The 72,089-nt window shown below is 33.9% G+C and overlaps 1 protein-coding gene across 2 annotated transcripts; it reads right to left on the minus strand.

The window, feature by feature from the left end:
• Window positions 1–5,756: 5,756 nt before the first annotated feature.
• Window positions 5,757–25,372, minus strand: LOC124636255 (galactosylgalactosylxylosylprotein 3-beta-glucuronosyltransferase I-like). Of its 2 annotated transcripts, XM_047172250.1 has the most exons (6): window positions 24,960–25,372; window positions 23,321–23,474; window positions 22,647–22,688; window positions 16,558–16,689; window positions 10,237–10,458; window positions 5,757–8,474 (listed from the first exon to the last, which is right to left on the minus strand). In XM_047172250.1, the coding sequence occupies exons 1-6, from the start codon at window positions 25,145–25,147 to the stop codon at window positions 8,310–8,312; spliced, it is 903 nt and encodes a 300-aa protein (XP_047028206.1). In that variant the 5' UTR covers window positions 25,148–25,372; the 3' UTR covers window positions 5,757–8,309. The 2 variants fall into 2 exon arrangements, with proteins under 2 accessions (XP_047028206.1, XP_047028207.1); XM_047172251.1 differs by lacking the exon at window positions 22,647–22,688 and having other exon boundaries at window positions 24,960–25,359.
• Between the last annotated feature and the right edge of the window lie 46,717 nt (window positions 25,373–72,089).

Raw genomic sequence — 72,089 nt, forward strand, 5'->3', positions numbered from 1 at the left:
TTTTTTTTCAATTTTATGATGACTTGTATAAAGTAATAAACTGTGTCCTTATAATTATTACGTATATATAAAATGACATGAAATTCATGAAGTCTCTGCCACATTTTAATGTGATTTCATTTCACTTCAAAAGTGGTCATCTCTTAAAAATATTCTTAGCTTAATAACTTACATTAGCTTTTAATTTAGCTGCAAAATATAATTGCACACTTCTTTCATAGAAGTGCTGACCGTTAGTGACCAAATTTTTTTAAAAATAAGTCGCTGCATCTTTGTCTGTCAAATAACGACGACTTTTCTTCGTTATAAAATTATTAATTAAGAAAAGTTTTTGCCCTTAATATGTACCTACTTACATAGCAATAATTTGTAGTACCTCAGTATGTATATTTTGTTTGTGATGCAGGCAACGGATGTTTAACCTTTGTATTATATTATCAGTTGCTTTTATTGCAGCAAAAATGGGTAAAGCTGGACGAAAATCTATTGTTGAGAAATCAAAACAGAGAGAAGTTTTTATGAAATATGCCGACAAACTACTGGATGTTAAACTGAATGACCCTTTATTTTATAAAATTGCAAGTTATTTGGATAATCTTATGACACCAGCAGCTCTTTACATGTCACTGAAAAGAAATTTCAGGGAGTTTCTAAACACTGAATGCAAGCAGCGAACTGTGTGTCCGTCCTCGTCATCCTCATCATCATCCTCAAGCAATAGCCCGAGAACTGCATCCAAAATATCACATTCTCATGTCGAGTCCAATCAGCATCATAGTGAAAACGATACAAAAAACTTCAAGTTCGAATTAGATATCTATGACTGGAAAAAAATGCAACCATTAAATGTCTTGTATAAAAGAAATGACTTGAGAACATGCACTCCATTTAAAAAATATAAAATACTGCCTAAGTACAAATGGGTGGATATTTTAAGAGAAAAGATTTGGCTCATTACTAGATTACCTTGTACATGGAATTTCAAAAGTTACAAAGTGGAGTCTGAGCATCATATTTTCTATCTATTTGTGACTTTGATTTTTATAAAGTATGCACTCTCCCTAAAAAAATAAGACGTGAATAACGAAAATTTCGAATATGTGAAAATGCATGGACACCCTACTCTCATACCTTTTCATACCACTGTGTTTTTGTAAATATCTCCTAAAATATGAATGTTGCAGTTAAATTCGCTATATTTATTCAAACTAGGTTACGTTACCCATCGATTAGTACTCTAATTAAGCTTAAACCTACTTTTAATAACGAGAAAAACGAAATTGTATTTTAGGCATATTGCCGTCCGCGCGGCCAACTAAAAACGACTCTAACATATTATTGAACCTACTTTCTAGTATTTTTTTGTCTTTTTTCGCTGTAACAAATTAAAGACTAATTTTCTATACACATTAGCCTCTATTAATTTGGTACCTACGGTGATATACTTACCTACTCATAACCTGAAAACTTAACATTGCATAACTTTTTGTTTATCTACGTTTTGACCTTTTTTATTTTTGTAACAAATTTAACAAATAAAGACCTTTCTTTTGATGTATCATTCGTCTATCTGCATTGTATAGTTTCTGAGTAATCACGGGCGATGACTACGGCAAGTGGCGGTTCTAGCGGCCAACTGTTCTTTGTCATAGCGTCTTGGTTTTTTTTGTAACAAATTCAGGAAAAGAGGAGTGAAAAGTAACAAATTACTACTAATTCCTGGCAAAGTTTCATCAAAAATTATGAGGTGGCCGCGCGGTCGAAATGGACACAACATTGGGATGATGGTAAATACAAAGAACATAATATTTTATATCTAACCACGAAGGTACAGCTACGCTCGTTTGTATCTTTGCATAAAATATGGACCTAGTTTTGTTTCAAATACTTATCTGCAAATGATTTTATTGATAATTTTGTATGAACAAGTCATTGTAACAGCGTATGACCCTACATACGCCTAACTTGATTGGAATGAAGAATTGCATCGACAAATTTAATGGTGATATATCTAATCTAGATTTACAATTAGGTAGATATTTATTTAGAAGTAAAAAAGATACTACAAAATTCAGTAAGTCAATTCCTATAGGTAAGTAGGTAGATATATCTACTGACCAACTTACCTATTGATAGACCTTCGCCAACAAAACAAGCTAAAAGTAGGCCTTTAGGTACTCAGTCATTTCCCAAGCTAGTATTTGCGTTTGTATTTGCTTGAGCTGTCCTTCTGGTTAGTGCTAATCGACCCCTTGAGAACGACACACGAACACTTCAGAGGCTGCAGAGAAGCCAAGCTAACATGGCAAGCCACTCGGCAGGCTGCGACAGCCTTTGTCGTCTAATTAAATTGACAGACAACTGATTGGGCGAACAATTTAAACTTAGAGTGCTTGGCTTTGCGTTGTATTCTCAGCTGGTTAAAGTTATGTGTGTGTATTTAAGTATAGCCTGTTTATATGTGGTTTTTCAATCTGGAATAAATTGCAGATTACCTATATCCTTTTCAGTTCATACAATTTAAGTACTTCCTTCTAGAGGTTAAGAAAACAGGTAGGTTAACCTAAATCTGGCAACATGATAGTGGGTTGGTAGTTACGTCATCATCACCTTTGCAAAAACCTCTTGGTGATAAACAAACGTAGGTAGAGCTATTAACGCACCTACGTACTGTATTTTTAGTTAATACCTATTCTCCCAGGTTCATTCAAATTCACCCCTCGTTTGGGCGTAGGTACTCCTCGAACCTCGAAAAAACTTGTCACTCAAAAGTTTCGTCAAGTCAGTCGCACGTCGAAAACATTTTGCATTACAAGCCTACTTTGATTATTGAGAAAATTGAGTTTTAGAAGTTTTACCGTAAACTTCAGTTCATAAACGAACAGACCTTATGAACGGTATGTAGAAACTTTGGAAGTCAGCTTTTTTGCAAGGTTAGTTTCAAGGTAACCTTTTTTGTTTGAAAAAGAGAGGTCATATTCATGCCCCACAATTTTTAATAGCTATTGCTTGGCTGAGGTACCAGGTCTCTGTGTAATGCTGATGAGGATAGGAAAACAAAACCGTTTCAATTTGCTTTGCAGATACATTTGATCAGTGCCGGTTTTAACTCTACTAGCGCCCTGGGCGAGATTTCTACGGCGCCCCCAACTGCAATTCAAACCCATACGAAAAATAGAGACATATGCAGTTACTGATTACGCGAGCGAAGCGAGCGCGAATTTTTTTTTTTATAGTTAACAAGTCAAACCAAAAATTACCTAAAATGTAGCCCAATCGTACATAAGTTATTGCTGGTTGATGAATTCAAAAACACGGGAACACAGGTTCTGATTGCGCGAGCGAAGCGAGCGCGAAATTTTTTGTTATATTTTAGAACTCAAAACAAAAATGACTTAAAATGTAGCCCAAACGTAGATAACTCTTTGTTGGTGTTGGCGGTTGGTTTCTTATTAATAAAAGGACTTAAAAACGACGCTACCTTTTTGCTAGGGTAGACAAAAAAATGTTGAAAAATAAAAACAACTATAAAGTGAAGCAAGCTTTTTTGAGATTTGGATCACTAAAAGTCCTTAACATATATAATTAAAAGCGACTGTGAAGTGAAGAAGCCGCGAGCGAAGGGAGCGCGAATTTTTTTGAGTATTGGGACATTAAATTAAAAGTAGCTAATATGTGAAAAAAAATGTAAGTGTAAAGGAAAGAAACCGCGAGCGAAGCGAGCGCGAAAATTTTTGAGTTGTGGGACATAAAAGTAGTGTATCTAACGCGCCCGGCATTGTATGACAATACATTAATTTAATTGAAATTTTTTGGTCCAGGAGCGTACCGCGGCGCCCCTGGGCCCGCGGCGCCCGGGTTATTTGCACACCCTGCACCATAGGTTAAGGCGGCCCTGATGCTATCCATACATTTGGATACAGTTCTTGTAAGCTGCGATCTTTGATGAAATTTAAAACAAAAATAGGAGTAAAATTCGGATCAAGGATAGGTTGGGGGCGCCTGCGGCGCCCCTTATGTCCGGCGCCCTGGGCCGTCGCCCAACCGCGCCCTACCCTAAAGCCGCTACTGCATTTGATGCATGCTATAAAACTTTCAACGAATGTTGCATCAAACAATTTCGTTCGAGTCTGAACCGGACTTATTGTCAGGACCCAAGTTCATCGACAACGTCAATCAAACGTATTATTCTGAGAAGAATTGTTTCCTATGAATTCTCACAATCAGTTTTTCAAAGTAAACAGTGGTAAGAAAAACGGGTGGTTAGGTTTCGGTGGACTTGGCCCTACGTGTTGGGTTAATGCAATGGAAGTCTTGCCATCTTACACTCGATGGTCACGACTACAGGGTCGTTGTATCACTTCCCGCCATGAAAGCTAACAGTTCGCATGTAGCGTGATAGGTGTCACTACAGTGCATTTAATACAAGGTAAAACCCATGTTTTGTATGTTGGAAAAAAAATATCGATTCATCATTAGCATTTTTTTTATTCTCATACAATTAAATTAAATAGGAAGTATTTACAAAATTATAGAAATAGAAATCTAAAAAATCATCACAAAAGAGTTTCCTACTCGATCATACTTATGTAAAGTCTACAAATAAAACTAGAGGATATTGTTTGTCCAACGGAAGAAACATTTTATATTATCGTAAAGCTACAATTAATTCTATTGTATATGTATAAAATACATTATTGCCATCGCGACACGGTCAAACTGGATAAAATTATAATACAGTTTAAAATTACGTATTCAAAATATTGATATATAATTGATCAAACATTTTAATTATTTTGTTCAGAAGTCAATAGAGGATATTTTAGGCCTTATTTAATTTTTACTTGGATGCTGAAATCAGTTATACATAATGTACTCTTCTGTTATATTTTATTCAATAGACATTAATTTGGATGGTTACAAACTGAGATTCGATATGCATTAAACACAGAGTCAAGTTAATGTAATTCGGCATATTTTGTAGTTCTTTTTCAATTGTAGAAAGGTAGGAAATCAGAAAAAGTACCGCAAGGATTGCACTTTGAGCCCCTCGCGATTAAATGGAAGGTAACCTTAATATTAAGGTAAAGGAAAATTGCTGATAATAGATATTTCTTTTCAGAATCGTTTACTATTTGTGATTCGTATTGTTATTCTTTGTTTATCTTATTTCAAAAACAGGGATCGTGATAAGAGTCAAAATAGCTTTTACAACATTATTCATTAACAATAATAATACAGTAACAGATAAATAAGTACAAAAAGTTATCTACGCTAAAAGGAATCAAGTATTAGACCGATTCGGAAGTTTGAGCATTTCGTAACGAACTAATTTATTATGCTTAGTTTTACAGCTAACTCTAAGATCTAGTATAAAAATCGGGGTATAACAAGTGGTCAAGTAGTGTTTGCGCCAAATAACTTTGCTACTCTGAAGTTAGCTATTTGACACATCATGCAAGCTCAGTATTGATTTATTCATATTTTTTGACTGTTGTCAGTAGTTCCGATATTCCATTCGAGTAGGCACTTCGTAAAAGGTACGCAAATAATCTTGACAGGACTTTTTTGTCACAAATATAGATATCGATTGCAAGCAAGCAATACCTCCTATCTGACTCCGGGTGGATTTTAAAGGGGAACAATAAAACTTAATAAAATCCTTATTCCGAGGAAGGTATAATGAGATACTGAAAATCCAAGTTTTCTTTTTCTAAGCATAGTATTGATTAATAAAGTTTTTTGTTTTTATTTTGAATATAAAGGTAGTTTATGGTAGATACAAGTTTTTTGTTTTTTTGAAACAAAAATGTCAGATAGGAGGTATTGCTTGCTTGCAGTCGATATATTGAAACATTAACTAAGTATACTACAATGATTTAATTGATTAGGTATTGTATTTGTTGCATTTTTTTTTGACACACACACATGAAAAGTAGTATCAAGATCGTTTCCCCGTTAAGTGCCCAGTCAAATGGAGTGTAGCTACATTCGGACAAGTAAAGCTTCTTGACAAATGAGCAAGAAGTTAAATGGCTATCTTCAGAGTTGCAAAGTTATTTGGAGCAAACTGTAACTTGAGTTACATCAGTGCAGTTTTCGTGAGCTACATTTCTCGGTACGCTATTTCTATAGTGATTCCTAGTGACTAATTAGGCCTGTAAACTAATTACAGAATACTTGGAATCTTAAATGGTACATCGGCAGTTATGGTTCAGTAAAGGCGAAAATACATTTTTTTTCTGGTATTTAATTTATTAATTGTTTTTTATTGAACCCCACTAAAAAAATGGGGAGATTATTAATATGTTCCGTATACATAAATAGCTATTAGATACAGTATTACATATACATGGTACCTTCTTAAGAAATTGTTATGATTTTTGTGAAATATGTAGGTAAGGCTTTTAACTGTATGCATATATAGAACACAAAATAAGTAGCTGCAATCCTATGGGCCGTGCTATGATACGTTATAATGATAGATTTGAATGCAAGAGATGTTATTATGAAGAACACAACACCACCTCTTTTACTTTAAAATCTGTTTCAGTATAATGTATCATATGACGGTTTTCAACTAAATAAAATAAAAGCGATACAGTTTCCGAAAATGCATTTTGGCATTTGAAGATTCCTGACATCAAAATAATACCGAACACTATAGATCGGTCATAGGCTTATATCCCTGTTTTCACTGGGAATATACAGTTACTATGCAATAACAAAATTACAGCAGTTCCATTTGAAACAATGAGCGCTAATACAAAGAACGTAGATTTTTGGCTTGTCCATTTCAAGCTTCGGTCGTTCAAAATGGACAGGCTAAAAAAATAATAATAGTTTTAAGAACAGTATTTAGTACTAAAATACACGAAAAAGTTTTACAAATACTGATTGCGTTTTATTCATATAAATTAAAGTTAGAACTTAGAATACGACCGGGTTTCGGTTTCGTAAGACCTAGTAAAATGAGTGCTAGAAAACGTTGCTGATTATGATTCTGTAATATGGACCTTATAAAACGGATATTATAGAGTCTAAAATTTTATATCGTACTCGCAATCCAGCGTAAAACTGTTCCATGCAAGAATTCAAATACCGCCTAAGCTTTACCAAACTTAATCTAGATGGCAGCACTGTTTCAAGATGGCGTTCAAATTACAGACATATTAAAAATAGCTTTGATACATGATTTTCAACTAATCTCTATGAAATAATTTACTAAAATCTAAATACAGTATTATGACGACTGTGATTATAATAATAGAAAGTTGACTTAATAAATGAATGTATCTAAAGTTTTTTTTTATATGAATTTAGACTATTGCAAAATATATACAAAAATATAAGACTAGCATTATACTAGAGGATGTTTTTTTTTTCATAAAATATAATTATGCTATTACGCTAAATTACTTATAAAACGTAAATAGTTCTTTTAATATAAAATCTAGCCTTTTCTACGCGACCCAGAATTTATTTTACAAACAAGTCGACGATATAAAAATATTTATAATACTGAACGCAATGGAACAATTTTGAAGTCTAAAACGAATTGTTCAAATAAATGTTATTATGATTGATTGTGATGAAATCATAATAATCCTACCCCACTGGGAAAGCCTCTGTATCAACTGATACTAATGCAGTTTTCATAATAAAAAGAATATACTTTTGTATCTATTAAATATGATGCAATCAATATAAAGCAAATAAATATATTATTACACGATGCCGGACTTTCTTCAATGGTCACTAAGTAAAACGAAATTGTATTTACGTTAAATACCTGAATTAAACAATATTGATCCTTATTTGTATTAGTTTTAAAGATAATTTTACAGTTTGACCTGTATTTCACACACAAGTCATTGTTTGTTATAAAATATAACTACTAGCTTGATACTAAATTATTTAATAATAAATATTGCCTTTCAATAATATACATTCAAATTGAATAAATAATAATGGTCATGTAATAATAAGCTCTTTATAATTGCACAAAATAATGTCAGACTACATTATTTAATATAAGGAATAAGTGGCATTTTGGAGCTAGAAATATCAGAATATGTATGAATTTCGTACAAAACAAATATAAATTAGAATCTACAAAACAGTAGAATATAGACGATACATTTTTGTTCTGAGTATACACCAATTGAGTATTCAAGTACTTAAAAGTAGATTGTAGAATATAAACATCGTTACGAGAACATTTTAACCCTTCAATGTATATGGGGGGTTTTTTGTTCTTTTGGGAGTTTATCCCTGTAGATAAAAGACCAGTTTAATACTGTATGGACTCAGACCTCGATATGATCGTCTGGTACGATGGGACGCTTCAGTTTCTTAGGGTTAAGTATAGAAGGTTTTTGCGTACGTGTATGCCAGACGTACACCTTTGTGCAGTTGTCCGCTAATGGCTCTAGTTCCTCTTTAGTTGTGAAGTATTTTAATATTTCACTCTCCTGTAAAAAATAAACAGTTATGGTTAGAATTGAGAAGGCGGAGTGAGATAAATAAAAAAGGCTGCAATTCATTCAAGACTAGTGAACTAATTGAGAAAATAGCTTCTACTACTTCTGACGTCCTCTCCTGTCATATGGGCAAAAAAGTTGCCAAACCAGCCCGTAGATAGGTAATAAACATTTTGTTATAATTTTGAAATAAATGACATAATATACTCGTATTATACTTCGGCCGTTCAGAGAATGCGTTCCTGACACCTATCAGTTAGTCACGACTAGTGATGGGCACAACATAACACTGAGTTCGTTACCGTTCCTTCAAAATGAACCGCCGCATTATTTTAAGATTATTTTCGTTTTAAATTGGCGGAATCATTTGTTTTATATTTTAGTTATTTAAGTGGAAACCAAAAAAAGGTAATATTCATATAATAAAATTGTTTTATTTATTCTTTGTTACAAGTACATTGAATTGAATGTGCGAACAGAATATTAATCAGACTCCGATTTGCTTGAGGAGGTGGTGTCTTCATCATCAACTTCGCCTACATGTATAATTATATTATTATCAATAACAGAATCAATCCTGATATCTCGGTCTAACAAAAGCCGGGTAATCAAATAAAAACAGATCGAAAACACTTGAAAAACGTGGTCTATGCGCACGAAACGACAACGGACGACTGTTTTAGCGTCACAAAATGGCGGCCCATAACGCCATTTGGGGTTACCATTTTTAATCTAAGTATAAAAATGCGGTTTGGTCATAGTTTTATTTTTATATTTCATAAACGTTATAATTAAGTCTTATAGTCCATTATTTTCCAATTCTTAAAAAGAAAATCAAAACGTATTATTTTATATTATAACTGTATAAGAACAGATTACGATACTTGCCTGTTATTTTTAGCACAGCACTACAAAATATAAACCGCTGACATAACCTTGTAATAGCGCAGTATAGATTTAGAAAAATATTGTTTACCAAGTTATTTGACACTCAGTTTGGCACAAAATTATAACATTCATTGATTATTGATATAATAATGTTGTTTTAATGCTCCTCAATTGTTAAAACGGTAAACAACCAGCAAAAATATTTTTATCGTAACTGCAACGCCATTGCAAAGTTACGTCGTCAGTTCAATCGCGACGTGTCAGGAACGCATTCTCTGAATGGCCGAACTATAGTGTACCTACTTTTAATTCTAAGGCTAGGAGTTTACGCAGCACGACTTCCATAATAGGATTAGATAATTATCTAAATGTTACTAAGAGACTTATAATATAATATAAGTCTTTAACACCGCTAAACCTATTGAATTAGTAAGGATTTCAAGCAAAAGTATTATGACAGCTCGTTACATAACAAAGACCAATGTAGACTTTGTTTTGTAGGTGTATTAGGAAAGTATAAGTTTTCATATTGACTAAGCCTCTGCAGTGCACGCGATTATTTTGGGGGAATTCCGTTATTATATTTCTTCGTGGGTAAAATAAATCAACGGTTATCATAATAACACATCGTGTAATTTTTGTTGCAATTCTAATGATGAATCGAATTACACGAGGAAAACACCTAATTACATATAAAATTGTAAAATACGTAATATTTATGGTAATTTTAATGCGTTTATAATATAGCTTGACTTGACTTCATTTTGATGACTAAGAATGAGTACCGTTGAGGAAGGTACTGAATTTTTCAAAATCAGCGATTCAAATCATGAACCAAATTTTAAAATTAACTTCAAAAAATTACCTGAAAACCAGACTGGACTTTTCTGGAGAACTTGGCTTCTGGATGTTCCAGGAACAGAGTAGCATTGATCGCGAACCCTGCCATGTCTATAGGGAAGGGTCGGAACGGCTTCCACCAGGCGTTGTAACCGCTCACCTTGCCGTCCGACACAAGGGGCATCTCTACTCGCATGCCCCCCACTATACCGACCGGCCAGACGCCTACTCGCTTTACTTTCCGCATCTGGAAAAATGAAAAAATATTATTTAGTGAAATCTTATTTTACAACTTCACAAAAGTGGTGTTAACATCCTTTCCTTAGGGAATAATTGTCCCTAATTTTACCTAACATCCTGAATTTTAATTAATTGTACTAATACTACAATACCAATTTAATAATTTCACCAATCCTTAGTACCAACTTCATAATTTCAAAATATTCCCGGGTCACATACGGCTAGGTACACTACCGGAAAAAAATCCCAGGGGAAGCGGGTGACACTGTGGGAAATAGTGTCTCACAAAATAATTCTTACATCAGAGCAACATCTCGTTTAGACATTTCACTGACAGGAAGGCAAATATAAAAATATTATATCGATACGCCTACTTCTCTCTAACAATGCTATTGCAATTTATTTCTCATCTCTCAATTGTTTCAGCTGTATTAACATAAACTTTAATAAGTTGTTTCATCCGAAACGAATTATACTTGCATTACAATGAGCGGACACTATTGCAGACGAATGTCAGACACGCACCAAGTAGGAATAATGTAAATATGACTAATAGAGTACCTTCGGAGCACGTTATCTTACTTTATTAATATTTTAAATGCGAATGTTTGTGTGTGATACGCAAAAACGGCTGGATGGATTTTAATAAAACTTAGTAGGCATTATTATAGCTTATATGTCAGAAGAACATAATATAGGCTACATGTACGGGAAGTCGAGAAACGGGCCAAATAACGGGAGGGTGCTTGTAATATAATACTATTTACTACTAAACACAGTTTGAGCACGGGTTTGAAGGCAGATAAGATATGAAACGTATATCAAACGGGTGCATTAGACAAAGTTGCAAACAATTTTAATCACATTATCTCGGGTAGAGTAGAGTACATTTGCTTGTATCGTATTATCAATCTTGTTCTGCAAATTAAAAACTGCCATTTCTCATTATTTTAAAGCTTCTTGTATGTTTATTGTTTATTATAATTGATAAGGAAGTCATAAACTTTATGTCAAAAGAAATAATACTGGCTACCTACGCAAAGTTCTGCTTATCTTCAACAGAAACTAGCGTGAAAATATATTAGTCACAGCTAAAACATAAATGCGTTATCGCAAACCCATAGCCGTATTTTATCGTCAAAACATCGATAAAGAGAATAATTACTTCATACATTATTATTCAGTTTCCTACTTATATTTCCGTTCCAATGATTTTATGGCGGTATAAAAGAATTTTATTGACATTACCACAGCCAAAAATATTGAGTGTTAATCACTTTATTACACGACCAGCTACTTCGAGTGGTTTCTCACACGTCCTGACGAAAGTACTTCTCGTATCTGGATAAAACATGACACCCATATTAAAAATGGGTTTCCGTTGGTAAAACAAGTTTCAAAAATAGGATGTGTATGTGTAGATCCAGAGATTAGCCCCTACAACCTCACAAATTATATGTTATCTCTTTACAATATTATTTTAATTAATTTTAGTGAGTACAGACAGGCAACAAAGAAAAATGTTGACAAGACTTAATAAATCACCAATGGATAGTAGCCTGTCGATAAAAATTAGGTCAACGAAATGCAACGGTTTTGTTAGGCAGGGTTGTCACACTTCAAGAGGCTATAGCCGTGCCCTACTTTATTTTCTTGGAAAAATCTCAAAGAAGATTTAAGACAAGTGAACATCGTCTCAAGATATACAGATTATACAACACGTACATAATACGAGTACCTAGGTACATTATTAATTGTGAAGATTAATGCAAAAATCGTTATTACGAAGACTTGATTGGGTGGACCTAGTGGCATTGAAACTAAAATTATAATTTATAATATTCTAACCAAAATTCACATGCAATAAGAAGTAATGTAATTTCACTAAATAGCACTTTACATATTCACCGGCACTTAATGTTAAGTAGGTAAAGGTCTTAACTTATTCTTAAAATAAATCATACAAGCTTTGTTTTACCATGAAGGCCGCAGTGGGATCTTACAATTTTATACATGTACAGTACTCCATGGATATGTCTGGTTTATTGTTCGTAAACCATCCTTTTTCCACGAAACAGACACAATAGTTAAACAATCTGAGTGTATCACATATGACTTAAAATTGACTAAAAATTGTCCCTAGATAGCCTAAATTATACATAGGATACATGTAGCAACCCTGAGCTACTCCCACATTTAGTGTGCTATAAATTTCGCTGGAACGCATTCAGTAATCAAGCTTTATCTATTTGTATATAGGCTAAGGAAACGAACGAGGGTAGTAACTCGCTACCAACTTGGGTTAAGAGGAAATGATAAGATAGGTAGTGTCAGTGAACCTAGCTGCTAAATCTGTGCAGATTCACAAAATTGCGTTTTGAAATTATATCTCTATATTTTGTTTAAATCAAATGAAATTATATGAAAACGTTATTGAATAACCTACTTATTCAAACAAAGAGTCTTTTCAAAGTGTCTCAATGTGGGCAATTATTTTTTTAGTGTTGCAATACCGCCACCGTTTAAAAATACAATAATAAATCTCTATACTCTTTACTCTGACTAGCGCACCAATTATTTTTTTATCCATCATACAACTCTGCAAATTATAAGCGGTGATAGAACTTAGAGGTACCTACATAGAGCAGGTTATACACAATTTCAACCTAATAATATTTTAGTGGCCAAAAACGGCGACCTAACGCATCAATAGCGACCCGAACAAAACAAAACCCGATCCATGGTGTATTCACGACCTCGCTCCTGTATTTACCAACAAAGCAATACTAAAAGCACAACAACCTCTTTTGTTTACTACAACAAGAATGGTCAACTTGTCCAATAGATACGCAGGAAGATAGCATTACATTTTCCTGTTTAATTACAACCATATTGTTATTGTTTATAAATAACAGCGTCGATCATATAACGTGTGTGTATGAATGAATGTCATTACGCAAATGTGTGTCCTTACTGACAACAAAATATCTCAGGATGTGTCATGTTATAGTTCGGCCATTCAGAGAATGCGTTCCTGACACGTCGCGATTGAACTGACGACGTAACTTTGCAATGGCGTTGCAGTTACGATAAAAATATTTTTGCTGGTTGTTTACCGTTTTAACAATTGAGGAGCATTAAAACAACATTATTATATCAATAATCAATGAATGTAGTTACGTCGTCAGTTCAATCGCGACGTGTCAGGAACGCATTCTCTGAATGGCCGAACTATAATACGTGAAATAGATAACTTTGTATGAAATAATTGTGAACTGTGTTCGTGTGGTTCAATTTAAAGTACTTATCTTTTTAACTGGTTGTAATTGGTTATTTTATATAAGCAACAAAGGTAGATTTATTAATCTCTAAAATTGAGAAAAAACCTCCATTATATAATCCTCTAATTAAATTCATTTAGCTGACAGTTTTACCTATTTAAAGAATTACTGTTCAATCATTTTTATTAATACAATTTCTGACGACTATGCATTAGGTCAAATAAATTGGGACACGCGACCATAAACTATATGTTAAAGCGTATGCAAGAGAATAGATTATAAGGTACCAAGATTTTATATCAGCTCAATATGTTCAGAGAAGACTATAAATTGATATTACTTTGACTCTTGTATCTCCAAGTACATTTTTACAATACCAAATAAAAAAGTACTTACAAAATCTCTACGAATAGTAAACCTAGTTTAAAATTGAAACTCACATGTCGTCTACAATCTGAACTGAAAGCTAGTTTTAGCTGGCTCCCTAGATATAACAGGCGGCTGTCAGTTTAAACTAGAGAGAGACTATTTCCAAATACAATGTTTCGCAACAGAACCAATCTATTCTAAGACTTTTTATAATAACCGTGTAAGTATCTAGAATAGTAGCATGAAAAGCCTTTGGCTTGAATAGGGGATGTAAATACTTAGGAGGTGTAAATGGTTGATGGTATAGTTTTCAAAACCATAAGAATTATTTTTAGCAAACATAAGTGTCACGTATACATTTCGATCAACTTGCAAAATTCAATCTGTGAGATAAAACAATGTCTCTCTCGCAATATGTGTGTACAAGATATAGATATAGACAACATAGACAAGTCCTTGGCAATGAAAACTCAGAACTTGTTGTCAAAACAAAACAAATTGCAAACTCTATGCCAACCAGTTGTCATCTTATGTATGAGCTGTCAAAACTATAACTTCGCGCGCTTTTAGCTGTCTGGCAAACGCAGTGAAGGCGATGTTAGATATAAAATAGTTAGATAGGTAATTAAAACATAGTTTAAACAGTTGATTTTATTGAATAAAATGTAGTATTGATTAACTATAATTAATGTAGGCAAAAAAGTATTATTTGCGACTGATTAGAACAAATTTTGTTTTACATAAATTTTAGGCTGATAAAAGATTTCACTTTTACTTCAGATGAAAACGCGGAAAATGAATAATTATTGATAAGATATATATGTTACTGTATTGCGTTATTATCGTAGATTCGCAATACGGGAACAATGATCATGATGTCAGAGCAAAAATACAGTTAATTTTAATGACTTCAAAACTTTGGCATTCTTTTGCGTAAATACACTCATTATAATTCTGTGTCTGTCCCTATGTTTTGGTGAAACATAAAACCCGATAAGTTTGGCGACAAAAAAATTTAGAAGCATTTGAGCTACCGGACGTTGATATAACTTTTAATAATAGATGTTTATGTATCTATGTATACTCCGTTTGAGTAGGCACTTAAGTTAAAGATAAAAAAAAATGATAGGATTTTTTAGTTAAAAATAAAATGCAGCTAAAAATAAATTGGAATACAATAACGGCATCATCATATGGGGAAACAGCACCGACGCACTATCACTCTTCATTCTACAAAAAAAACTAAACCGCATACTAACAAACATAGAACAAACATACAGCTGCAAATCATATTTCCAAAAACACAAAATACTCACATTACCATGCATCTACATATTAGAAATATGTAAATTCGTTAGGAGATACTCAAAGTTCTTTACCAAACGCGGAGACAAACACACCAATAGAACACTGAGACACAAAAATATGCTGATGCTACCTACCTCCAACATGACACTACACTCCAACAGCCCCTACGTGATGTGCATCAAAATATATAATAAATTGCCCAACAAAATTAAGGACGAAACAAGTGACACAAAGTTCACGAACATAAAATGAAATAACAAATTTTAATAAAAAAAAGCATACTATTCAATTAACGAGTATATCACCGATAAAAAAATAACCTAAAATGAAATAAAAGCAACATATAAAGAAAAATAACTATAAAACAAAGTTATGCTACACAAAAATATACGTAATATTATAATATAAATAAATACTTAAATATTATACTTCATACTACTAACTATTATATAATCTGTGATACTACTATATTACATTAAACGCCTTCCTCTCTTCTAACTATTTTGCTGTGCCCATCAGGGTCCATAATTGTGACTACCTCTATTATTTTATATTTTCCACCAAACGTACATTATGGAATGCAATAAATGATATGATATGATATGATGATAACATCAGTTACCTACTCAATCAAATGAAGCATGTTTTTACGCAGTACTTTATTTGTTTAATATGTTTTGTACAAAAAGTCCTATCAAAAATATTTACCTTTTGTTAAGTGCCATCTGCAATATACTATAGGTTATTATTATAAGAGCGAAAATAATTCTATTTAATACGCTGCTATGGCTGAACCGATAAGAAATGAAATTTTGCACGGAAATATAATCATCGGCACGAATCTTGAGCGCTAACCTTCACCTGCGCAGAAGCAATTTATTGGGTCCCTTTTGTAGTATGAAGTGAGGCGCGGGGGCGGGCTAAAGCGGTGATTAGTCCGCAGCGCATCGCGTCTAAGCCATCACTCGGGATTGGTTCTTCGCTAATAAATCACTTCTGCGCAGGTGAAGGTCAGCGCTCAAGATTCGTGCCGATGATTCTAGGTAGCATTAAGAAATAGATAGTGCATCTATTATCCGGAATTATCCGGGGTACGAATGAAGTCGCAGACGAACTCATAGTCATTATAAAGTTGCAAACAGCATTACCTCATCAAAGACTTTGAGCGAGTAGGTATTGTCATCGTCCATGAAGTACACAACGCCTGCTTTGTTTTCGCTCTTGTCCAAATGGCCCCTTAGCCAGTCCAATGCCAGATTCCTTTGTTCCACACCACTCGCCTGAAATGTTTTACAAACCAATTACTTGAATTTTCATTCATAGAACCACGTTTTGTGTTAATAAAGAAAACTTCACAGTTCAGTTATTTGCCACAAAATATAGCTGATGTCAGGATTCAGAGACGTTTTTCAAACTTGAAATTCTCTTGTAAAGGTTTGGCATTTTTAAGTTTAGTTATTTGAATGTTTATCCTGAATTCTGCAGCTATATCAAACATCCCAAATTAACTTTAATTTACACGAAGAACAAAATACATCCAGTACATATCAGATGGTTTATCATAGACATAGATTGTCGTGCCTATTAAAATAAATTAATAGGCGTCTGATGAACAAATCTTGACATTTTAGATTACATAGTAAAAGAAGATAGACCAATATAACAGCAGATCCCCGTATTCTACGTATTTTCGGAAAATCAACGACTATACTTAGGTATTTTGATAGCAATTTGTGCCCAAAATTGCCAACGATTCTTATCATCAATGTACAAGCTACTCACATTTTGTACAATAATATTATGTAAGTAGTGATTACTTTAAAAAGATAAAAGTCTTATCCATATTATTTGATTAGCTACTGAGCATTAGATGCATACAATTTGTTTAGACGCACCACTTCATTTTGATGTTCTAATTTTAATTTTTAGGTGCCGTCTTGCCGTCATTTTATAATTCGTACTTAACGCTCAAAATAGGGCAAGTTTTGAGCATGTTGAATTAAATTTTGACCAACATTTGACATTTGACATTTGACCAAAATTTTGAACAACATTTTTCTCATTATGTGCAAGAGCACATAATGAGAACCTGACAAGTAAAGCTGACTCATTTTAAGAAAATTAATCACACCAGAACATTTTTTAAACACACCCGAAAACTTGTGTTAATTGTATTGATTAAAATAATGAAGATCAGAGAAATAGTTCACAATAAATAATAATAAAAGTTTGAAGAGATGTCAATACAGCACTCACACACCCAAAAGAATCTCAGTAAAAAAATAGTTAAACGCTTTAGAATTAAGATATGTTTCTATTAGTTAAATTATAATTGAACATAAAACAATAAATAAGTATTTTTTATAGTAAAACATTTACATTTTTATAGGCCAATTGTTATTCGCAAGGATCAGTAAACAGATCAACTTGCAAATTATTTAGTGATGAGGTCACTGTTTAATTAAAAATATAATATTATTAATGAAGTTTCTATTAGATTGCTATAGCTACAGCACTGTGATTTTGTTACCTAATATTTTAAGTACAAATATCTAAAATATTGATATTTTCATACCTAAATCTATACTAATATTATAAAGAGGAAAACTTTGTTTGTTTGGTTGTAATGAATAGGCTCAAAAACTACTGCACCGTTTTAAAAAATTCTTTCACCATTCTAAAGCTACATTATCCACGAGTAACATAGGCTATATTTTATCCCGGTACGGGCAGTAGTTACCACAGGACGCGGGTAAAACCGCGGGAAAACGGCTAGTAGTTCATATTTTGAAAGGCTTTGTCGATAATGCGATTACTCCGCCCACTAAAACGATTATATTTGGGAAGAACTACAAAAATATGGAAATATAAAAAGCAGATTACCTATTCTTCCACAATGAGTTAGTTTATTTTCATGCTATATAAATAATAATAATAAGAAGGTCCCGTAAAGAGCAAACTCATTACAGATTGTCATTGAAGTCTGTAAATAAGAACTACAGTGGTACATTTCTATCGAATATAAGTAATTGTTATTTGTAAGCACTTATTGCACCCTTGAGCACCATGAAAATAAAGGGTCCGACCAAACCATAGTGGATTTCGGTTAAAATAACGCTATAGTCAAGAAATTAGCCTAACATAAATAGATACCTACATAATATTATATCATCGGCTAAAAACCGTGTGAATTAAAAATAACGCATGACATCAATATGCAACATTGACCAAAGCCGGACACCCATCCGAATTAATATTTTTAAACATTGAAGTTCAGCTATTTCTACAGAGTGTTATGGGTCATTCTAAGTTAAGAGGTAATTCGTTGTATGAAATGGCGGCACGAGTTTTTTTTTATATATTTTTACTTAAGTATACATTTTTAAATGTAAACGGCTACGTTGAAAACGTTTACAAAGGGGCCAGTCAATTTTTTGGGTTTATCTCGTTTTATAAGTGACCAGGGGAAATACACAATACAGGGGAGAGACAAGGTGTACAGGGGAAGATACTTCATGAACAGGGAAGAGATAAAAAATATAACAAGGTTAATTTTAAGAATCATCTTTATTTATTTTAATTATGAATTATTTATAATCAGACTTTTCATTTCTTAGCAGTCTTATGTGCTAGGTACAAAACATGAAAAACAATAATAAAAAGAAACAAAAACAAAAAATTCTCTTTTGAATAACAGTAACTTGAAATATGGAGAGAAAAAGCAAAAATTCGTAGAAGACGTTTAGCACTCCAAGATATAAGTAATGCTTTTGTAACACCACCATGTTCAGATAATGCCCAAGTAGCATTCGGGGTTCTATATAAGATGTCTAGTCGTTCACATGTACTCTACAAGCTGTGTATGTCAGCTGTACATGAGCTGTATAGCTTGATATAATGCTTTTATTGAACCAGTTTGGGCACAAATTAGACAGCCTTAAGTTCACTATGGCTGTACATTAGAAGTATAATAGCATTATAATAGCAGTTTAAGTAGTAACATCGGACTTAAGGCTGACTTACGGCACTATATGGAACGCAGTGTGAACCATTCAACGTGCATGAGTGTAATAAAGAGTAATAAGTGGCTAAATACACAGCCTTCACAGTTAAAATCGGACAAAAGTACTCCAGTAAGCTACCTTAAATTCACTTGTGTCCTAAATTATTTCCACATTTTCAAATATTAGTTTGACAATTGTAAGGAGTGCATGGATTCGGGGCAAACTAACTCCGGCGGATTATTATTATAAAATAACATGCGGTAGTACCTGTTTTATATACTATATCATGTTAATGCCATGGGAATGCAACTTTATCGTGAAATGTATACATATTGACAATTAAAATTTTCACGCGCCTCTGTAAAAACGCTTTATTCATTTTGAAATATTTAAAACTGGCTGAGAGGAAAATTTACATCTTCAGTTTTTGATATTTTATTGGCATTATAATTATACTACGGTAATTAATTTTAACATGAAACCAAAACTCATTCGCTCTATCTGCGTATTTTGTGATAAATCTGCATTAATCTTGTAGATTTATTTGGTAAATATTTTAGGTTACGTAGAACAAAATGGTGGAAATGAAATACGGCTATGTGAACTGTTATATAGCCCTTCTAACAGCCTACAGTCCACATGTGAATGATTTAAACACCTCTGTACAGATAGTAAAAAAAAGGTTATTTTAAGTATCACAAACAAGTCCTAATACAGCTACTGGCTGTATAACAGTCTAAGACAAGTAGACATAACAGCCTTTGGCTTTATAAATGACCAGAAGTGTTCTGTTAAAATGCTAGCTCTATAACATCGAACAAGTAGGCCGTTAAACAGCGGTTGCCGTATCTCTACCCTACTATAATGCTCTTAGTCAGAAAGCTGACTAAAGGATAGTTGTTAGAGTAATATAACACCCATAACCGTATAAAAGTATTACTCTACACTCCTGTAAGTCCCTTAGACAGGCATAGGTGTAATTAATTACAATAATGCAGCTAATACATCACGAGTGAACTGTAGTAATGCTTTAAGTTCACCTGTGAACTAAATGTGTACTCTTAAATGGAACAAAATGCTACTTGGGTGAAGGCCCACCGCCTCCTCAAAATATAAACAGGCGAACGTAGGCAGCACAGCAAAAATTCAACTTTTTTTTAACGACGTCAAAAAGCATCAAAAGTCGCAGGCCTTTTATGTGCCAGGGCCGCGGTATCTCTTTTGAACAACCCGCAGCCCTGGCAGGCCTTGGCCCTACTGGGCCCCGCTGGGGATGCTGACATCTCTTTGAGGAGCGCGTGGAACAACGCGCGCCGCCGACACGGGTCTGTTGTCTAAAAATAGACATGAGCGATGAGCCACCCGAACTCACCGCTCACAGACCTACGCCTACGGTGGCCGGGAGTCGTCTCGCGACACCCGGCGCCCGTGGTGTCTACCTGCTCCAGCGCGGCGGCCGGGATGAGAGGTGCGAAACAGTCATGCTCGAGAAGGAGGCGACGGCATCCCATTCCCTCTCGCCCCGGACCATGGCCTGAACCAGGGCCGGACGCGAGAGGTCGCCGCCGCCTAAAGAGCCTCGACGAGGACCCGGCGGTGCCCTTCCCACGCAGGGCACTCCTGGACTGTATGGTCCACCGTGTCCTCGGGGTTGTCCGCACAGTGGTGACACCCAGGTGCCTCCTCACGACCGATTCGATGCAGGTACCTCTCGAAACAACCGTGTCCAGTGAGGACCTGCGTCATGCGGTACGTGAGGGCGCCGTGACTCCTCCCGAGCCACTCCTCAAAGAGGGGACTTACCGCCACTATGGTGGCGTGCCCTGCACTGGGTTGCGACAGTCGTTCCCTCCAGGCCACCATGAGATCGCGCCGGAGCTCCGCCCGCTGCTCGACAACTTGCCGCGGCAACGGAGTTCCCTCCCGGCCCTCCTGAGCCTCCTCTCGCCAGTAGTACAGGCGCAAGAAGACTCTCGCCTCCAGATCCCACGGTGGCAGTCTGGCAGTAGGCCAGCTGCTTCGCGGGAGATCGTGCAGCAAAAGTCCACTCGAGCAAGAAAAGCAAGAAACCTGAAAATAAAAAAACAAGCGGAAGAAATAGATCCACTTAAATCTGTGCAGTCCAACGCTACAAAAAAAAACAAGTACAACGATGAAATACTTATCCGGGTCATTTTTAATTCTTTGATATCGTAATCGTTTGCTATCCTCTTCTTTTCAAGCCATTTTTCTGTAAATAAATTGTGTTGTAAAACTAAAATAAGCATAACGCCAAGTAAAGGATTAGAGAAAACTAGAAGTATTAATGGAAACGCGTAAAAATGTATCTCCCCTGGACATTAAGTATCTCCCCTGCCATCAAAAGAGCCAGGGGAAATACGCCAGGGGAGATACATTTTCGATAGAAATCTAAAATAGCCGTAAAAGTATTTCGCGCACGTCATTCACACACAAACATAACAATGTACACACTATTCATAGTAAATATTGAAGTATATGTTAGTATTTTAACAAAAAATTGCAATGTAAAACTTACCAGAGGAAAGACTGCATTCACATAACTCTTCTGCACCCAGCGAGTAGCGTGAACGAAATGGCCGACAATAAAGGCGGCGCAGTTGCTTATGCGCCGTTTGCTGCTAACTTCACGTTACACACTATGCATTCAAGGTCACAACTTCTACAGACTAGGAGAGCAAAACTGATTTTTGAACGAAAACAAAAGACCAGGGGACGAGACACGAAACTCGGTGGACAAATTTCGGTGTTCATATTTTTTTTAAAGAATTGAAATAAAAGCACTTTTACTTGTAAGATACTATTACTAAGTTTACTGTCCCTATAAAATTAAAGAGTTTATAATAATTATTGAATTTTAATACATTCATAATTACTGATTTACAAATAAAGTCGGTTGGGGGACAGACCAGGGGAGAGACATTTTTCATATATTAGAGCTTATTGTGACTTAATTACGTACATTTCTGCAATAAATTTGAGTGACCACATAGGAAACATTTAGTTTTAAGTGATAAATAGGTTATTTGTAAAGTTTATTGAAAAAAATGTATTTTTTTGTTGTTGCCGTCGAAAGTACTTCTTAACTTAGAATGACCCTTATAACAACCGAAGTCTACTGAAAATACACTATACAACCCCCAAACATCACAACCCACATAATTCATGTAATAAGTATTGGTTGAACATGCATATTTTACGATATTGTCACTTACTAAAAGACCTCTGGCCCCTTTTATTCTCATTAAAGGCACAGGCTGCAAAAGGACAAATCACTTATTCACACGAGTAGGTATTTGACCAGTATATTGTTGCATGAGGTAATAAATAGTAGTACTTTATCACCTATTTGAATGGTCCATTAATAACAATACTGCCAACAATAGATTCCTAGTGTTATCTTTTCATAGCAATCTAATGCCTACGGAACAACTAAATAAAATGCAAGTTTTGTTGCCATGGTTAAAGTATGAGTTTCCTTAATAATTGGCAAACATACGCAATACCAGGATGTGTTGTATGTGCTTGTTTTAAACAGACATATATTAATATCCATCACCTGAAACGTTAATTTAAATCAGGGTAAAAAGCTAGATATATCTCTGCGGGAATCAATGGTCTTGCAAGCAAGCTGTCAAGGACAAGTCAGACAGAAGATTCCGAAGGGTAGCTTGACATGCAGCTCTGATATATGTAAACTATATGATTTTTTAACCATCAACGACATAAACAACAAACTAATTAATAAGTTAACCGTATTTGAGCATACAAAAGGCAATTTTTGAAATACTACAATGAAAAAAATATATTTCCTAAGATAAAGTGTGATTGCTGTGAACCTATATTTTCTACTTATTTTTTATCGATTAAAAAAGATGTTCATACATACCGTTGAATGTTTTGTTTTATGAGTTTTAATATTAAGGTGTGTATATTTTAAGTTTGACTCTTTGAGCAAGTTCGCAACCAACTTTGTCTTCTCCAAGGAGTCTTCGATCACAACCCAATGGAAGTTCTTCACATGCATCAGAGTTTGTGATAACCTGGAAAAAAAGAAATTATTAAAAACTGCTTCTTTGGATGCACTTAAACTGCACTCCTGCAGAAATATAGTTTCTGAAAATGATTGAACTTTTTAAGCCCCAATGCTATTGTAAGTTTGACTGCTATGTGCGTTTGTCTGTCTGTGACATCCTCTTGAACAGATAAACCACCTTGAATGCACTTTTTTTTATGAATATATATATTTATGTTTCTTGGATATTTAAGTATTATTTAATTCAGTTCAGACAATGTTAAGTTAATAACTTAACATTTTAACTTAAAGTTATTAGCTCTTTTTCTGGTTTTAGTTACTTATACAGTTTAACCCTTCAGAAAATTATTTATAAATGATAAAGGGTACTAGACCACCTGATAAAATATTGCTAGTGATATTTTTTGTTCTAAGCTTTAGTTACAATGTCAAAGAAATGTCATTTTAATGATAATTTGCACAATTGGCAAGTGTTTAAACTGAATGATAATGTATTGCAACAAACTGTATTTTGCATAGCAATAGTCAATGAAATACTTAAAGATTGTGTCAACATGTTGGTTGCATTTAAGAACATTGCAATGTTGAATAGGCTTACTCTTACCTACCAAGTAAGACATTCAGCCATATTTTTGCTTCTACTTGACGAAGTCAAAAACTCACAAAACTCACTTACAAAAACAAATTAAAAAGTAATCAACTTTAAATGATAACTGAGACACAAAAAAATAACAAGTTTGAAAAGTTTATTTGCAATTATTAAAATTAGATTAATTAACAATGCGTTCTTATTTAATTTACCAGTTTCGTGGATTGTTACTAGGTACAATAACATTTAAAAAAACATTTCAATACTCTTTTGCCAAAAAAATTGAAGGCTCATTAGCAATTTGCATTTCAATTTATATACCTTTTTTACATATTTATTGAATTTTATTTAGTCCATTTAAATTAAAAACTATTCAAGCACAAAACCTATTTCTTTTTTAATGTGTAAAATTATTTAAATATTTCATTTTTAAATTATTTATCTATGGTAAATAGTAGTTTCTATGTTCTTATATTATTTTTGCTGTGGCATTTGCATTTCAATGAACTTTTTTAATGGTAACTTGGCACAGTATAATAAATTCACATTTCCTTTTAAAGTACAGCATAAATATTCAACTGATTCATACACTTCATAAATGTTGCATATTCAATGAAAGCAGACAAGATTTTTTAATAAGCAAGTACCTATACTGCCAATTTCCCAGAACCGAAAAGTGACTAAATAAAACAACAGGTTTATGAACTCTACCAATGCATCTTAATTTCGGCCTCAAACATACTCAGCTCAATGTATGTACTCATTGTGAAAACACATCAATTAACCAATTAAACTAATCGTCGGTTTACCAAGATCTATTGCCAAATGCTTAAGCTAAACAGATGAGGTAAGATAAACCATAAATCAAGGGTAGGAGAATCACGATAAACATTATATTCTTACCTTGTAAGATCCGCCTTTTGTGCCAGCCTCACGTACGTCGGAGTAATCCCGTAAATAACCGGGAGATATGGACTCACTTCTGCATTAAACTGACATTGAAAAGCGGGCCGTGTATTAAATAAAAATAATAAAACGAAAACTAACATCCCGATTGCTAGATATTGCTTCTTGATGTTTACAAAAGGCATCTTATTGTCGATCACTTTCCGATCAATTATTTCTTATGGACACTTTGTACGTGCGTCTCACAGTCAATGATACATTATTGTACACACTACACAGTTCGGTTTACAAATAAATTGTAAAATAATTTGTAACTCGAGTCCGCTGATGCGGCCGATTCGCCGTCGACGAATGACAGATTGATTTGACGCTTTCATTCACAGATAATTTACGAATGCGTCAGAATATGAAAAGCTTACAGTGGAAACTCTGTCTCTTTCAGTCTAACGTAAACACACTACTTCTTAGAAAAGGACGCAAGTTTCACGGCAGTGCAGATACCATTGAGTAATATTGTCACTAAAATTCTGAAAAATTATTTTTTGTTTAATAAAATATGAAAGCTTTTCTTTTTATAATTTAATTTTCCATGTACATAAATAACTGAATATTATTCATTCAATATTTTATGTGCGTACTCCTGCATTCACTAGCGGCATCTATTACTGGTTATACTTAATCAAATAACTCTTCGGGTTTCCGCTATTCCATTCGTTTTTCAAAAGGTCCATAGATGGCAGTGTTGTCAATCTTGAATCTGTAAAGAAAAAATGGGAAAAATCTGGGTTCAAATGTGAGAAAACTCTGGGTGGGAAATTAATCTGGTTTCTTATTCTTTCAAATAGGACTTTCTGTTGAATTATTTTTTTTGTTCGGAAAAACTAAACGCGTCGAACGGGCCGAGCAAACGAATATTAGTCCGCATAGTCCGCATCGAATCGTACGATTCGGCTCGGCTTTAACACTCACAAGTCACATAAGTTTCTTCGACGCGTTCGGTGCTTTCAACGTGTTCGTCTCCAGTACATATGTATGTCACCATAGATAAGGTTCAAGTAATTAGGTCAGTACATTACTTTTTTAATACCTAACTACTTAAAAATCAGCATCCAAATCGGTTGACCCTATCAGCTATGATGCTAATGATAAAGCGCTTTAAGTAGGTAGGTATATAAATACTTACTTAATTAAAATATGGATTTATCCTTTTTTATCATCTGCTAAACACCAAACTTTGTTATCAACGACAACTCATGAACTTGACATAGGTATCATCTGCAGCAGCTCTCCTTACCAAAACAACCCGGACTGCACTGTTTCTTGATTTTGACTTGATTTTTAGTATCCAAATAACGGAAGTGAGAAACTTAGGTATTCATACTTAATATTTCACGCTAAATCTGCTTCTTGGTCCTACATGAAATGGTTACCATTCTCAGAGATAGAATAGGCAGGTAGATAGGTACCGTTTTCCCTACTGCCGTCATAACTAAGAATGCAGTAATCGCAAAATGGCGGTTACGAGATAAACGCAAAAAACATATTTCATATCATCTGAGCAAGATGTTCGTATTTTATTGGTCATAATATATATCTAAAAATTCGGAAAAAAATCAAGCTTTTACAATATAATTTTCCCTTATTTAATTTACTAATATATGCAATTATAATACGTATTACTGCGTTTTGGTTTAGTATCAGGTTGTTTCCGAGTCACAGGATACTAAAACTAAATGCGGCACTTGCGCGTATTACTGCATTATGTCTTAGCACAAGTCGATTACTGCATTATTTTTTAGTAATTATTGCCATTATTATATGCTCGGAACTATATAAGTTGAAGTGTACTGTGTCTTCTCAAGGACTTATATATGTATAATAGGTGCATTTTAAGATTAAGGTTTTTTAGTCTCTTAGCTAACTTAGGTCGTTCCTAAGTTTTTACATCGTGGAATGCAAATAAAGTATTGAGTAAACTATACGAATGTTAAAAACCTACTTCATGTTCCTTACTCCACCGATGACGTCGCCGAACTGATTTACTAAGACAAAACGCGGCAATGGATCGCACTGCTACGAGTTTCGCAATCCTTTACTACACTTAAATGCAGTAATGTAGAGTACTGCGTTTTAATTTATCAATTTGTCTACTGAATTTAAAACAAAATAATAAAGTAGTGGATATTACTGCATTCTGTTTTAGGGTATTCTTGCAAGTACTGCATTTTTTCTTAGGCCATGTTTAATACTGCGTTTTTTATTATCATTGAAGCAGTTTTTATGCAAGTACGGCGAAAATCATTACATAAAAAACATACTTGGAGTGATTTTTTTATGATAATATTTTTTTTTCATGTACATGAACCTCTTGGGATACCATTTCTGGAAAAAAGTGAAAATCTCAAAAATGTCGATTACTGCATTCTTTGTTATCAGGGCAGCCTAAATATCAATATTTAGGGAAAAGCTACTTACTTTTCCGGAAAATATCAATGTAAAGCTCGTTATGAGTGTTATGTTCTACAGAACTGTAGGTATCGATTCAACGAAAGCTTTGTAGGTATAACATGGTAGATATCTGCATTTATTTGCCGCAAACATTTTTCCATTGCATCTGGTTATTCATCGGAAATCCATTTATTTTAAAATTTCACGTATGCGTTCGTTGGAATTTCAGAACGAAGTTAACAATAATGGGTTCCGCGAATACGTTTATAAATCGTTCCGTTTCAAAACGTTGGTGGTCGATCTGTTAAAATTGAGTTATCACCAGCTGAGTTATAAACCTTCGCTATCCAGTTTTGCGCATTTTAAAGCTTAGATGAAATCTTGAACGTAGGTGCGAAGTTACCTACTATATGATATTTATCCAAAAGCATTTGTTTAAAATAATTACCATTACCCAAGTTGATTGCCCTTACCTATGTCCGCTTTGACCTTGCTTCACTTTGACCATCCAATTCAGAACTCGGCTGCTCCCATGTGCCACAGTTCTCTCAGGCTCAGGCTTTTCAGTGACAAGCATAGTTGTCACTATCCGCATTTGTGGAAATTTCTCATCAATACTAATAATATAAGCCCAAACACGACGTAGTTTACATGTTCAGTTATCGAGTTCCCTCGACCTTCTCCGGTCTCCATCATCAGGTCAGCTCCAAACCTTCACAGTTGCAAAGGTCTCGTCAATACAAATAATATAAGCCCAAACACGAGGTAGTTTAGAAGTTTTTAATCTATGCACGCCTACAATTTTTGAAAGTTGCTCTCCATTTCTCAGGGTTTCCATCATCAGATCCTGACCTGGTGATTATGGGACCACCTGGAAGGTATATCAAATCAAACAAAAAAAAAAATTGCAAATCGGTCCAGGCGTCTTCGAATAATCGGTGAACATACATAAAAAAAAAGATCCCGGCGAATTGAGAACCTCCTGTTTTTGGGAAGTCAGTTAAAAAATACAGTCAAGTTCTCGTTTGGGGTCTATTGTGGCTTTCCACAGTTAGTGACTGTGGCAAAGTCCTGTCAAAATTAATTGAAGTCCTGGATAGGATATACCTCTAAGCCGGCTGAATATTATGGACTCTGTGACTGAATGGTGAAGCATTCTCGCCCCGTATAGATATAAAGAAAAAAAACCAGCCAAGTGCGAGTCGAAATCGCACACGAAGGGTTCCGTACCATTATTTAGAAAATGAGCAAAAAAGTCACGTTTGTTGTATGGGAGCCCCCCAAAATATGTATTTTATCTGTGAAAATTTCAACTCTCTAGCTATAACGGTTCATGAGATACAGCCCGGTGACAGGCGGACGGACGGACGAACAGAGGAGCGAAAACAATAGGGTCCCGTTTTACCCTTTGCGTTTTAATTTTGACCATTTAATATTATTATATTTGATAATTTGGAACATTACCAAAACCACCAATGAACAACATAATACTAATCTCCCTCAAACCCTGAAGTTTCCCACTACAAAGGTCCTACCATCCTACTAATTATCTCTATGTAATTCAGTTTGCCTGTAATGAGCCCATGGAAGCATTAACACCAATTAAGTAAATAGCTCGATCAATACTATCTCATGGCTTGCAACCTTGTAATTAATTGCATACGTATGTATTACAGTAACACTATTAGTAACACTAATAGACACAGCTGTGTTTATTTTATTAATAGTTTTTTTTTTTTCAGTACACCTTTCACACACGGTCGGTTAGCTCCACGGTAAACTGTTAATTAACTTGTGTTATGGAAGCTAACACAACTAATAAAATATGTTAATATAGATATTTATAAATACATATTAATTGTAACACTCAAACCACAGCCAGCAAAAATGCTTGTCACAGAAATGATGACCCAACCAAGCCAACCAGCTCAGCGACCTGAGGTTCGGCAGAGATCATCAATTTGCAACTGAAATTCGCAGAAAACTTTTCGGAGAATTTTATAATCTCAAAAGGTAAAGAATTTTTATTCTAAAAGCAATATTTTATTGACAAGCGTATGATATTGCATTCATCACTCAAATACTAAACTTCCACACTACATGACTGGAAATAAAAATACGTTGGTGTTTTGAGCAATGACGAGGTCTGAAATAGTCTGCTTCTATAATTTTATGAAGTTGGATTATACTAGGTACTTATTTCAACAAAAGTAACAACAAGGAAGTAAATAATGTATTTTTCTTCAATACTAACATTAGGTGATAGGTTACGAGAAAATTACTTATGCCTTCAAAGTGGACGTTTTGTATATTCTCATTGAAATGTTTCGCAAGTTCTTCTAGAGATCAGTGGTTAATGTCAAAAGTCATGTTACTGCGTAATATTTATTATTTACAACAAATTTTATTATACACTTTATTTACAAGATTCATCATCATCATCATCTCAGCCATAGGACGTCCACTGCTGAACATAGGCCTCCCCCTTTGATCTCCACAGATACCTGTTGGAAGCGACCTGCATCCAGCGTCTTCCGGCGCTTTTAATTTACAAGATTATGATAGAAATATAATAAAAGTAGTACCTACGTATTTACGTCATCTTACTTGAAACTTTATACTTTATTCTAGTCTTCTGTACTTGACATTACGGAAAATGTAGGCGGATACTAATATAATTTTCCTACCAATATTTTATTTTATCATGTTTAAAATAAATACCCGTTGTCAGTAACAATAGTCAGACAAAGCACGAAAATACTCGCTCTTTACATAACAAATGTTCAAGATATATGAAAAAATACTTAATTTATATTACGTTCTTTACATACTCCTATTCAATTTCATACAATAATTAAAATCCTTCGCGTCAATGAGTGGTTAAAAGAACAATTTTGTAAACAAGTCTCGCATATTTTCACGATGGTCGAAATTGGTATCTCGACGCGGTGACACGAGGCCGACATTGCACGACATCAAAGGGGACCGACTCTGAAGCTCTATAGATTGCGAAACTGTGTTGATTCGGATATTCATGAAGAAACACCTATATAATACAAAGTTTAGAATATTAAAAAGTGGCTTGCTACGCTACTACGGCGTAGCAAGAAAGCTGATTACAAACGTCTGCTGCTACGAATTAGTGTCAGCCGTAGTAATGTAGCCTTGCTACGCGCGCAGCGTCAGATTAAAATTACACGAGAAGAATTCTTTACTCATTACAGTTGTTGTCTAACCAACTATTGTTACAATGTTAGTTAAATTACGAAGCATCTGAATACTTTTAAGAGTTTATTCAAGAATAGCTTGTAGCTCGAAATAATCAAAACCATGTTAAATACCACTCTGAATAGTTTATTACCTAATAAACTAAATGTGGCCGAGCCTTTCAGAAACAATTTACCAACTATATTCTAACAGAATGCTTTAAAATGTTAAAATAACAGTGCAACAGAAACCTTTCCTACTGACAGGCACGTAACAATGTAATTAACTCGCCTCTTGTTTAATTAAACAATCTAAATTAATATAAAATTATTCAGTACAATGCAATGTGAACTATTCATGATATTCAAGCAAGAGAGGCTTACTAAATAAATATGTACCTAAGCTCGGTAAGGCACGCAAAAGTTTCGCTCGAGCACTCCACAAGTGCGAGGAATTCAACCTTTTCATGTAGCAACAATCGCAACAGTAATTTCACCTTGTATTACGAGCTCGTTACAAAAACCTGAGTGAATAAAGCGGGGGACTTATGGGAGCTATGCGTCCGCTAATGTAGCACGCAGGTAGTTTGTGTTCACCGAGCCATTTCATTGTAAAAGCGGTATAGATAGGACAGGGACGCGCTGGCTGGGTCGGCCCGGGCTCACCTGTGCGCCAGACCCGTAGGCGCGTCATACACGCACACAGCCGCGCGCGCGTGTCGACACGAGCCAACAATGAAGGGTGTAGCGGGGTGCACGCACACACGCGCGCAGCCCGGAGGCTGGCGGGCGGCGCAGCTCGGGCACTGGCGGGCGAGCTTTCCCGCCGCGAGGACCTCCGAGCCGGTCCGCGTCGCCGGCCCTCGCAAACCACTTGTTGAATCTTACAGACTTTTAACACCTCAGCCGAACTCGCTAGAGTCGCGTCGCGCGTGTTAGCACTACGTTGTCGTGCCCGGTCTCTCCTGATTTACTTTCGTTTCGGTTAGTTCCATCGTACTTCTGAGCTGATCTCGAGCTACCTGTGATGCCTACTCTTCGCTTCCTCTCTGCCTTGTCTTCAATCCCACATACGCTTGGTTTCGTCTTCCTGTCAGTGTTATTATTGTTACGGACGGCTCTTACAGTAACATGATGCGGAGCGCGTTGTAACTTGTTGTAACTTTTGAGATATTTAGAAACTGTTGTTGATACTCGCATCTGTGTTACCTGTTGACTACTTACTTATTATATTAGAATTCTGAATTAAATAAATATATACGTCGCTGTAAAATTATAAATCGTTCGTTGTAATACCGTGGAGCGTCCCTGAGCTCAGGTAAGTGATTTATAATTCGCAATTATTAATTTCCATAAGGGGTGAAATAACTACCGTTGGAAGGGCAGTAAATTATATTTATGGCACAGTTTTTGAAGAGAGTACTCATAAATTAACTTGAACATTACACGAATGAACCATATGAAGCAGAGGTCATTATTTAGTTAGTTCACCCTCTTCTGAAGCAGGTCATACATAAGTAAGTCGTCGTCTTATACAATAAAAGGTAATAGACTGGCATTCAACAGGTAAGTGCACCTATTTGCGATCGCGCCTGCCTTCACCTACATATGAGAAGCAGTGTGGGCCTTTGTCTCATGCACTTACATGCTAACTGAATAACATGTTTACCGTGCCGCTATTCATGAGAACACTAATCGGATTGTGTGCCAGTATCGAATAAAACGACACTTAAATTGTCTCACTTTCAATTCTAGCTTTTCACATTTGGATTTTAGACTTCCAACTTTTAAGATTTCGTCCACAAAATACAAAAATTCAATTTCAAGAAATTAAGGAGCAATTTGAAGGCAATGTTCAAATACTTTTTATTTGTACTTTTTTCCTTAAAAACGCAGCTTTCAAAACCAAAGAAAGTCTACAGAATAGTAACGCAATATAATATGGACATATTAAACCTTTTTATGTAGACGATGTAGAGAAAACTTTAACAACTGAAATTACAAGCTGTAAGTGGCGTGGCCACTGTATAAGTTACAGTCGAAAGGTGAGATGTCTTCAATACATTACAGGTATTAGTAGGTCAATAGTACTTACAGCTTACCAAAAAAGATACCTAAATGAGCTTCAGAATACCACGTCATAACATGCAAAGATGATATTAGGAATTTGAAAAAGTTCGTACCTACTTCAAAATAAGATAGTAAGACATTTCTGAAAATATCGTAGACGTCTGAGCAAACACGTAATTCTCGTTAATAATGAAAAGAAAAATACTATCCTGGAAAATATCTGTTCATTTCATTTATTTAGTCTGGCGTACGCATGAAATTGAAACTAATCGGCTTTGAATATTTTTATTTTATAAAACTTTATACATTATCTGTGTATATAGTTCAAGTTTCTACTGTAGCAACTTTATTCTTCAAAGCTGCAGCCGCACTGGGATTTTAAGCATTAAAACTTGTAACATAACATATCTGAAACGGTTATGTTTTTAAAACCTATTGTACTAAATTAGTAAGAATACATAATTATCGAACGTTTACCTAAATAAATAAAACCATGATTGAATTGATCTTACTATTATAAACAATTTTTTCTAGAATTTTTCAAAATATTCAGCAGCAATATTATCAATACCTCAAATATCAAGTCCCAATTCACTTCAAACTTAAAAATAATAATAGAACTACATAATTATTTCTGTTAACATGCTCTCAAGGAACTTGAGAGTTTATTCCATAATACTATACACGAAAGGCGTAGGCAGCCACTTAACCTTTCCAGGTTAAGACTAAAAATAAATATCCCCCATATTCCCTTATATTTTCCTCAAAAGTTCTTTTGTATGTCTTCCGAATTTATTACAAAGTTTCAAATTTTTGTCTTACATCTTTGTACGGTACTACTTACATATTAGTACATATATATCACATAGTTCGAAACTTAAACCAAATAGTTTCGCGCAAGTCATCATCAAAGTTAATTAATTCATAGAGAATCTACTAAAATTATTCCCGTATATAATCCGCTACAGTAACTCAACAAAAGGCTAATAATAGTTTTGAAACAATAGTGGAATAATATTATTACCAAAATAATCCAAACACAATAGTATCTAATTTTACTTGCTTTTTGATGCCTTGGACTTTGTAGTTCTAATAATTTCGACTAATTTTATCAGTCACGACATTCTACCCTTGGTTACATCTACATCTCGAGGTAACAACATTCAGCACTCGGATAAAAAGTATCCACTATTTTAAATTGGACCCCAATATAAACTAGTTTTCAACCAATTTTGTTTATCCGAGCACATGTTGTGTGTGTGAGCACGATAGTAGAAAAGTCTTCAAAAATCCAAACTCAAAATCATTTATAATATTTGTAAGATTTTCTCATATAAGTACACAAAAATTACTGTCAATTCACTAGGCCGTACAGCGACCTTCAGATACTGAAGGCGACATCTTATTATTAACTGGCGGTCGACTACACAGAACACAGATGTACACAATATTATAACATTTACCACAACATTATGTGGTTTCCGTAGCAACTGTATTATGTTAGCCTTCAGTTGTTTGCGGCTTAAAAGCTTACGTATAACAAATAATAAGAGGATTTTTGGGACTGCACTACATTATTTGTTGAGTAGGCAATATTGTAATTGTTCTCCATAAATGTAGTGGTAAAAATCCCTGATTTTATGCCATCGGGCATCATCAGGCTTTGTAACATTTTACATGATATCATTTAGTTTAGAAACCCAGTCTATTACGTTTGATTTTAAAGTTCAATCAATAATAGGTATACATATGAATCGTTACTCATTGACGTTGTGATGATTTCAAAATGCTTTTTTATAACCATAAAATTCAAAGATACCGTAATACAGGATTAAACGTAACTTACCGCGGATTTTATCATACAAAAATAAAACCAAACGAATACTCCTGCAAATTAATGCGAAATACATAGTATTTGTTCATTGCTTCACATTTAACGTGTTTATTTTTCGGTTTATGGATACGGATATATTTACTCTGAAACTTCAGTAAAAAGTAAATAAAATGTGCCGCTTTGACGCGAGCTTCATACAGTGTGTTTTTATGCCAATCCTAACTTCATGCATCGATGCCTTCGTTTGCAGTATTTTACTGAGTAAATAAGTTGATGCTATAATTAGCTGAAGTTCACAAAGAAGCCACGACAAAGTTGTCCCGTTGCAGAAACAAAATTATGCCATTGAAGAAAACTTCTAGTATACCTAGCTAATTTTGAAAAGCTTGCTAAACTTAATCTTCAGTCTAGACAGTGTTATCTTAAAAAAACAATTGTATCAGACTTTCTCGTATCATTATAATGACATGCAATCTTACTAAGAAGATGGTTGAAAAGAATGAGATCAGATAATTTTAATAAATTGTATCCAAATGACAAAGGTACTTTCAAAATAACTGGAAGATACATACATAGAATATTCGAAGAAAAGAATGTTCGATGGAAGAAATACACCGAATACCTGCCATGATTTTGATATTAATAAAATATTTTTGGAACATGCTCGTATGTAGATGGATACACTTAACAAGAATTCCGGTTACAATTTTGATTTATTTTTATATTGATACTCGCACAGAAAAATAATATCACAGCGCATTTTTTACGCTGTTTTTCAGTTTAAAACATAACCTTTATACGAATACTATATACGATACATACCTACCTATATAAATGTATCTATACTCCATTTTTGTGCAGTTATAATTTTATGTTAATTATTTTTGAGTGTGTTTATCGTACGGTACCTAATGAAAATCTGTAAGTGAACCTTCCAAAACAAAGCAGCACTTAATTGTTCAGATTTTAAACAACTCTCGACAAAATAGCTTTAACTTCTCCAAAGCATTCTTCGGTGTTTTATTTCGTACTGCAATCTTGGAGAAGTTTACTAGCCCCGCCCACATCCACGCTTGATTGCAGCCCACGAGTAACGCTATCTGTGCAGCATCCACGATGATTAATTGCATGTTCTCGGCAAACGATTAAGTTTCACGTAACATACTTTTTCGACTTACATTATTTGTCGGAGTAATTGAGACTGCAGGTTTTTCGAAAAGTTGTGACAAATTAAGTTTTAACCCCATTCTTGGTATGTCAGTTCGTGAGTAGTCACAAATAGGTACACTCATTTTGAAAGAAAAATCGCCACAGATGAAGTTTTTCCATGAAAAAATAATACTTGACACGTACATATAACAACCTACAAGGTCCTTGGAGAAGACAAAACAAATGAAAGAACAAAATTTATCCGAAAAAAAAAACAAAGCGTTGTTCTTCTTTGTGTTTTGAAAGCACTTTCATTCTAATAAAAACTTGTTCGTCATCTTGACGTTCACAAAACTTACGTGAATGGAAGATACAAAGCTTAATGTTCAACAAAAACGTTGTCACACGTCCATAAAACGTCCGACCTTTGTAAAACGTCACTGGAACTTTTAACAGTCTAATATTAGTTTGGACCGTGTAAACTTAACAATATAAGTCCATGTTAAGTTGCTAAAAACCACTGCAAAGACGCCTGCGGTATAGACAGCTTGTCCAAGTTTGACAAAACGTTTTAGAAGGTGGTTGCAGCGTGAAGGAGACTATAGTTCGGCCATTCAGAGAATGCGTTCCTGACACGTCGCGATTGAACTGACGACGTAACTACATTCATTGATTATTGATATAATAATGTTGTTTTAATGCTCCTCAATTGTTAAAACGGTAAACAACCAGCAAAAATATTTTTATCGTAACTGCAACGCCATTGCAAAGTTACGTCGTCAGTTCAATCGCGACGTGTCAGGAACGCATTCTCTGAATGGCCGAACTATAGTTTGAGTTAACACCAACTTTATGACTTCGACTATAAACTCTGAAACAATGCAAGTTATTCTCAAATAGTTCCAGACTATCTTAGTCGAAATATTAATTTATTAATTAAACTGAAAACGTATTAATTAATAAGATTTTCGTGAAATACTTGAGTGTAATTTAGCAGGTTTCAAATGCTTGCTTAAATGGTTTTATTTAATTAATTTATTAGACGATAAATGCTTTTATGTTTTCAAATGTCTCAAATAATTTTGATCTGATTAAATATTTTAGTTTTATTGCTATCTTAGTTCTAGACAAAATACATAATACTTACTTACATATGTACAGATAAACTATATAGTATAGGTACCTTTGTATACAGACGTAATGTTGCTCTGCTCTTTCGGCATTTACGTCCAAATTGCGCACATCGATCCTGTCCAAATACACCTGTAAATAGAGAATCCTTGTCCTAATATGTAGAGTAAATATTTCATTGTTGGAATAAGATTACCCAATCTAGGACAGAGGTGATTGCGTACGTGTTGACAACAAATAAAAATACGTATCTTCAAATCTAGAGGTAATTTACTATTTTCTTCTATATGGTATTTAAGAGCAATTTTTTGTACTCAGTTCAGTTTTGGTTCATATATGATATGCGGGCCAAGCGGTGTGAAAATGTCTCACAAATTACATATGTCAATGCTCAAACGAAATGAGACTTTGATTCTATGTAGATAAGCTTTAATATAGCTCGAATAAAAATCATTAAGGTTACAGGCAGTTAATCTAGCTCATTGAAAAACTAAGTTCTGGTTCCGCAAAGAGCAATCTCCTCTGCTTTGATCACGGTTCATTGGTGTTGACACTATTCAAGCTCTTTGCTAAATCGTTTTAAACCATCGATTTATAAAGGAAATTTAACCGAGAGGATTTATTACAACAAACATTTGCTATAAGTTTAATACTTAATAGGTAAAGCGGCTTACGTAGACCTTGTGCGGTCCTTGAAATACTAAATCTATGCATTTTCAGTATATTTGGGTACACATAAGTTTGTAGCAAAGTAAAGGTAAAAAGTACTGTTTGATTTCTTAAACAAATCAAAGAACAAATCTATAAAGTTCATTCTTATTGGTAAATATTGAGCCAATATTTCTCACTTAGCATGAATTTTATTTATGCAGAGTAATTTCGTTAGACGGCGACGACGATCTAAGAATAGAATGTTTCAAGACGATCTCAGAAATAGGGCAATACTTATTTAGTTTTCCGTTCACGTAGTTTATTTAACATTCTCCCTCGAGGAATTAAAATAGTGGCCATCGGATGAAAGGTAATCCGCCAATACTTGTATTTCGGTACTTTCATGCTTCTTTTTCGATATTTTTTTTCAAACAGATCAAAGAGAAATAGAATTGCCATCAATCTCAATAAAACGCTACATTTTCCTCGTTCGGAAAAGGCAGAAGCTATCATTAATACCGATTACTTATTCAATGGTGCATTCGAGCATTCATATTAATTTCTGAACGCTTTACGTGCATGCGCTTTGCATCAAATCACTTATGTATGCAATGTTAACTCATTGATTGTAAACGGCAATATATTTTGCTTACGAGGCATAGGAATATATTATAATGTATTTTCTCACTACAAAATGGAAGTCAATATAATGAAACTTCTTAAAACCCGTAATAATGATAGCTACATATATAAGCTTTAACAATATCTATATTTTAGTTAGATTGTGTTTTGAAATAGAACTGCTTGCCACTTAATAGTGCTATCTATTATTTCAATATTACTTAAATTCCATCTTAAATATTAATTCAAATACCTAATTTAAGTAACAACAAGATTTTTGCGAGATAGAACAGAAAATTAACGTTTCAAATTCAAATCCAACAAGGGTTTCCATTACTACATTTGTTGAATCGTTTACAGCAAACAATTTAAATTACTCTAATCCTATATTGTCTGGGGAATATAATCGTTCATTTTGTGTGAGATTATTCAGCTGTACCCTAATATTGTCTACATAAATTGTGACTTGTCGGTCCGTCCTTTGGGAACCTTAGTTTGGTCATACGTGTATCTGGAGACCGCAGACTGGGGATTCGAAGCTCAACTTGTAACTGACTGACGAAGTAGCTTACGGACGTTTTAAATGTGAAATGTTTATGAACATTAGTGAATAAATGGAGGATTTATATTTTCGTAGATTATTTTATTAGTCTAATGTTCGATGTTGGTATTAGATAATGCTTCTTTTGTTATGTTTAAGTGTTGTAAAAGATTCTATTGTATAATGTTGCGATGACAATTTGTGCACCATTGTCATGTTTTTGGATTCTTATCTATCCTAACCAACTTATAAAACAGCACCTAAAGATTTTCAAACATTCTAAGTTAATCCATCAGCCCTGAAATAATACAGCTATACAGACTCAATCGAATTCACGTATTCAACCTACAAACTAATAAAGGATAAGGAAGACCGAACGCCCCGTGCATACAGATATCAGTTCAAGTGAAATACTTTACAACAAACACAACAATTTAGAACATTTCGTATGTATGTACATTGTAGACTCGCGCTTAACGAATTCAGACAGAATTTAATTACCCTGGCTGGGCTCGTAACAGCACGGTTGGCATTCACCATGGAATTTTATTACGATACCGCTGGATACCATATGATATGAGATATGTAAAAATAAGTGATTTAAAAATGTAGGCTTTGTAAAAAATAAAAATGGAAGTTTTGAGTGCTTTTAATTCAAATTGCAGCAAGGTACTTAGCAATATAGTTTTTTAACGTGCGTACATCACTACCTACGTTATAATTGATTTTAAAAACAATATCCGTGTGATGGTATATGATGAAAAGTTATTTCACATCTATTTATCCAAGTCACGTTCACATCCTGATGGTAACTTCTTCGGAAAAAATATAACCTTTCTTATACTCTCATAGATTTTATCTCAAAAAAAAACTCTCCATTTTATTAATATAACGATTTTCATAAAGAGAATGTACAATAAATCGATAAGAATTTCTTAGTGTTGCAAACATTCATGTGCCTAACTACTAAAATCGGTGTTGCCCCGTAATTGGTGGGCAGAGGTCAGATGGCACTTCCAACTAAAATATTGATATTCAGCCGCATCTGGCCGACCGACCTCTAACTGAAAGGACTGGGGAAATGATGAGAAATCCAAGTCCTATGCAATTAAAATACATTTCATAAGAGAAAATACACATGTTTTCTTACTGTACGCCAGTTCGTGAGTTAATATTAATTTTATACTGATTTCTATGACGTGCCGTGTGCTTCATGGTTTTTTAAAACGGAATTTTTTCAATGACAACTTACTACTTAAGCATATGCGTGTATATGATTATACACCTATAATTTCTTCATGAGATGCAAAAACTACTCTGATCTGCGAAAGAAAACCACAAAATGAGCCCGTAAAAGTTAAGGAAATATAAGCTGTATATCTATTTCTTCCGATTGAATTACACCATCCCTCATTGCTATAGATCATGATGATGTATTGTTGCTTGCAATTATAATAACAGAATATAATACATAGTAATATACAATTATACAACTAATACATCAAACGATCAAATCTTTATTGACGAGAATCTTGCACATATATGTATAATAATATGCTGAGTATAAAACACCAAGCATATAGTATTAACAAAAAGATATTGCAACTTTTACGAAGCATTTTTACCCATATATTGTTTATATTGCAAGAAATATCGGAACGTACAAGGAAACAGTATGAACGTGTTTCTTCAATAGTTATGTAATATGTAGATAATACAATAAGGGATAAATTTATATAGCTAGAGGAAACCCGGAACTTCTCAAGGGTCGAGACCCGTACGTGACAAATATTTTAATGATCTACGAATTGTTAAATTTAGTTTATGCTAAGTTTGCACCGTGTGTTGGATGCTACTCTATTATACTGTACTAGCTTCTGCCAGCGGTTTCACCCGCATAACGTGGGAACCTCTCCACGAACCTGAATAAAAAGTAGCCTATAGCCTTCGTCGATAAATGGGCTATCTAACACTGAAAGATTTTTCAAATCGGACCAGTAGTTTCTGGGATTAGCGCGTTCAAGCTAACAAACAAACTCTTCAGCTTTATAATATTAGTATAGATTGTTTATGATACAAACGATTTAAGTGAGACACTCTCTAAATACTCTTATTCTAAGGTAACTCTGTATTATTTTCCAAATACTGAAATAAAGTTTTATGTTCAATGGAAAAAAGAGAGATATACTTTTGTGTGTAGGTAAGTAGGTATAGGGGGATGAAAAAAAGGATTTCACAAAAAGCTTCATATGAACCCGTATTTAAAATTAGCAACATGTAAAGATACAAAATAACCAAATATCAAAGTTAAAACAATGAACAGAACAAGTGTTGCTACAATTAAGGGTATTATCACTTGGGTAGCCACATTTTGTCTATCTACATACTCCTACGTACCCAGATATTGTAGCTCGTTATAATAAGGCATGCATGAAAAAAGGTCGTTGGGATGTACGCCATTCTGACGGCACGCCCTTCTGAACATTATTGTGGGCCATGAGGTCGCATTATAAATATGGTGTTTAGTTAAGTATTTTGTGACGTGAAATTGTAATGGTTGGGGATTTCTGTTACAGTTGCTCGTAATGTAAAATCTGTTATGTTTATAGGTATTATTCTAAAGTGACTAATATGTGTAAAATTATAATTATCAAATCAATCCACTTAGCTTTTTAAAACATATGTAGGTATTTTCATGCAAAATACTACCTAATCTTTATAGACTTATACTTAATAATAATTTCTACTCTACTTTGTAATTAAAAAGCTTTTTATAAGGAAACCGCAACAAAGTTACAAAGTCGATCAATAAAGCGATTAAAAATTAAACCTGTTTAGGAAATTTCGATATTCTGTCGATGCTAAGAAGCCAAGTTGAGAAAAGAAGCACTTACTTGGTTATTTAATATTTAAAGTGCCTTTTCTTTGTAAGGTGAGCAAATTTTGGCGTTCATGGTTGGTTTTATGAAGTTTCGAACGACAGCAGGAAAAAGTGTAGGAAGATCAATATAATGCTCTTATATTTAAGATACTAAAGTTCAATTCAGAATAAAAATATTAGAAGGTAGTAGTATTTTTATGATTGAATAAGTATAATTAATATACTTAATAATTTTGCATTAAACAGTAGTATTTAATTGTAGGTAGGTATAAATAAACATATGTTAGGCAGGTATAATTAATGTTCAGCACAAACTATCCAGCAAAATTACCTCGGGTATCAGAATACATGCTTGACACTCACTGACAGCACGGAGAATATGCATTTGACGATCCTATTATGTCTCTGTCAGTACTATCATTATTCTAACGTTTCACAACTATAGATACGTATGTAGGTACAATATGTATGTAGATACAGTATGTATGAATGTATGTCAGTACAGTATGTGTCAAGATATTTGATACAAATTGTATGTTGGTACATACCTTACTACATTGCTTCGTATCTAATAAGATAGGTCGTGATTGCCACATGGTTTTCAAGCTATTGATGGCTAAATAATTACTTCAACGATACATTAAATAATTTGTAGGTATTAAAGAAATTAATGATTTTAGTTTTATAGATGATTAAAATTTTCTTTTACTTACCAACTTTGGTGGTAAGCAAAGCTTACAGAACCTATTTTCTTTAGGGTATTTTTTACAATTTCCAAAATTGACAATCAATCAAGTTTATACAGCAATAATTTTAAATGTTTCATCCTAATATAGCACATTTTTACTTTTAAAGACAGTGTCTAAACACCATTATTACTTCAATAGTCCAAAAAATATGAAATACATACATACATAATTACTATACACTATTCTGAGTCACATTTAGAAAATAAAAAATACTATAAAAATATAACTCTACCAAGGTCTCAGCAGTTTAGGCGCTCTATTCACAGTCAGTAATAGGCCTGGTTGAACACGCGACTTTACTTCATTTACATGTCATTAGAATACACTGATGGAGAAATTCGTTAGCAGTCGGAATGAGTGTCGGTTTTAATGAATGGTGACGTCATTTTTAGATTACAGTAAGTAATTCTTACTTTTGTTAGTGTGAATACTGTTCTTTTTATATAGAAAATTATTTGTATTTTTTTCTTAGGTTCTAAGCATACCATGTCTTTTTAAAACCATCACCGTCAACGCGTTGTATGTGCCATATATTTTTCTCAACTCTTTAAAAAGATCGTACCCCGCCATGAATCGCGTCTGTATATACATATGTACAAAGGACAACAAAACTGCTCTGTATGATAAAAACATCCCAATCAAAGAAAAACTATTATATTTATATCTCTTTTTGGGAAATTTCGAACCAAAGTGCTATTTTAAAATGCACCGAATCAAATAAAATATTACAACAGCATTTCAGTAATATGACACGCGTAGGCAGCCTCCCAAAATAGCATAACGCATTCATTTTATTGAATTCCTTTCAATAGCAATGAAATACACCTACCTATGCATATATTTTATGTACATAAAACGAATGGTTTTATTACTAAAAGCTTTGCGAAATAATTTGTTTGTCGATCTGTGGGCGGTGCGTGGTCAGTGCTAAATAATCTATGGCTTAGCACTTGAGGTTCAAGTTCACTGACAACATAACAGACCGTTTTTCTTAGAAGAAATGTAAACTTCGTATATACGCAAAAAAATATAGTAAGCCTGTGCTCACACTGCAGACTATTTAGTCGAGTCGAGAGAGTTTAGTTTAGTTATAGGAAAAAAAATCTTTTGAAAATCGTGTAATCAATCAAAGTTTTTAGTCGGTCTGATACCGAACAAATACCTAATCGTTATTACTTGTGTACCTACTTCCATTCATCCTCATACTGATTTATGAGCAAAAATCAACTATGGGCCGACTGAATATTTGTAGTGAGCGCGCGCGATAAACAGTTGTTTTAAGAAAACTGAGTTTTTGTTGTGGGTGGACTTGGGCCTGAGTGGGCGGTGGTCAGATTTTCAATCAAAGTGCTGAACTGTCTACGTGGGGTCATTTGAGTGAGAGCCAGTAAGGTGCGTGGGAAGACCATTAGTAGTTTATACTTGAGACTTTCTCCAGCGTATCGGGAAACATAATATGAATATAACAGATGTAAGGTTAAGGTTGTTATTTAGTTTGACATGAGTGTATTACTATTTTGTACCTACGTTTTTATAGTCAAGAATAGCAGTGGTTTACAAGGAGCGATTGCCTAATTTTCAGATTGTTTGGCTTCAGACTACACATTACGACTACCAAGGATATTGACCATTTATTGATATTAAACTTGTCATTATAAACATGGACACCCATCCATGGACGAACGAAATACTTGCTTTTGCCCGTGGATTTGCCTTCGTTTTCAGAAAACTTTACGCACCCCTGTATATACACAGGTATCTGTATAAACTATAATTCAGAATATGGGAAACATTTTCAACAGTATGTGCGTATGTGTTTACACATTATATGAAGGTTTTCCTAAATGTTAACTCGTGTATATATGTATTTTAATTAACAACGTGTCAAGAACATACTATTGCGTTTGAACTTTGCCGAATTGGTTTTTGTAAAGGTGAATACAAACTAGAGCGCTTAATTTGTTATAAAATCGAACATTTGGTTAAGTGGGGAAAATTAGTAAAGCAGAATTTTACTCAGTTTATAATGAATTTAATATAATTATGTACACTAATTAGTAGCGAAATGTGAAAGAATAAAAATAGACGAAGGTATAGAATACTAGCAATACCTACATCATTTTAAAATGAGTGCAAAGAAACATATACGAAATTGTATACGAAAGCCTTTTTCTAATTCAGATTGTTCCACAAAGATTTTAAAATATACCGGACAAAAATTTTACCCCTGTTGGAATGGGCAAAATTTTATGAAATACATTACGTTCACAAGATAAAATCATGCGAACAACAGTATGAATAATAAATCCACGAAAATGGCACGGGTGTGCGTGTTTATATGTAATAAAAATTATGGCCAAACCTTCCAATGGCACTCCATTTGATGTTCCACACACAATTTCCGAGCTCCTTTGTCGATATTAATATAGCCACTAATAATCCGAGCCAAGCCTTGATTTGAATGTTACTTGGAAGTTGGTATTTTTTTTTATTATTTACTTAAATTTGAATTTTAGAATTTCACATAAGCTGATTCTGTTAAAAGCTTTAGTGGTCCACAAAGTTATTGGAGAGGACATCACATACGTACAGCGGAATACTTATCTTGTGTCGGTTTTTATAAAGATTAGCTATGATTAACTAAAACCTTTCGGTAAAATGGCGACTGAAATTCCAAAGGTAAAAGACATAAATGGTGGATAAATCAATCTGCGTGTCACTGCATGTAGGAATGGAAAACAATTAAAAATAGTGTGTCAACAATAATTCATTAGAACTTCATGGAATTGGAGCATAAATCGCACGCACTACAACGAGCGATAACAAGCCAATTATATTTTATTGAACTATTGAGCGATTTATAATCGTAATTCTGATACGGATTTTTCTCAGCATATATGGGCCCATCCAGGATGACCTGGATGCCTACAACCCTGATTGGTGGGTGGACCCAAAATATCGAGAGGTGTGGAGGCAAAATGGGGAGGCCTTTGCCCAGCAGTGGGACAGTACCTACGGGCTGATATAAAAAAAAATGGGCCCATCCCGAGGATTATGCGAAATATTTACCGTAATGTTGCCGTTTTTTTAAAGAGTTTGTGTAAAGAGTTTTTACTGAGTAAAACACACCTGTGCTCATTCTTGTGTTTCTTTGAGTTCATTGAGTATCAACCACAGTTTCAATAGTACATAAATGTAGGTGAACCTTCGTTAGACGCTATTGTGAGTTATACAGATTATGACGTAAACGACTCCCAGTCACCCACATTTTTGCATACTACCAAAATGAAGCGGAAATGTCTTAATGCAAGGCTGACAGAGGCTTTTACTAATATTTAACTTAACATTCACTTGTAAGATTACTTGACGCAAAGAATTTTACATGGATTTTGAAAATTTGTTTTAGTTTTATTTGGGGGCGGTACACAATCCTTATCCTTACTAATATTATAAATCGGAAAGTGAGTTTGTTTGTTTGTTTGTTTGTTTGTTCCGCTTTCACGCCGTAACTACTGAACCGATTGCTTTGAAATTTTGCAGACGTAAAGTCAGAAGTCCGGATTAAATAATAAGGTACTTTTTATCCCGAAAAAATAGATATTCCCGAGGGAAAACAAAAATATTGTTTGCTTGATGGATGGATTGTAGATGGCGCTGTGTGTCGTTTAAAACAAGGTAATATATTGCAAACGAATATAAACATGTAAAAGAAGCTAAATGATACGATAATGAATCCCCGAAAATGAGGAATTCCCGAGGGATGATGTACAATTTGTTTAATCGTCTAAACTGTTTTTTTTTACATCTACTTATATATTGCAAACGAATATGAACATATAAATTTAGAAGCTAAATGATACGATAATGAATCCTCCAAAATGAGGAATTCCCGAGGGATGACGTACAATTTGTTTTATCGTCTTAACTGTTTTTTTTACATCTACTTATCCTGAAATAACTATAATTCAACGAATTACTAATTGGTAAAAGTATTAGTTAAGTTATTTAGTTCTTGAGGTATGCGATAGATGGCGCTGGGTGTTTTTAAAACGTGGTAACGATGTGTTTTTAAAATACGTAAGAAGTGGAATGATAGCTTTTTAAAACGTGGTGACGTTGTTTTTTTTAAGATACGTAAGAAGTGCAATGATATCTCGCGCTTTAACCTGTAGCTCATTGTTCAATCGCGAGCTTCCCGATAGCTCGATAGATGGCGTACTATTTATCTTTACTACTCTACTACTACTACTTTTTATCAACACACCACGCGGGCGAAGCCGCTGGCGGAAGCTAGTAATTATATAATTTGCTTGGACAAACTTTTGTACATAGTTTGAATATCTACAGATAGTAATAGCTAAGCAATTCACGACCATTAATGTCACCGTTGACAGGTATTTAATTTCTATTAGTAATAACCGGAGCTAAGCTACTCCAATTATTGTATTATATAATCAAGCATTACCTATATGTGGTGACAACGCCTACTTTACTTGACACACTCACACATACATTACCCTCTGTATACATGTACGTAAATGTCGTCCATGTGATATGAGAACACAAACACGTGTAAATATTTAGAATGTTCGATAAACTTCGAGTTAGTTGATAGGGAAGTTTCTACTTTGACAGGTAAAGCTCTGTGCAGCTCAATAAATAAGTTGAAATTTCATCAGAGTCTGCAACTAATTGAATTAGGAAGAAATAACTATTTATTTAGGGGAAGCCAACCGTGGCTTGACTTTTAAGTGCACAAAGAGCACATTGCAAGCTTCAGTTGTGAAATTATTTGAGAAGACAAGATCTACTTCAAAATGTTACAAATATTTTAAAATGTCTTTCATCGAAATAGCCATTGACAGTAAGACAGAATTCTCAAAAAATGGGCTGCAATAGATAAGATGAAAAATGTAGCTTGGAACTGTTTCGAGAAAAATTGAGAAATACATTTGTGAAAATCATAAATGTCGTACAATCTATTCTAATTCTTTAAATAATTTATGATGTGACCTAAAATAACAAATTAGGCTTACAAGGTACAAAATTCAAAAATAATAATTTTATTATATCTATTTGTACAATATTCTCTATTCAAAAGAAATCTCTTGAGTTTTCAAATACTTAATGTTATTGCTTTTACGTGTACAAAGTATAGACTAAAAGAAAAAGTTGTAATATCTCAGACGTAGGGCCTAATTCTATTGAACTAAATCGTGTTTTGCGATATATTAATAATTCTTTCAAGTTTTTATTTGGGGTAGACTTATTTTCAGACGTAAGAAATAATAGCTTAGGTATAAGATTTTGACACACGCCTTATATTTGATCTATTTTAGACAAGGGTGATTATATTTTATGAAGACTCTGTCTAGCCTTGAAAAGAGAGAGTAGAGAAGAGTATATATTTTTCTTTGCAAAGTTTATTAACTTTATAAAAATCCAGAAATAAAGCCCAAGTATGAAAAGCAAAGTTTCTTTGTGTGGTCGTATTTCCAATCATCGCTAAAGGACACTAATAGAAATAGAACGCGTCCCCGAAGGCAAAATGTATTCGCTAATTAATATCATTCGAGTTTTCCAGCTGCATCACAAGATCCTCATTAATACACTCTAATGCTAATATTGTATGAGAAAAAAGACTTCGTTAAAACAAAAAAGATTAGACGCAAAAGTGTTGGCGGAGTCCAATGTTTTTCTTTTTATGATTGAATGTAATATGAAAGACTCAGCCTTCAGCTTATACTTTTGCTTTCGTTTCGATTTTTATTATTCGTACCGGTAAGAGCTGCTTCAAAGTATAAGTGCTCTTTTACTTTTTATGGCTTTTCCTTTTAATATCTTTTGCTGGTCAATATGGGCTTAAAGTCTGATAGACGACATGCATTTTGAATCATTGATTTTTTTACTTTACTCCTCTTAATAATTCGTGTATGTTCATATCAACATTTTATTTTACTTACATTATAATCTATGAGGCAATAAATACATGATTTCGTTTGATTTTGTTAAAGCACATTATTCTAAATTATTGAAAATGTCAGTGGGAATATATTTTTAACCACATCAACGATAATTATAATAGCTATTAAAATTATTTTAAAAATCAACAGTTAGCTTTCACAGCTGTCAGTGGCCATACATATTACCACCCACCACTCAAGGCGTTACGTTACGTGTCACGTCACGAATAAATAATGCTTACTCTGAAATATGATAGTGAAAGACGCGGTAACAATGAGCGACAGCATAAGTCCTCCCAGCTTAATCAACGTACGCAAATGACAACGTACGCAAATGCTATATACCTGGTTTCATAAAAATAATGATAGCTTATGAGTTTTGTGAATAACATACCTACATGTTTTGTACCACAAAAATATAAAAGACGTGTAAGAATCAGCGGTAGAATAAAAAGAAAAGATGTTCTTGAAACTTGCTGACATAAGTTAGGAAATAAAGTCATTGACAATCATTGAGCTGTAGGTATTTAACATTCTAGTACCAAATAGTTCAACAATTTTCGTCACTGACTTTTCTCAAATTCATTCATATAAGCCTAAATAATGAACCAAAATTAAAAAAAAATCACTAGGCAACGATGACCAGGGCTCCAATCATGGAGAACAAAATGACTGGGCTCCAAAGCAACTTTGTTCACGTAAATATAGCGAGAGCACTTCATAATTTAAATTAACTGATGCGCAGGACACGAAAACAAGCACAACATTTACACGTAAAGTGGCTATTTTTATGTCATAAATACACCTCGCGGTCTCCCCAGTGTAATAATCTGGCAACCTCCGTTTGAAACTAAGGCAATAAATTCAAACACGGTGTGCTATATAAATTGTAACAATTAATCAAGGTAAACAACATTAATTACTTAAAAACTTGAGTAATTCTTTAGAGTAAGATCTCGTATGTTTAAGACAAGACTGCTGTAATAATATGTCACTCATAAGCTCGTATTAATCCTAGTCTAAACTTTGTATTTAATGTATGATTTATACAAAGTGTCGTCTTTCTTTGTGTATCATGAAACTTGAAATTGGTTTAATAATGTTGCACAATAGAAACTTTAAACCTTATTTTTAAACAAAAATACACGAAATAACATTCAATATCTTAAGTGATATTGAGAAAAAAATGCGATGACTAATGTGAAAAGAAAAAGCTATAAAATCCAGATTTTTTAAAAACTGAATCCGATATTCTGAAATTAAAACATAAAGAAAAACGAAACACCTCAAAAGATTTTATTACTTAGCTAAAAACCTTTGCCATCAGACACAGATACGATCGCTAAAATGAAAAACACATTTTGGAGTTTTAGAATATTTGTGTGAAACTAGTTTATTAAAGTGCTACCAGCCTTGAAACGTCGGTTACAAAGTAAACAGTAATCGATGGATCAAACAAGACCCGGCCCATAATTTCTTAATAGAAATTAGCTAGGCTGTTAATATTTTCAGGGTACCTAAGTAAAAATTGGGTAAAGTTTAAAGTAAATCTTTAATTTAATTTTGAAATTGTTTCAGTGGAATATTTAACTAGTTACAGTTGTTGAAGTTTAGGATTTACTTTATTAATAATTATTGGAAAATTTGCATTTTAACACTTATTCAAATAAGTGTAAACCTTCTCAAGAAGGTTTAAGAATAAAAGATGTAACGCGAAAACTAAAATAATTTCATAGCTTTAGACAAAAACTCTAATACGACAGAGAACTCGCGGAAAAATGGAATAAAAAATGAACTGTCTGTACCAAAGTTTATTTTGTAACCAAAACCCAAATAATCTACGATATTTACAAAATACACAAAAAAAAGCGAAACAGTAAACATTGTCATTTATCACTGTAATTCCGTTAATGATGAAAACAAATAACAAGAACGTGTAACGAAGACTTCATCGGACACTTTTGTAAACATCGAATATTTGGAATAAAAACAAATGAAATCCACGAATACCTGAGAATCGAGGAGTAAGTGTAAACAGACCTAATTGAAACGAGAGAAAGTCTTGCTGAAAGTGACCTCTGTGTTCTTACTTGCGGCTTATCAAAGAAACAAATTCGGGCCTTTGAGTCACATACGTTTCATGTTTAATCAACATGAAAAATATTTATAAGGTTTAATAATTTATAAAATGCAAGGTATAAAGAAGTTCCGTGTGTACTCACTGTAAATACATTTTTCATAAGAGTAATAAAAGAAATCCGGAATCATATTCACTTTTTTTATTTTACAAAAAATATTTAACCTCTCCTAGCTGGTATAACTTGGAAACCAATGGCTGATAAAAAGGTGAAGGAAAACATCTTGAGGAAACCTGGACCATATTGTCTGAAATCACCAACCCGCATTGAGCAAGCGTGGTGATCAATGCACAATTCTTCTCCGTGTGAGAGGAGGCCTGTGCACAGCAGTGGGACGATAAAAAGGCTGTAACAGTAACAGTAACACTGCATTATAACAGTGGTACTACTACTGCATTATATTTTGTGCCGAATAGATTGTAGGTTACTAGCCTGCTTAGCTTAATTGCCTGCAAACAATCTTAATGACAGAGTGCAGAATGATACAGGCACAGATTATTTGTGGAGTAAGATATAAATAAAAGAACTGTCTGTCCTTGTGACGAAATGATAACAAACATACGACAACAACATATAAGAAATATTCAGAGTTATACGTATTTTATTGTACTTACTACTACCATATTTTTATTTTAATCCATTAAAAAGTATCTACTAAGTGTCTAGGCCTTCTTAGTCTTAAATAAACTTAAATAAACGAGAGCTTATCGCAAATATTATTTTAAAACAAAACCCTTTCAAAACATTTCAATATTATTTTTCAATTCAAAAGTGTTATGCTCTTTGAGAAAAATCTAGCTTATAGTTGTTCATAAACAAAAGGGTCTTCAGGGGTCAGATTCGAATCCACTGCCCACTGAAACCTGTGGGCTACATTCCCTTCATAAATATTAATTTGTTAAGCCCTTGCATCTTTGAACCTTACTTTATAATGAAGTGTTCCAGTATATTTTAATGCAGGTGCATTTTCTATGTATGAAAATAGAACTGCTTAAAATGCTTTTTCTCTATGCTTTCTCTCTATGCTTTCTCGATCACCTAAGGAGAAATTACAGCACTTTGACAGTTGCTGATTAATTATCTCTCGGCGCAAAGTGCTGTACCTAGATATATCAATTTCTCATAACCCATATATATATATATATATGTTATGGACCATGTGATTTCGGGCATTATTTATAATGCCCGAATTAATTATGAATAATGTCTAGCTTTATCGGGCCAAGTGATTAATAACTATCTTAACTTCATTATTTATCACATTGCACGGGCATTATTATATTGCTACATGACAGTTGGGCAATTTGATAATAAAGCAAAAAATTGAAGTTAGTGACGAAAACGTATCCCACGTAACGGTTGCCCGGGTAACTGGGTTGAGGAGGTCAGATAGGGCAGTCGCTCCTTGTAAAGCACTGGTACTCAACTACATCCGGTTAGACTGGAAGTCGACCCCAACATAGTTTGGGAAAAAGGCTCGGAGGATGATGTGACGAAAACGTATCGCTGCAAAACCGACTCCACGTAGTCTTGTCTGTCCTACCCCTAGAGTGCAATTCAAAACCGCGTAAGTGTGGAGGGGCGAGGCGGCCTGCGAGCTGAGGTGCAGGTAGTTTTAACGCTCGCCGACGCGGCTGAGGCTGGCCGGCTGAGCCGGCCAGCAAGCCGAAGCTGCGGCGGTGAGCGTGAAAACCATCTGCGACGATAAGCTCGCATGGGACCGCCGGAGCCCCGCAGCACCGGAGCCGTGACAGAAGCCATGCTTGCTGCATGTTGCTTGCTTACATTTTAAACGTACTGAGTTAAAAAATTAGAAGCTAAATAAATAAATTTTATGATGTCATTTAATAGTATTTTAGAAGTTTACTGTTAGAATGCATGCTACAAATTTAGATGCTAAAAAATAACCATCATGCGGAGTTGTATTTAGAGTGGTTTACTTAGAAGATAACGAGTGGCTGAGATAGTATTATTTAGATGCTCGTTAATTATGGCTGACTTAGTAATTAAGAAGGCAACATACATTATTCGGGGCGAATAATTATATTAAAAAGGAGCCTGTTTAATAAGCACCCTTTAAATATGACTTTCCTTAACTTTTAAATGCAAAAACGAGTGGATTTTTAAGGCAGAAGTCCTTCATAATTAATCCAAATCATGAGGTTGATTATTTAAGTGGTTTAATATTTAGTTAATTTTAAATTAAATGGCAATAACAATAAAAAAATGAATATAAATATGTTATTACGTTGCTTGTATTACTTTGCCCAAAAGGTCATGGGCAATATGTATAGTGCCCGGTCAATTTGATTATTTGAATAATTATTATCAAATTGCACTCTCAAATTGGGCATTTTTCATAATGACCGGGCATTATGTATACTGCTCAATTTATCACTTGGTCCATAACATTATATACACCTCTTTTCAATGTCTTGCTGATTTTATCACCTTTTGTTAGCAATTTTCAAACATGTCTCTTACGGCCAGTTTCTTCATCAAAAGTTAAAGTTAAAGTAATGTCTAAAGTAAAAGTAACGGTCAAATACGTTTTTTCAAGGCTAAAGTGACAGCAAAACTAATAGAAAAATTGAAATTGACCGTTACTTTTACTTTAGACATTACTTTGACTTTTACTTTGGCTTTAACTTTTGATGAAGAAACTGGCTGTTAGTCGCCCTTAAAAATATAATTTAGGCCAACAAAATATTCAGTGATTTTAACAAGGTAAACTTGAGGTATTTCAGTCCGATGTTGAAATTTTTTGAATATTTCTTTTGAGACCGGTATAGCTACAAGAAAATGTAAATCATCCTATTTCGGAGCCATTGGACAGAATTTTGATTTGAACCGGTGTCACCCGACTTTGTACCAAAGACTCATTATAACAACCTCGTTACAGAATATTTTAAAGTTAGATTGTTTGACAAAATAATGTTGTTTTCGAATAAAAGTATTATTTAATAATCGTATCCGATTTTCATTATCATAATCTGTTTATTTATGATAATAAATTTTGAGTGGAGATTATCTTTTAAGGATTACCTGAATCGAGTTTTGTTTTACAAGTGCTGCTATTGAATATTATTATTAGATCTTGAGAATTTAAGATCTTTTTAGAATGTCAATACGTCTTATAGGAAAGGTTCCTTGCATGGTGATAAATAAAGTAAATGACGATCTCATATCTCACATACTTACTGTAGGTATATATTGTTATTCTTATATTCTGGTATACGTTTTATTGGTCAGTTATCTAGTTCTTATAGTTGGTATAAAATGATCTCATATGCAGCTGTTTAGGTTAAGGCTAGATAGCATTGTTTACATTCGTAAAAGTTTTTCTACGGGCATATATAGGATACCCATAGCCAAATGAAAAATAACGTAAAATAAGCAAACAAAATACTATTACAAATGATAGCCACTAAATGGCCATTCAAAAGGACTCACTTTGAGTAATAAGTTAACAAAAGCTATTACAGTAACAGATTTCTCTTTCCAATTGACTTCTAGTTCATAATTTGTCTGTTTCACATTACTGTTTTGTATCTTTATCTATTTAATTTACCTTTGTCTATTTAATTTCTCTAAATATGTTTTATCATGTTCGCCAAAAAATTATGAGCCATTGATAAGGGTACTAAGAAACGGGTAATTTATCATGTTATGTAATGTTATTAATTAATGGCTGATTTCCACGTTTTCACAGAAAAACAATTTCTTGCAACTGGGTACAAAGTCCAAACCTACGTCTTTTCTCAGGCTCCAGACAATATAACTAGCTATTATATTGCTACAAACATATAGTAAAAACAGAAAATAAAGCTCATATTATGGTGTATTGACTCTATCGGGAGTTAGACGTTATTAACTTTCAGTTTACTCAATTGGCTATCGTTATTTACTTTGGAAAATTAATAAGCTAGTTTTCCTTTTGACCGTCATTGACCAATACTATATACAAATCTCAAATACATGTAAAAGTTATTGATGGCTCTCCTCAACTGGAAAACCAGTTTTCCATAATTATGTTTCTGGTAGCCACAAAAAAATGGAAATTACCGTTTTTTATTTAGTTAATTTTCACATAAAAATCTGATATGGGTTGCTACAAAAATAACCCTAAACCTTTTCAGCCATTTTGGTTTCACCAACCAAGCATATAATGGTCACAAAAGTACTAGGAGCACATAAAGCCAAAGCAGTGATACAGCAAATTCAGTGACAAACAAAGATTCAATCATGGCCGCTGCCATTAGGAGAATGGCGTTAGGGACATACGACAAATCCGTGACCGAAATAACAATGGCGGAACCGCTAAGCAACTAAGCACACACAGAAACGTGATCCTGCTTTGTGTTCTAAATTGCTGCGTTATAATACTTAAATGTAGTTTTGGGCCAACTTGCGTAAGTGATAGGGATGGGAACACTTTCGATGATAATTTTATGGGCAACTTTTGGTTTTGTTTAAACGTGATACGTGAGGCTGTTGTATTTTGACGGTTATTGTACTAGAAAAAGCGTAAAATACTCATAACATTTAGAAAAATGACGCGTAGAGTAAAATGTTGATAAAGAAAACAATTACAAGAATTCTGTATGTTTTTCTACATAAAATAAATTGCTATTTGAAAAACAAATTGTCGTCTGATAAAAAAGATTATATTAAGTATTTTATAACCACATTTTTTCACTTAATTCCTTATTTTCATTACCACTATACGCGTGACTCATAAAACACTGCTGATATTATAAAAATAAAGCAAGCAAAAGTATCGACATTCGCCACGCTAGCCAACACTCGACCAACACTGAAATATGTGACACCGACATAAGCTACGTAGCATTTAGCTAATATAATGGCGTCGCGGACGTTCAGAACAAATGGCCTACATTTTTATGTTACACCCATTACGATATAAAGGAAGATTGATATTAATAGATTTTTATATTAATTTAGCCAACAAGGAAGAATAAACGTGTCAAGGTAATTCCATTAAAGAAAAATTGCCATATTAAAAAAATATCAGGTTCACAATGGTTGAATAGAATATAGAATCTACCTAATTAGGTTACCGAAATACCCCGGAATAGCTGAAGCGAAACTAAAATAGAATACCTATTGTAAAGCTACGGACAAAGATATTTACTGAGCATTCCAGATTGGGAATCCGATATTCTTAATTGATAAGTAAAATAATCTGCGAGTGTTCTATTTCAAACTAGGTATGTTGTGACTGTGGCGAAGCGTACTTTATCCTAAAAGGAACTGTTTTATGAAGGTTCAGCTAGTTGAATTTAAAATAATATCAAATATACATAAACTGTAGTTTTCGCCACATAACACCTTGTTCTCCGAAATTAGCCACTTGATGACTCGCGCATGTATGTTTTTGTTCATACATTCTTTTTATAGTAAAATGGCTCGTAGCAAAGCTAGTAGCAGTAATTTCAGAGAAGCAGAGGTTTTAGATGACTTAATAATCAGATGACTTTAATAAGAACTTAATAAAGAAGAACTCAGGAAGTCTTGTATTTCATGACATTATAACCTTCCAAAGTGTTGAATTGGAAGCGTTACCGCCAGAATATACTCAGATAGACTGACATAAATAATCTGATGATGAACCCTTGATAAAACAAACGAACATCAGACAAAATCAAATTGCATCTGTCAAAGCATTAATTTTAAAGTAATGACAAAGGTGTAAAATACACGGTTTCCCAATTTAGCCTCGTGGTACTGTGATAATATTTCGGGAATACGATAGCTCTTGGTCTGACGTCGGTTATTGGCGTGCGCCGTCGTGATTTCCTTTTCACAGATGTATTTCGGTGTATTGTACATTGTACCCCAGAAATCTTGGTTTCCTATTTTTATTACATTATTTATTTGTTGGTAAAGGAAATACGGGAAGGCTTTTTGGAATTTTTCATGGTTTTTTCCGAGATTTCCATGAGAATTTATGATATTTCTGTGTAAACATGAAGTTATGCGTTTTCAACCGAAGAAAAAATATATAGTACCTATTTATTTTATACTCAGTGTTGGCGTTCATCAATCAGAAATGATTAATCTGTAACAAAATTAAACACGTCATAATATTCTATCTCAAGTTTTATTTATCTTATTTCGCTTAAGCTCCAAACAAGATAACTTTGACATTTAAATTGACTGTCAAAATCATATTCATTACTATTCTATCGCCACTGGACTTGTGATTTATTATGTACTGGAAAGTCTCAATAATATTAAATGCCAAAATCACGAGCAATTAAATATTAACGCCTTAATGAAACTACTCTTACAGCACCTAGCTCGGACCTCTTAAATATTAATAATGTTTCAAAAGTAATAAACTTAATCTGTCCCAGTATCTTTCCTAATTGATATTAATTAGTTCGCTGTAGAACAAACGATCAACCTGTCATAAACGGTAGCTAGGGTATACTTATTGTGATTGAAAATAAAAAAAAAACAGCTTCATACTAAATAACCATTTTATATTTTCATTTGTTTTTCCTCTTTTTTAAAGTCAATTTTCTATTACTTTTACTGTATATTTACTATAGGTATATTACATTCATTATTTCTTTCCCTATTTCCAATACACAATTCATAGACACATGCCACTTCATTTTTAATACAAATTCATGTATGAAGAATAAATAAAAAATATGACTCCCGTTTTATTAGGTTATGAAAAATTTATCAATTCCCTTTCATAGTTTTTACAGCGAAATTGCATTCGCTCGAATACGTCGAATATTATTCTTGTTTTGGGAAAATATTTTTGCTTGTACAAAACAAATAGGACAACAAGCGTAATGAAAAAATAGAAGCTGTGAATACAATGCCTTAAAATTTCAATATGGTGAGTGCTCTTCTTTGTAATCCTGGTACAAGGTTTGGGGAGCATTGTTGATTGTAGATTGCATTATGGCGTACCTATAATGATTATGAATACTTCGCATAGTTACGCAGTAAAAATATATTTCTTCGTAATCTAAACTAGTCTTTTGCCGTCCAAAGGAAGACTTTTTCAAGCGAACTGGACATTATTGCCTCATTCTCACATTCGTATCCATAAACGTGCTCATAATTCAAATATATGCAAAATATATTTATATTATCTTCTGTTTCAGATAATAAGAAGCTTTGCACCAAAACAAGTAAGTAAAAAATATTCCAAAGCCGCCAAGCGGTAATCTTAAACAGGAATATGATAATTTGTTGGTGAGTGGGTCAAAATGGTGAAGTGTAGGTAAGAACAAGGGGTCAGGGAAAGGCGACATTGAAGTTGTATTTGGGGTAAAAAGGCACGTACACGAGGGACCAACCACACTGCTTTAAAATTGACGGCCATGGATTCATCTGACAGCTATTTTTGGAGAAAGTATAGGTACGTAGTTGCGTTATACGCATTATCATGTAACTCCCGACAACTCGACAGAGAACGCTTATAACACGTAAAAACAAACATTGGGTATATCGCATTTCATATCCTCTGGCTGCGAACATTATCCGACCAACAACAAACAATATTTCCAATTAATACGACATCTCCCCAAATACGGACTGAATCATTATTTGCTCGTTGAAGTAATAACAGTTTGAAACTAATATTGAGAGATCCTGATTTCTGGCGATCCGGTCCTGGGGTTGTTTCATATCAGGTTCGGCAGTGTTTGCAGCCATACAATTAAAGGAGAGGTGTCTGGTCAACATTAATATTTCGTAGTGTTGCCGCATAGCAGATATGAACTGACTGAGCCACGGTGTGCCTCCATATTTAATGTTTTAAGTGCTTTTTCGTGTTGCTACTTACTAAGCTTTTCGGCAAATTGGAGGGTCTATTTTAGTAGTTCACTTTGTAACTGCCAGTTATAATGGCGTGGCAGTTTGTTTAATTGTTATTTTAGTGAGACAGACTATGCATTTTGTTTCGTTTTGGACTTTCATACTCACTTGGAATACAAATTGTGCATCTAATGTACCTAATATTGTTTCTGTTAAGTCATTAGCTTAGTGAAAGCTGGACCTACGAATGATGTATGCACGATCGATGGAGCTGGTAATAATAGATATTCTGAAGCGGTGTTTGGTGGTTTACACTTTAAATATTTTGAGATTCATTTATCAGAGAAATTCTTTTATCAGCGTATTTTACCGCTGCATTTTTGGGTGAATGACGAAAACTACACACTAGAAATATAACCAGTTTTCTCGAAATATGAACAAGACAAAAGTATTTTTAGACTGTTGCCGAAATATCGATTTTCTTTGTTATCTTTAAAAATATAAGAGCCGCGCAAAGCCCAAGTTTCCCAGGAAAATATTTTTCGAAGTAGCCACCGGTCAACGGGTGAAAACTTTTGTTGTCGTGGACATGTTTTGCCCGAGGTGTTTTCAACGGAACCCAACAAAGATAAACTGGTCACGAAATTTTTTCCTCAAAATCTGGTTGTCTTTTGAAAACTGGTAAATTTTTGGATGCAAGTTCAAAAAATCCTTTTACTTTAACATTTTTTGTGAAATGCCGCGCCGTCAGAGACAAAATATAAATAAATAAGGCCTTCATATTTTTTTACTCCTTTATTAAAGGTAGCCGGAGTAAAGTAGGTTATCTTAACTGACAACTGGGTCATCAATATACTGATGTTCACCGCCTGTTTATTGGCTGGGCTTTTAAAATGTTTGTGTAAATTGGCTTCTGGGAAGATTAAATATTTGGATTTTCTTTTAGTAATTACAGTAGGCTAATTAGAGATTTCTAAGGGATATATTTATTGTACTAGCACCTTTTTTCTTTTGTAAAAGGTTGTTAAGAAATACCCTACATTGTGTAGGTATAACAACTGTTTATAAAGACTTGTTTTGAGTTTTAGTTCACGATTCAAGCTGTCCTTGCAATATTAACACTAGCATTTTACTACACGACCTTTGTATACAAAAATAAATATTGTTTTAAAATGTGTATTTTTATATGAATCAGCAAACCCATTTGTTCATTAATTTACATTTTATAACCAATATAAGAAAATTCAAGAAGTAGGTAAGCAAAGATTTTCTGACCTTATTAATCTCTGCCATCTTGGCTCTTTGTAAGTCCATATTGATTTTTTCTTTACTCATTCACGAGCTTAACGTTTAAAGGGTTTTTTAATTACATTCTTTTGGCAACCTCTTCACCCAAATGACATGACCTTATCTTTAAAGAAAACATTAAGGTCACTTATTTACACTCAAAAATAACCTCAAAACCGAACACGGTGTTTTAAAAATAACTTGAAAACGCACTTATGTAAGTACTAAAACTGAAATTCTGTAATGTCTATTCCAATTACGATTTCCATTACAATATTTTCTTATAAAAAGAGGCGAAGAGACTATAAAAAGGATTTTTCTCATGCAAAAGAGCATTTTATACGAACAAAAGATTATCCTGCCACGGTCTGAGTGAAAACATGAGCAAAACGAAATAATGCACGCATTAACTCGATTCTATGAAGTCATTACATATTCGCGTTTATTTTATTAACGATGTTTCATAATTTTCAGGTACTCGAGTTGTCCCTATTATTTGTATTACAATCTTTTGCAGTCATTACAAGTAGTCAGAAGCCAGTGAGTCTAACAGCCAGTCTTACCAAGGGGCATTGGGTTACCCGGGTAACTGGGTTAAGGTGGTCAGATAGGCAGTCGCTCCTAGTAAAACTCTGGTAATCAGCCGAATCCGGTCAGACTGGAAGTCGACCCCAAAATAGTTGGGAAAAGGCTAGGCACATGATGACAAGAACAAAAACCCCACATTTGATTTGAAAGTTTTTTTACCATTTTCTGGAATATTTACATAATATAAAAAAGGCAATTTTATAACTACTTTTTTAAATAAAAATAATACAGAACAAAATTACGTCGACGTCACTTAAAATATTGCCGTGAAATTAATAAAATAATTGAAACGTCAAGCGAAAACTCCGAGTAAATTAAGTTTAAATAAAACAAATGTTAGCAGCTCTGTGATTGACGTAACTAAATTCAGATCTTGCTTATCTTAAATTTAATTTAAAGCAGAAATTACTTATAATGTTCTTTATTGTAAATTAAGTTTTTTCATTTCGTATTGTTACATGAAACTATGTGATAATGTAATAACGGCATAATAATGGCGTCCACGGCCGATTTCGCCCACGGCGGCTGTTCTCATCTAAGGAGATCAGCCAGCTGCGCAGGACATATTATAGTGCACGAGCATTTGCGCAGACACAGGTGCACTCCCTATTCCTTTACTCTCATAACCCGATGGGACGGCAATCCGACACGACCGGAGAGAGATCAGGCGCAGGACCGACATTTACGTGCTCTCCGATGCACAGGTGAATCAATCACCAACTTCCAGACTACGGGCTGCTTTGTGAAAGTTTTAAGAAAACCCACAAAGCGATTTCGGCCCGACCCGGGAATCGAACCCGAGACCTCTGGCACAGCAGCCGCGCTTGCGACCACTAGACCAACGAGGCAGTGATAATGTATGTATATGGTATAGATATTAAGTTGCTGTCATTTGTACATCTTTGGCAGTCGTAATCAGAAGCCAGTAAGTCTGACAACCAGTCTTACCAAGGGGTATTTAGTTGCCCAGGTAACTGGGTCGAGGACGTCAAATAGGCAGTCACTCCTAGTAAAATACTAGTACTCAGCTGCAATGGTCAGTCGGAACCCGACTCCAACATAATTGGGAAAAGGTTCGGGAGATGGTGATAATGGTTTAGATTGACGTTATGGGATAGGATGTGAAATTGATGTAAATGAAAGATCTTTACATATGTAAACCTGTCTTATACAAATCTATATACATTTACAATACAAATAAAAGAATAACGCAATTTACTAGAGGAGATAATCTGCTACTCATTAGGGATAAAATGTCGAAGTCGTTTGAGTAAATAACTATATTCTCAGAGGAACTGTTAGCACGGAATCTCACGCGCGTTGTCGATACATTGTAAGCGGTCAGTAAATTGATCCTATTTATATACTGGGCGAAAAAGAAGTTCGATTAAGACCTATTTTCGGAAATAGTGGCAATCTTTTGATAAGCTACGAAAGGTATAATGCTGTTTCGAATAACACTTTTGTCCAATAAGGTATTTTTTATAACAGTTTTGACCTTTTCTTTTGGTCGAACGCAGATGGTGGACTTTATAATAAAATAACAAATATTTTCGTGCAGTTGCAGGATTTAAATTTTATATGAATTTCTCTACTTTCATCTCATTTTGCTTGTATCCTGTTATTTTCTACATAAAATATTAGTTGAAATTATTAGTTTCACCTTCATTGTTGTAAAGGCACTCAGTTATTTTAAGAGGATTTCCTGCAAATTCAAAAGTTATTTTCCACTGTTTTATAGGGAAAATTCTGAGAATAGGAATTGCATTAATTGGTTACACCCTTTGTTTGATTTAAAACTCCAAGAATGGCCTTTATGTATTAGGAGCGGTATTCCTTTATCAATTTCGACGTATTTGTTTGCAATTTTGTACTGAGTTGAAAATTTTATTATGAAAGTTTATTTCAATATACCATTTAAATTGAGGTAGTTTTTAAAGCTTTTCATTGAATTCGTTGTACATATTGTACTTTTACTAAAGGTTACATTCATTTTATAAAATTATGTGAACAAAGTTTTTCCCATGTTTTTTTTTTTATGTAGAAATGTTTGATAACTTTAGACGAAATAAATAGACAAAATTAAATTTTTACATTACCTTGCAACAAAACTTGGGTACCATCAAATAACAAATGCTGCACCTCTCAAAGCATAGTCCAACAAAAACAAAAGAGAGTTTGTTTTAAGCCTCCGTTGGAGGTCTTTAGTACTCCTATTCAACAAAATGGACCTCCATAAATAAATCCATTTGGGAAGGTACAAACCGCAGCTTTTTGTTCGATGGACACAAAATGTTTCTGTGGGCTCTGAACTGACCTAATAATTAAGCCTTAACTAAAAGAGTCTATTATGTTTGACATGAATTGTGTTTTACCACAGATTATATAATAGTTACTACGTAACAGATAAATCACTCCATACAAAAAGGTCCATACCTACTGTTATAAGCACCTACAAGTTCCCCAACTACCTACAAATTCCTAGCTGCGTTATAAAATGAACCTTAAAAGCTCGAGCGCTTGATTGTTATTCCAATGCGATAGCGCACAGTTCAGTGACCGCAACCGTGCCGTGGCCGTGCTTAGGGTTGCTTCTTACAATTAATTAATATTTAAGTAGGAAAACAAAGTTACGCTTATTTTAAGATAGCCTTTTTTAAAACTGAGTTTTTAAATAAAAAGTAATATCAATAATATTTTTCTTTAGTTAACTATTGTATTGCCAACTAAAATGGAGTGTAGGTACATATTACTAAATATTAACTAATACGTAAGCATAGATAAATACTTAAGTAAAGCTTTCGTCAAAATCAAAGGCAGTTTCCAACTATTTTTTGAGCACAAGTGCCATACCCCATATGGTACAATTCCGTCGAGTGTTGATACATACCTAAAATTGGTTTCTGCGTAGCGACACGCGTAATGTTCCGAGTAGTCATTAAGTTGGACTAGAACTATACCTACTTACACTCGAGATGTGTTTTGAGCTACAAAACTCACAATACAGTTCATATAACTAAGTAGGTATCTAAAGTAAAATAAGTACCTAATGATCTCTGTTGTTAAAATCATAAAGTAGATAAGTATTAATTTATTTAAAAAAAAATAGAATTAGGTACTAGATAAGTTCATAAATAGAAAATGTTTCTAAATCTTACAATAATCGCATATAAACCAACACAACTCAAAATAATCCATCAGTTTGTTAGGTAGCTTAAAAAACCTAATAAAAACCAACAGCATAACATGCCACGAAATAAAAATAATAATATTGGAACGCGCGCGGCGCGTGTGACTATTGAAAGCCCTGAGCCGCGTGGGGCTACCGGTAACCCAGCGAGCGGTAGGCATTTATCGCTCGCAAGTACGTCGAGTGACAGAGGCCTGGTTTTACCTTTGTATGAAGTACAGATTATCACTTGTTTTGAAAGTGTTTTCTTTTAATCGTAGTGTTGTAATTTTTTAAATCAATATATTAATATCGGTGCGCTTTTAACAATACTCAATAAATGCTTCACTTTACACAAAATTGATTTAGTAGCGCGTGACATTCACGCTTTAAAAAAAAATCTCTACACCTTTTTAATTTTAGTAGATAATAAATTGATAGGTCAAAATTTCACAATTCTGTTCAATATTGGACTTTCTAAGAATCGCTATGATACAGAGGTATATATTCACATTTCCGAGATTTATCCACACAATTTCAATACGGGCCTCACCAAAGCAAACCATATGGCACATTTGACAGCAATTTTAATAACATACCAATGCATTTACGGCACCCCTATCTGAGATCAGAGCATGCCCTTCGGGGGGTTTCAGATCGCTATTCAATTTCCTTTGCGTTGGCCGAGGTAACGACAGCAAATCCTATTAGGGTTGCCGAAACAGTTATATTCGAATATCAAACAACGCAATATAATTGAAGCAGTTTTGGGTGTGTACGATCTTAGGCTGTGTTCAAATGAAGTTGACTGTCAGCCGCCGAAAGTGAGCGAACGTTACGCAATATTGTCAGCATACTGTGAACGAAATATTTCGTTTCGTCGTTCGTTCGTCGTCTTCATTGTGACTCACAGTGAGCCTGCTCACATTCGGCGGCTGACTGTCAGTTTGGTATGAATACAACCTTATAAATATCAGTTATTGAAGTACTAATGTTATTTCCAATAATTGAAAAATGTAATGTAAGTGGTCGCATTCAGAACTTCCACCTTTTCAGACGGTTACAAAGATATTATAGGTAATGGTTTGAAGTATTTCCAATAATGACATAACAAAACTACAAAATTACAAAACGTGAAAAGTATGTTCTATAAACATGCAAAGTGAAGTATCGAAATTATTATTGTGTTGGTTCATTTTAATTGATTATGTTATAATTGTTACTGCTTTGTCAATAACCATTATACAACAAATAATGATAGAATGCGTTATAATTAACGTTAATACCCTAGTGGCAAGTTAATTAGACTATCAATCATTATGCAATATTGACTGAATAAATGATCACGCCCTTTTAAATAAATAAGCTGTATTAAAAATATTTATATCACCAATATTTTTACCAATTTTGATCTGGTATTAAAACATTACAAATGTAGAAGATTCATTTACCAGTCAAAAATACATTTACTTAAATCAATCTTTGTATTTTCTCCACTTCATTAGAATTTGGTTGTCAAAATGCAACTGAAAACTATTTTCTAATGAAATATTAACTTCAATGTCGAACTAGTTGCCCGAGGCATCTATTTTTTATTAAAAATGACAGGAGACAGACAAAAATTAGGTCTTACGCAGGCTGGATGCTAAAAGCACGCGAGCAAAAATAGTTCTACCATTTTTGACGCGAAATTCTTGCAAAAAATGATACATTAGTAGTATCAAAGGGGTCTAATCACATTTTTTCGTGAGCTCACTCTAAGGATATTATAATAAAACATAGTATCCCATGCACTCAGCAAAAAGGCTGCGTCACAGCTCAACCTCTCATTTACTTGATGTATATTGAACCCATGGGCCTTTTGTATTCAAAAGACCGCTGCCCCATCTATTTTGGGGAAAATGAAAATATTGAGAAAACTCGTATTTCATCTACTTTTGGTATGACCGCGTTTTTGGATGACTTCGCATTGAGTTGATGTATTACATTGTGAGGGGAAAGTTCTCAAAAAATAACATCTATTTTATACTACATAACTAGAATGGATAAAAGTACCTTCTCATGTTTTTCTTCCTGTTATCCTATATCCTAAACTTACTCAAAATAATGCTGGTGAAATGAATTGCAAAAATTAAGTAAATAAGACTAGACCTACAAGAAATGTACTCAAAACGTTTGCTTCACAAAGCAAATCCAGCTTGCACAAAGATATAAAGTTAATATAAATTACAGTTGTTCTAAAATAAACCTTTGTTTTCACACCTAAAGCTACAATAAGACGTATTTCAGACGAAACCTTTGAACTAGCGTTTTCTTCCTTTTTTGAAGAGTTGTAGTAGAAGGAGGTTCAACAGTGTTTATTTGTGTGAAAGTTCTCTAACTTTGTGACGGAGCCAGACAAAAAAACGTTTATTTTAAATTAAAAGTACGAGTGTTCTTTAAGTTTTGTAGAATATTTTCTTAATTTTTCTTTTGAAGTAGACTTTTGTACGCTTATATGAACATTTATAGACATGCTTACCAACTTTTATTTTACAAGTAAATACGTAGGTAGGGTACACAAAACACTACTCTTGTTTGAATTGAAGTAAATATTTCAAACAGACGAAATAATAAACTTTACACAAATATCTCATAACAACATGAAAAATATTATAGCTCATGTTACACGGATCTTAAAAAGCCAAACATTAAAATAAAGTACTTGCTTAAGTATCTATCACCTTACATCACTTTTACCATAAGTCAAGAACCTTATACCCAACAATATTTTTCAAGCAAATTAAATTAATATACCTACCTATACAAGGAACAGTGTAGTGTAAGTCTTTAAAATGACAGAGCAATATCTTAAACGCAAAATCTCCTTTTGGTAGTGAGCTTAAGCGGCACTTTCAATAGATAGCGGGATAAAGGGATCAACTCGATACCAACCGAAGCTCTTTTGATTTGTGTAGTGGCTGCTGCCGGTGTTTTCGAGTTAGACGTATAATGTATTGGTTTAACAAAATGTAAGATAATGGAATAGATAAAATGTTAAAACCAAAAACATTTACAGTAAAATTTACTGTGTCTTGTAAATGTGTCTTGTAAAATGAGAAAGATCAAATGAAAAAACTGTAAAAAAAATTGCTATTTTAAAGTCATTTAAAAAACACATAAAAAACTATGGACATTTAATGCAAAAATTTAATGAATAATATACCCGACAAATGTACTCAACCAATGTATCACCACATTATGTACTGCGGCTTTCAGAGACTTAACACAATACATAGCTATAATAATATGTAGGTATTATGAAATTCTGTAACAGCCTAAACATTCATTTATTTTTTTCTTCCCAGCTGAACCTACACAATAATTAAAGGTAAACATAAAACAAGGCGTGAATATTCAAATGAACGCGTGATAGTGAAATACAGAAATGTCAACGATTTAATTAAAGTCATTTGCATATAAAATACTTAATTGTCTCACTTATGTTTCGTGTCACTTATTTGACTTTATTAAAGTTTTCAGTGTGAAGAGAACAATAAATTGCTTGACATTCTGTTAACAAAGACAAATTAATTTGCCTTCATGAAGTGTAGAAGCCGACATAATTATATAACAAAGTAGAACTAAATAATAGGCATCTAACAAGAGCTAAAAGTCTAACGTGCTTAAGAATAGACTGAGTTACCAAATGGCTTCTAATCAAATTGAATTATATTTTGCTTCATAAAGCCTCACTCAAGCAAAAAGTTCTATGTTTACCTTTAATACATAAGCTTAGCACGCATTAAGATTCTCGAAAAAAGGCTTATAGAAAAAGGTGCAAAGCTTTCTTGATCAACGTATATTAAAGTCTGTTCGCAACTTTCTTATTTCGAAAAGCAATGATAGTACATTAAGCCAGGATTTACTGTCAGACTAAACCTTCATTTTATCGGAGCTCGATAGCCAGATTATCTTCTTGAGTTTCTGTTGAAGAAAAAACTAGCCCCTCGGGTCATTAGTATATACCTATCAAACATAATGGCCACTTTTTTGGTCCACTTCTTCGTAATTGAAGTGCAAAAACGAATAACGCTTGTTATAGGTTTTAGGGCTTTTTATTATAGTACTTTTAGGTACGTGTAAAGGTCTTTCTGAGAACGTGGATCAACATAGCTTTTAACGTTAGATAATCCATTTTGTTACCTGGTAGCAAGACTTCTAGTTACTTGGTCCAAGAACTACATAAAAAAGTGTGTGTAAGTAAAAAAAGTAAGTGTAAGTCAAGTACCTATATGAAGCGTAATTCGTATATAAAGAGAGTTATTAAGGATGGAAACTCATTTTTTTTATTTGCATAGAAGTTATAAATTTTCCAATCAAAATCTTATTGTTCACTAAGTATATTAAATAACTCTCGATTATTGTAAGTAGGAGCAACAAACAAAAAATCAACTTGTCGAAGTCTTAGGATTTAACTTTTGACATTTCTCGAAGTTTCTGCATTAAAGAAGCCTTTGCTTAAGCTAAATGCCAAGAGGTATCGCAAAAAGTTTTGTATACAGAATTCTAAACAATGCTTTGGTGTTGTTTATGATACAAACAATGGGTGGAGATTGTACAGCTTCTGAAAATTACAACTTGTATAGGTACTCGTATTACACGACCTTTCACGATGTGTTTTGACACCACTTTCAGCCACTTACAGTAAATGCCAGTTCCTCTCAACCCTGTATTAGTATGACGGCTCTATAAGAGTGAACCTGCCACGACGGTGCTCCTACTTGACCCCTGTTAGATTGGATTTGGAGTGGTCGGCACGGAAACATCGAACTTCAAAACGTGGCTTATTATTGACGCGAGTCGGGAGATGCAAACCTGCGGTTGACAAACAATAAAGATTACGACAACGCGGAAATTAAAGGGCGTTTGAAGGAAAATTGCAAAGAAAATAGAAGAGAAATAATATTGGTAATGTCTTAGACAATACCTACTACTCTGAAAGCAACCACACAATACTACGTACCTTCTTCAGAAAGGTCCCTATTGAGGTTGTATCTAGGAAAACTTCTAGGAACCTTTTTAATACTACCTCTATACAACAGACTGGTTTGATGTCTATGAAGCAAAATTATATTAAAGGGAGAGCTGAAAACCTTTTTCAAACCGCACCTTATTTTTTTAAGTAGAACGTATGATTCAAAATGTCATGGAATCGGAATAGGTGACGTTACGTCTTTTTACATTCAATGAATACATGATTGATTGATACGTTTTAAACAAAAAAAAATGTTTTCCGAGCGCCGCCAAATATGAAATACGATGGTGTAACACACCATGATGGCTTACAATAATGTTCATTAACGTTAAAGCATTAATTATTTTTATATTCTATTGAACTATTTAATTATAGCCTAAAATAACTAAATAAATCTTTTTTTTTCAATAATTTAATTTGTGTCTTGTATAATCGTTAATATCGTTTAACAATTAATATTAAAAACTGCATACCTTTATTTCAATCAACAATGAATAAAGTCTGAAAACGATATTCAGAACATCCGTTTCCTGCAATTGTGATAAATAAACAATTTAATGGAATAAAATATGATTGAAAGAGGTATTAAAATTCTTACACAAAATTACATGACCTATCTGACACAGCAGCAAGTTGGGGATCGGATGACGATGATGATTTTCTAATGGCACTGTAGAAGTACGAATTAGTTATACTACTTTTAGAGCTATTAGAAATGAGGGAAATTTTTACCGTATGCATAACAATATCAAATAGGTTCTCCTTCTAAAATAAATTCAGTTATCTCTTCAAGAAATAAAACAAACCTCCTTGCTTCGAGAAAAAGGCTTCAGCACCCAACAAATCCTGTTCATCCATTAGCATAGCGTATTCTTCGCCGACGTAAAGCCAATAATTCTTTATTCTATTTACTTCACATATACCTGCGTGTACGCTAAAGCTTTTATAAATCATATTTGCTCAGCAACATCGGATGATCAGTCACTTAATTTTGATTTACTCAATTTCCCCTTGTAAATTCTAGCGTATGGTTTCGTACATGCGTTGCGCGTTCGTGCGTTTGTTATATTTGTGTATTTATTGAATTTTATGCGAGAATTTCATGATAATTTAGGGGGTAAAGGACAATGGGCACAAATATATGGAACCTGGTATACCCGACCTATATCTCAGGTTTTTGATCTATATCTCAGGACGGACAAATATTTCAGCAAAGCTGTCATAGTAAATGTTGGTCTACATAAAAAGGCCTATCCAATGATATGTATGACATCGCTATTGGTGGGGTATACCAATCTGCCCAATGTCCTTTAAGGTTGATTTGTTGATAATTAATTAGTCAGTAATTACTAGTGTGAATTTTTTTAAACATTTACTTTTGTAAGAACTGTTTTTTTATGTTGTAAATTTTGTATTGCGTCATAACTTTACTACATAAAAAGCCCATCCAAAATTATTCCACCATAACGCAGAAGCTTTAACACTTTAATCTACACCCTAAATATAAAGGCTCGCTCAAAAGTTTCGCTTCCCTAAACTTTGCAACACATTAAATTACAACCCGTAGACATTTACACAGGTATTTACAAGCCTGTTGTATGAAGTATTTACTCATATACAAAGGGATTATAAGTAGAGGAACAATCAAATAAAATATTCTTAAATAAATTACATTTCCACAATAAGTAAGTCTCTTGTAATATTCCTCAATATCATAGTACAATATTCAATTAATTTCAATACGTATGACCGTTCAAAGTTGTGATCCCTCGTCAAATAAATCGCTTTCACCGACGACCTTCGTCGTGACAGCTTGTCTTACATTAGTCATATTCAAGGGCCTTGGTTACACCAAATTTTAATATAAAACAGTCATTCAAAACTTTTTTGGTACTGAAAAAGACAGAGACATTTTTCAAATGGCTCACAAATTACTGAGTTATTAGATCCCTCGCGTTCTTTTGTCAGCTAATCGAGACTGTAATTGTTTATAATTAGTTTAGTGCTTATAGGTACTCTCAGTTATACCTTGGAACGCCAAAACTTTTTAGCAAATACAAAAACAGGAAAATAAAAACAAAGTATTGTCTTAAAAGAAAAATAAACATAAGCAGAGAATTTACTACGTAAACTTTCCCTAAGAGGTAATCTTGGATCGTTTAAAAAAACATTCAGCCCGTTGCTAGGCATTAACTAGACCCCTGTGTATAAGCTCCTAAGAAATTAATGAGAATTAATTTGCGCGAGTATCGAGTCGCCTCTGGGGGTTGAGAATACGCCACGAACTTTACATTCAACCCTATTGTATGTCGTTACATTGGAGAAAACGTTACTGTTAATCAAAACACGCCTTTCATTGTTCTACTGTCATTTGTTTGGAAATGTTGTTACGAGAACAACATCGCTGATGGAGATACAATAAGCATCAACATTTTATGACGCTTCTAGAATTACTTTGTTTTAGTAAGAGTAGTAAGGTTGTTTACAGACCAAAAAACGATAGTTGTTGCTTTTGATCGAAAAGCAATATAGAATATATGTTATGAATTGAATTCACGTGATATAAAGCAAATTGAAGCACAGACTTCGGCACAAAACTCCTGCCTTTTTCACTTTATCTAAACCTTAACTGATAAGTTCAAACAATAAGCTAAACCAATATCAAAATTATTAGAAGCGTAGCCTTCCTTACGGAGAGTGATTTATGTCTAAATTTGCTTAATTATTGCTAATTTTGCATATAATCCGACAAAACATTGTTCTAACCATTACCATAAAAAAATCAACATGGCAAAAGCAAAGGAAAACAGCACAAATGACATCAAAAATCAATAACAGCGATGTTTAGCGAGTTCTTCGTCTATATTGACTTAGGTTTTAATTCAATAAGCATTAGTGATCGAGCATGGCCGCGGCCGCGGTAACCCAATCACCGGCGCTCGTTTCCATGCAAATTCACAACCGAAGCGATGGATCAAACACCTCTCGCTTCACTTTAATTACTGCTAAATTTTAAGTTGAAGCAAATTTTGCTTTAGAGGTGTGCAGAACTGTTGTATGTTTAGTGTGAGCTAAGCTGATTGAAGTTTCTATTTTCATTTGTTTTATTGCTGGCTATCATTTCCTCTGAAACAAATAAAAGCGCTTTGAAAAAGATGAAAGTATCGTCCAATAAAGATCTGCATGCATAAGAAATAACGATTAATAAAATTGACCTTTGTAAACATCATAAATAAACCAGACCATCTCTTTCGCGAAGCCCGCATTATTTATATTCTGGCCCAAAATATACTACGGTAACTGAACGCCCGCGGCAAAAATGCTTACATCGCAAACGAAACCCCGAAAAGGGTATCATGAGGTCAAATTGTATATTTTTATGCGACATTTTGCTTATACTAGTTTTAACGTTAAGCCTTTTCGTGATGTAAAACAGAGGACGTCCAAACGAACAGTCCATTACGCAAATTGAGTTGATGGAGCTTGGCCGTGTATTGGTCTTTTTTATCCCGCACCGGGGATGCAAAGTAATAGGTGTCGGCAAAAGAATTTGCAAATAAAAAGTGGACGTGGACGCAGCTTCATAATTCTTTCGTGTTCCACTTTTTGTAAAAATACTGGAAACTCAATGTACATTTTTGCTAGGAAACTTCACACCTTCAATAGACTAGCTACACTTCATACCTGCATGTACATATACGATTTGCTGCGGTGCGAGTCTCATTCATAGCGTTCAACAGACCACGCTTTGTGGCGCCAACGTTGGCAAATGTCGGAGGTCCCACGATAAGCTTATCTTGTTTCAAACACTCCTATACAAAATATGAGAGATGACGAATATTGCACAAATATTGATTTGCATTTTAAAAAATAAACAT

Source organism: Helicoverpa zea, chromosome 14 (assembly GCF_022581195.2).
Source record: "Helicoverpa zea isolate HzStark_Cry1AcR chromosome 14, ilHelZeax1.1, whole genome shotgun sequence".
Taxonomy (NCBI): domain Eukaryota; kingdom Metazoa; phylum Arthropoda; class Insecta; order Lepidoptera; family Noctuidae; genus Helicoverpa; species Helicoverpa zea.

Bases quoted from the DNA above. Each gene is read 5' to 3' on its own strand.
- LOC124636255 (XM_047172250.1), bottom strand. From the start codon at position 25,147: ATGCCTTTTGTAAACATCAAGAAGCAATATCTAGCAATCGGGATGTTA. The intron at 16,690-22,646 runs GTAAGTGACAAT...AAAACATTTCAG, and splicing joins AAGGGGCCAGAGGTCTTTTA to GCGAGTGGTGTGGAACAAAG. The intron at 8,475-10,236 runs GTAATTTTTTGA...TATTTTTTACAG, and splicing joins AAGTCCAGTCTGGTTTTCAG to GAGAGTGAAATATTAAAATA.